Source organism: Salvelinus sp. IW2-2015, unplaced genomic scaffold, assembly GCF_002910315.2.
Source record: "Salvelinus sp. IW2-2015 unplaced genomic scaffold, ASM291031v2 Un_scaffold1229, whole genome shotgun sequence".
Lineage (NCBI taxonomy): Eukaryota > Metazoa > Chordata > Actinopteri > Salmoniformes > Salmonidae > Salvelinus > Salvelinus sp. IW2-2015.
Genome location: NW_019942787.1, coordinates 225,285 through 297,191, shown reverse-complemented (window position 1 = coordinate 297,191; position 71,907 = coordinate 225,285). Strand labels below are relative to the sequence as shown.

The 71,907-nt window shown below is 44.2% G+C and overlaps 3 protein-coding genes and 1 long non-coding RNA gene across 7 annotated transcripts in view; 2 read left to right on the top strand and 2 right to left on the bottom strand.

Annotated features, from left to right (window-relative positions):
- The first annotated feature begins 13,187 nt into the window (after positions 1-13,187).
- On the top strand, positions 13,188-30,278 carry LOC112070129 (uncharacterized). 3 transcript variants are annotated; one of them, XM_024137549.2, is made up of 9 exons: positions 13,188-13,577; positions 14,360-14,390; positions 20,889-20,975; positions 22,327-22,453; positions 26,556-26,695; positions 27,881-28,062; positions 28,163-28,289; positions 29,033-29,059; positions 29,599-30,278. In XM_024137549.2, the coding sequence occupies exons 1-9, from the start codon at positions 13,425-13,427 to the stop codon at positions 29,802-29,804; spliced, it is 1,080 nt and encodes a 359-aa protein (XP_023993317.1). In that variant the 5' UTR covers positions 13,188-13,424; the 3' UTR covers positions 29,805-30,278. The 3 variants fall into 3 exon arrangements, with proteins under 3 accessions (XP_023993317.1, XP_023993315.1, XP_023993316.1); XM_024137547.2 differs by lacking the exon at positions 13,188-13,577 and adding an exon at positions 13,815-14,067; XM_024137548.2 differs by lacking the exons at positions 13,188-13,577; positions 29,033-29,059 and adding an exon at positions 13,823-14,067.
- A 2,176-nt stretch (positions 30,279-32,454) lies between these two features.
- LOC112070133 (transmembrane protein 179-like) lies at positions 32,455-34,919 on the bottom strand. Its single transcript, XM_024137551.2, has 4 exons — positions 34,521-34,919; positions 33,623-33,760; positions 33,463-33,541; positions 32,455-33,282 (listed from the first exon to the last, which is right to left on the bottom strand). Exons 1-4 carry the CDS (start codon positions 34,820-34,822, stop codon positions 33,100-33,102), a joined length of 702 nt encoding a protein of 233 aa, XP_023993319.1. The 5' UTR covers positions 34,823-34,919; the 3' UTR covers positions 32,455-33,099.
- A 26,801-nt stretch (positions 34,920-61,720) lies between these two features.
- Positions 61,721-64,823, bottom strand: LOC139024233 (uncharacterized). Of its 2 annotated transcripts, XR_011475524.1 has the most exons (4): positions 63,988-64,823; positions 63,547-63,809; positions 62,999-63,384; positions 61,721-62,871 (listed from the first exon to the last, which is right to left on the bottom strand). It is a non-coding gene; the product is annotated as an uncharacterized lncRNA (long non-coding RNA). The 2 variants fall into 2 exon arrangements; XR_011475523.1 differs by having other exon boundaries at positions 61,721-63,384.
- Positions 64,824-70,023: 5,200 nt separating this feature from the next.
- Positions 70,024-71,907, top strand: part of LOC112070128 (photoreceptor outer segment membrane glycoprotein 2-like) — a 3,799-nt gene continuing 1,915 nt past the window's right edge. The window contains exons 1-3 of the mRNA XM_024137546.2: positions 70,024-70,166; positions 70,592-71,216; positions 71,384-71,630. Coding sequence (XP_023993314.1) covers positions 70,636-71,216; positions 71,384-71,630 — 828 coding nt within the window. The 5' untranslated portion in view covers positions 70,024-70,166; positions 70,592-70,635. The remainder of the gene's footprint in view (positions 70,167-70,591; positions 71,217-71,383; positions 71,631-71,907) is intronic.

The following is a 71,907-nucleotide window of genomic DNA, read 5'->3' as shown; positions in this document are numbered from 1 at the left end:
CCACTCAAGGACATTCAGAGACTTGTCCCGAAGCCACTCCTGCATTGTCTTGGCTGTGTGCTTAGGGTCATTGTCCTGTTGGAAGGTGAACCTTCGCCCCAGTCTGAGGTCCTGAGAGCTCTGGAGCAGGTTTTCATCAAGGATCTCTCCATACTTTGCTCCATGCATCTTTCCTTCGATCTTGACTAGTCTCCCAGTCCCTGCCGCTGAAAAACATTTCCACAGCATGATGCTGCCACCACTATGCTTCATTGTATGGATGGTGCCAGGTTTCCTCCAGACGTAACGCTTGGCATTCAGTCCAAAGAGTTCAATTTTGGTTCCATCAGACCAGAGAATCTTGTTTCTCATGGTCTGAGAGTGTTGAGGTGCCTTTTGGCAAACTCCAAGCGGGCTGTCATGTGCCTTTTAATGAGCAGTGGCTTCCATCTGGCCACTCGACCATAAAGGCCCGATTGGTGAAGTGCAGCAAAGGTAGTTATCCTTCTGGAAGGTTCTCCCATCTCCACAGAGGAACTCTCGAGCTCTGTCAGTGACCATCGGGTTCTTGGTCACCTCCCTGACCAGACAGCCAGCTCTAGGAAGTGTCTTGGTGGTTCCAAACTTCTTCCATTTTAGAATGATGGAGGCCACCGTGTTCTTAGGGACCTTCAATGCTGCAGAAATGTTTTGGTACCCTTCCCTAGATCTGTGCCTCGACACAATCCTGTCTTGAAGCTCTACCGACAATTCCTTCCACCTCATGGCTTGATTTTTCTCTGCCATGCACTGTCATCTGTGGGACCTTATATAGACAGGTGTGTGCCTTTCCAAATCATGTCAAAACAATTGAATTTACCACAGGTGGACTCCAATAAAGTTTTAGAAACATCTCAAGGATGATCAATTCAAACAAGATGCACCTGAGTTCAATTTCGAGTCTCATAGCAAAGGGTCTGAATACTTACGTAAATAAGTTATTTCTGTTTTTTAAGCATGCATCCTGGGGTATTGTGTGTAGATTAACCTCTAATTCCTCCCAAACCCGGATCCGGGAGCACCCCCCACAGTAAAAAAGCTGACTAGCATAGCCTAGCATAGCGTCACAAGTAAATACTATCATCTAAATATCATTAAATCACAAGTCCAAGACACCAGATGAAAGATACACATCTTGTGAATCCAGCCATCATTTCTGATTTTTAAAATGTTTTACAGTGGGAAACACAATATGGTAAATTAATTTAAGCTTTTAAACCCAACGCTTAGCAAAAAGACACCACTTTTTTTACTCCATCCAGTTTTTTACTTCCATCAGTAAAGCCATTCACTAATTCGACCAAATAAAGATATAAATGCCACTAACCAGAAACAACTTCTCAATAAGATGACAGTCTGATAACATATTTAGTTGTATACATATGTTTTTTTTGAAAAATGTGCATATTTCAGGTATAAATCTACAGTTCTACATTGCAGCTGCAATCTGAAATAGTGCCGAAGCTGCCAGATATAATTACGAGACAACGTCAAATACCTAATTAACTCATCTTAAACACATTTCTGAAAATTACACAGCGTAAGAAATGAAAGCCCAACTCTTGTGCCATCCAGCAATATGTCCGATTTTTAAGTGTTTTACAGCGAAAACACAATATAGCATTAATATTAGCGCTTAGCAATAGCAGAAACACAAGCAATTACCAAGCAGCACAGTTTAGGTCGATGTAACAATACAGCAAAAGGATATATAATTTTTGACTAACCTTGAATATACTTCGTCAGATGAACAGTCTGTAACATCATCCTTACACATGCATATAGGTTTTATTCGAAATGTGCATATTTAGCAGCACAATCGTGGCTATACAAATGTTGATCAGTGGCAACAGGTATGCATTCTGGCCGGCGCCATCTTGGAAAGGCCCTAGTTTACGATTATTTAATCGATTAGATTGACAAAAAATACAGGTTGGACAGCAAATGAACAGATGCATATAGTATATTAATGCAACTGGCTGAGTTAGATTTTTAAAATTAACGTTATCAGACATACCAGTGTGCGTTACAGCCAGACTAGTGCCGCAATAATGGCGAACAATGCGTTTACATTTTTTCCATCATAAAATACGGAATATCATCATAAATATGCTCTTACTTTTGGACGAGCTTCCATCAGAATCTTGGGCCAGGTGTCCCTTGTGTCAAAAGAATCGTTGCTTGGTTGTAAAAACGTCGTCTTTCAACTGTTCGGAATTAGCAGCTAACAATAAGCTCATGTGGCCACAACAGTGCCAAATCCAAAACGCAATACTAAGGAATTCTCGAAAATAGCAATTATACCGCATAAACTGATATAACTCGGTTTAAAATAACTTCGTTATGATGTTTCTAACACTATATCGAATTAAATTACAGACGGATATAGCTAAGGCCGATCATGGCGTTTCAAAATGCCATCTTGAGGTCTTGCTTTGCGCAATGACGAACGACGAAAAGAGAGCTCTACTTCGTTCTTGGGCCTTTTATAAGCCTGAGAAACTACGTAGACACTCATTCCACTTCTCATTGGTTACGCACTCCAGGGGAAGGCGGGTGCAGTTCATGTCGACCCATAGGATACATACAGAGCTTTAAACTGATCTGAGAACAGAGCCTCATTTTCAGACCTTCGCAATTCCTGTCATGAATTTCGCTGCAGAAAGAGTTCTGGTTCACCCACAGACATAATTCAAACGGTTTTAGAAACTAGAGATTGTTTTCTATCCAATAGTAATAATAATATGCATATTGTACGAGCAAGAATTGAGTACGAGGCAGTTTAATTTGGGAACGATAAATGTCCAAGTTGAAACAGCACCCCCTGTAGTGTCAAGAGGTTATTAATGTAGGAATGAGGAAAAATAGTATTTCAATCCATTTTAGAATAAGGCTGTGACGTAACAAAATGTGGAAAAAGTCAAGGGGTCTGAATACTTTCCGAATGCACTGTAGACACCCAGCTAGAACTCTGTGTTCAGTGCATGTGCGGGGTCCGATATGACCTTGAGGCTACTGGCTGCTGATGGTCTCCTGGAAAATGTCCTGGAGAGAGGATGGAAGTTTCATGCCTATAATCTTCCCTGCTGTCTTGGTCAGTCTTACGATTTTGCACTGTCAGGTTACCAAACCATGTAGCAATGCCGTAGCGTAGGATTGACGCATTGGTGGATCTATAAAAGAGGAGCATGATCTGGTTAACTCCATAGACCCTGAGGCAACACAGGAAGTGCAAGCGGTGTTGGATGCGTGAGCACTCACTCTCCACATCGGTGCACCAGCACAGCCCACTGTCAGTACTTGTAAGAGTTCACCTGCTCAATGTTCTCTCTGTGTACCACAATGGGGCTGTGGTCCCCAACGGACTTAGGGTCAATGATCATCTCCTCAGTTTTTTTCACATTCAGTTGTAGGTGATGTTCATGACACGGTCTGGTGAATCCTTCAAACTCTGCCTTGTACCCGTTGATGTTAAAGCCTTTGTTTAAGAGCCCTAGGACATCGGTGTCGTCCGAGAACATAACCACATAGTCGTTTGTATACAGCGTGAAGAGGAAAGGGTAATAGAGGATAGGGGAACACCATTACAAGTGTGAATCATTTTGAATAAGATTAGTTTTGTGGTGGCAGCATCATGTTATGGGTATACGTGTTACCGGCAGGGGCTGGGGAGTATGTTAGGATCAAAAGAAAAATGAAAGGAGCAAAGGATAGGTAAAAAGTTAGAGGAAAACAAACCATAGTCTACTGAAAAGCTAACCCTGGATAGTTATATTTTTCAGTGGAACAATTACACAAATTCTAATGCCAAAGACACACCAGAATGGCTTTCCAAGAGGTGTTGAGTGTTCATGAAAGAGTCTTGTAGTCCCAGTCCTGACCTAAATCTGCTTATAAATCAGTGACAAGAATTTAATATTGTTGTCCATCAATGATTCCCAATCAAATTTACTGAGCTTGAGTATTTTTGATAAAAGCAATGGATATGTTGCCATTAAAGTTGTGCAAGGCTAGAATAATCTTATTCAAAATTATTCACAACTGTAATGGCTGCCAAAGGTGCTTCCACCACATGTAAGGGGTGCGTAACTGGTGGCAGGGAAGTCAGACGCAGGCGAGCAGAACGCGCACCAGTCAACATGTGCACAAGCACTTACAACAAACAATACCACACAAAGACATGGGGGGAACAGAGGGTTAAATACACAACACGTAATGAGGGAAATGAAAACCAGGTGTGTGGGAAAACAAGACAAAACAAATGGAAAATGAAAAATGGATCGGCGATGGCTAGAAGACCGGTGACGTCGACCGCCAAACACCGCCCAAACAAGGAGAGGAACCGACTTCAGCAGAAGTTGTGACACCACATATTAACTCTGGGGTGTGAAGACACGTCATTAACACATTTTCATTTCTTATTTTTGTATTAATTTGTCAAATGTTCTATAATTTTAATTTTACCTTGAAAAAGAGGAGCAAATTGTGTAGATCTATAGGAAATAAATCTAGCCTTGCACGTCTCTTTTTAGATTCAATTTTAAGGCAGCAAAATGTGAAAAAATTGTTGATATAAAAATTGTTTCATTATTGATATCAAATATGTAATTATTGCTATAAAAAAAAATATATATCAATATAAAAATGTTATGAATATATGTTAAAACGTCCATGTGCTTATGCTACTCAGAGAAACATGTAGACATACTGCATTTCTTTCTCAAGCACTTTCTCAAGTCTGTGTATGGACATTGCACATTTTCACAGGCTTCTCATTTATAAACCATAAGTAAAGCATTAAGATTTCTTGATTTAATTCCTTCCCCCCCAAGACATGTTTTGTCACGAGTTCTGCCGAAGTCGTTGCCTCTCCTTGTTCGGGCGGTGCTCGGCGGTCGACGTCACCGGTCTTCTAGCCATCATTGATCCATTTTTCATTTTCCACTGGTTTTGTCTTGTCTTCCCACACAGCTGGTTTCAATCCCATTCATTACCTGTTGTGTATTTAACCCTCTGTTTCCCCTCATGTCTTTGTCAGAGATTGTTTTATGTCAGTGTTGTTTCTGGTTGTATAGGTGCYCGACGGGTCCTCYTACCCATGTTTATTTTATGTATGTACATATTAGTGTTTGGAGCATGTTAAGTGGACATATATTAAAAGACTCCATTTACACTCCGTTTGACTCTCCTGCGCCTGACTTCCCTGCCACCTATACACACGACTCTGACAGAATCTCTGACCTAAAATATGAAGTCAGCAGGAGGAGACACTTCGCTCATAGAGGTAGAGGAACGCGTCATGGAACAAGCGGAGGAGATTGACAGTCTGAGCGCCGCCATGGATCGCATTGTCCAAAATATGGACCGCTGGGAGAGACAGGGAGTTTCTCCAGCGCCTCCTCCACCACAACCGGGATTTCCTTTGAACGCGTTTTCTCCTCCTGAACCTAACAAGATCCATTTATCCCTACCCACGGGATACAACGGAGATACTGCCAGCTGCCAGGGTTTTCTCCTTAAACTGAACTTGTATCTGGCCACGGTCTCCCCAGTACCATCGGACCGTGAGAAGAGTTGCGCCCTCGTCTCATGCCTCACCGGGAAAGCCCTGGAGTGGGCCAGCGCTGTGTGTAGAGAGGAGGATGTGGCGTTGGACCATTTTGAGGAGTTCGCCTGCCATTTCAGGACAGTATTCGACCACCCACCCGAAGGCAGAGCGGCGGGTGAGCGCCTCTATCATCTGAGGCAGGAGACGAGGAGTGCACAGGAGTTTGCTTTGGAGTTTAGGACCCTGGCTGCCGGCGCTGGATGGAGCGACAGGGCCCTGATCGACCATTACCGTTGTAGTCTACGCGAGGACGTCCGTCGGGAGCTGGCCTGTAGAGACACCACCCTCACCTTTGACCAGCTGGTGGACATGTCCATCAGGCTGGACAACATGCTGGCTACTCGTGGACGTCTAGATCGGGGTCTGGTTGTTCCATCCTCCCGCACCCTCTCTCCCGAACGCTCGAGCACCATCTATGGTCGCAGAGGGCACACTGCTGGTCGGTGCCGGGTTGGTTCCTCTGGGAATAGAGAAGGCAGGAAGGGCACTCTGGCATCACCCCAGGTGAGTAGGCACCATTCTCATCCAGAGCCCTCTGTTGCACTAATGTTTGTCTGTCACTTTTCCTGATTTTTCCCTGCATTCCCAGTATAAGGCGCTAGTAGATTCAGGCGCGGCTGGGAATTTCATTAATAAAAGTTTGGCTCATAGTTTAGGGATCCCTATTGTTTCTGTGGATATGCCTTTCACTATTCATGCCTTAGATAGTCGACCATTAGGGTCAGGGTTTATCAGGGAGGTCACCGCGCCTTTGTGTATGATAACGCAGGAGGGTCACAAGGAGAAGATTAGTCTTTTCCTTATTGATTCTCCTGCGTATTCTGTGGTGCTAGGCCTACCCTGGTTAGCTTGTCATAACCCCACTGTTTCTTGGCCACAGAGGGCTCTCACGGGGTGGTCGCGTGAGTGCTCAGGTAGGTGTTTAGGGGTTTCCGTTGGTGCTACTACGGTGGAAAGTCCAGAACAGGTCTCCACCATGCGCATTCCCCCAGAATATGCCGATTTGGCTCTCGCCTTATGTAAAAAGAAGGCGACTCAATTACCACCCCATCGACGGGGGGATTGTGCGAGAGATCTCCTGGTAGACCAGGAGATCGCCCTCCAAGCGCCAGTTACCAGCCCTTTCAAGCTTAACATCCTTATCATTTATCGCCCTCCAGGTTCCCTTGGAGAGTTCATCAATGAGCTTGACGCCCTGATAAGCTCCTTTCCTGAGGATGGCTCACCTCTCACAGTCCTGGGTGACTTTAACCTCCCCACGTCTACCTTTGACTCATTCCTCTCTGCCTCCTTTTTTCCACTCCTCTCCTCTTTTGACCTCACCCTCTCACCTTCCCCCCCTACTCACAAGGCAGGCAATACGCTTGACCTCATCTTTACTAGATGCTGTTCTTCCACTAATCTCACTGCAACTCCCCTCCAAGTCTCCGACCACTACCTTGTATCCTTTTCCCTCTCGCTCTCATCTAACACTTCCCACACTGCCCCTACTTCGGATGTACGGCCGTCTACTTGCTCTCCTCCGCCCTTATCTCTCTTCCATCCTATCATCTCTTCCTCTGCTCAAACCTTCTCCAACCTATCTCCTGATTCTGCCTCCTCAACCCTCCTCTCTCCCCTTTCTGCATCCTTTGACTCTCTATGTCCCCTATCCTCCAGGCCGGCTCGGTCCTCCCTCCTGCTCCGTGGCGACGACTCACTGCGAGCTCAGAAGGGTCGGGCACCGAGCGAAATGGAGGAAAACTCGCCTCCCTGCGGACCTGGCATCCTTTCACTCCCTCCTCTCACTTTCTCCTCTTCGTTCTGCTGCTAAAGCCACTTTCTACCACTCTAAATTCCAAGCATCTTGCCTCAACCCTAGGAAGCTCTTTGCCACCTTCTCCTCCTCCTGAATTCCTCCCCCTTCCTCCTCCTCTCTGCAGATGATTCGTCAACCATTTTGAAAAGAAGGTCGACGACATCCGATCCTCGTTTGCTAATCAACGACACCGTGGTTCTGCTCACACTGCCTACCCTGTGCTTTGACCTCTTTTCTCTCTCTCCAGATGAAATCTCGCGTCTTGTGACGGCCGGCGCCAACAACCTCCGCTTGACCCTATCCCCTCCTCTCTTCTCCAGACCATTTCCGGAGACCTTCTCCCTTACCTCACTCGCTCATCAACTCATCCTTGACCGCTGGACGTCCCTTCCGTCTTCAGAGAGCGAGAGTTGCACCTTCTGAAAAAAACCTACACTCGATCCCTCCGATGTCAACAACTACAGACCAGTATCCTTCTTTCTTTTCTCCAATCTTGAACGTGCGTCCTTGCAGCTCCTGCTTCTCTCTCAGAAACCTTCTGATATATGTTTCATGTTTCAAGCTAGTCTATTCACTCGACTTTTCTTGTTCTGGTCACGGGAGTCTTGACTGCTTAAACTACTCTTCTCCTCTCCTCATCCTTTGCTCTACTTTGACTATGGCGCCTTATACTGTGAACCATCAGATCCCTCTCCCCCTCTCGAGCTGGCATCTCCGGCGCGGCCCACGCTTGGATTGCGTCCTACCTGACAGGTCGCTCCTACCAGGTGGCGTGGCGAGAATCTGTCTCCGCACCACGTGCTCTCACCACTGGTGTCCCCAGGGTTTCTAGGCCTCTCTATCTCGTTCACCAAGTCACTTGCTCTGTCATATCCTCACATGGCCTCTATCATTGCTATGCAGACGACACACAATTAATCTTCTCCTTTCCCCCTCTGATAACCAGGTGGCGAATCGCATCTCTGCATGTCTGGCAGACTGATATGTATGACATCATGTGTGATGACGGATCACAACCTAAGCTGAACCTCGGCAAGACGGAGCTGCTCTTCCTCCCGGGAAGGACTGCCCGTTCATGATCTCGCCATCACGGTTGACACACCATGTGTTCCTCTCCAGAGCGCTAAGAACCTTGGCGTGATCCTGGACAACACCCTGTCGTTCTCAACTCACATCAAGGCGGTGACCCGTTCCTGTAGGTTCATGCTCACAACATTCGCAGAGTACGACCCTGCCTCACCACAGGAAGCGGCAGGTCTAATCAGGCACTTGTATCTCGTCTGGATTATTGCAACTCGCTTTGGCTGGCTCCTGCCTGTGCCATTAACCCCTACAACTCATCCAGAACGCCGCAGCCCGTCTGGTGTTCAACCTTCCCAAGTTCTCTCACGTCACCCCGCTCCTCCGCTCTCTCCACTGGCTTCCAGTTGAAGCTCGCATCCGCTACAAGACCATGGTGCTTGCCTACGGAGCTGTGAGGGGAACGGCACCTCCGTACCTTAGGCTCTGATCAGGCCTACACCAAACAAGGCACTGCGTTCATCCACCTCTGGCTGCTCGCCTCCTACCTCTGAGGAGTAGTTGCTCAGCCCAGTCAAACTGTTCGCTGCTCTGGCACCCAATGTGGACAAACTCCCTCACGACGCCAGGTCAGCGGAGTCAATCACACCTTCCGGAGACACCTGAAACCCCACCTCTTTAAGGAATACCTAGATAAAGTAATCCTCCAACCCCACCCCTCCCCCTTAAAAGAGTTAGATGCACTATTGTAAAGTGGTGTTCCACGGATTTCATAAGGTGATGCACCAATTTGTAAGTCGCTCTGGATAAGAGCGTCTGCTAAATGACTTAAATGTTAAATGTAGACGCTGGATATCCCAGAGTCACGTGTATCCCTGTCGCAAGGGAGACGGTGGCTATGGAGATATGTCTCTGAATCCCCGTAAGGGGTTCATTCAGCCATCCATTTCACCCGTCTCTTCGAGTTTCTTTTTTGTGAAGAAGATGGCGGTTTAGCCCGTGCATTGATTATCGAGGTCAATAAAATCAGGTGAATATAGTTACCCGCTACCTCTGATAAATACAGTTATTGAGTCAATGCACGGGGCACGCTTCTTCACAAAATTGGATTCAAGTGCGTACATCTGGTGCGTATTCGGAAGGGTGATGAGTGGAAGACGGCATTTAGCACCAACTCAGGTCATTATGAGTACCTTGTGTGCCATATGGGTTGATGAATGCTCCATCAGTCTTCAATCATTTGTAGATGAGACTTAGGGACCTGCACGGGAGGGTGTAGTGGTGTATATCGATGATATCCTGATATAACTCCGCTGCACGCCCGAGCATGTGTCCCTGGTGCGCAGGGTGCTTGGTCGCCTGTTGGAGCATGATCTATATGTCAAGGCTGAGAAATACTTGTTCTTCCAACATCCATCTCCTTCCTAGGGCATCGGATTTCCACATCAAGGAGTGGAAATGGAGAGCGACCGCATGCAGCGGTGCGTAATTGCGCGACTCCAACCACGGTAAAGGAGGTGCAGCATTTTTTTTTGGTTTTTTGCCATATTATACTGGAGTTTATCCGGGTTTTGGTCAGGTTGCTGCCCCATTACCTCACTGCTAAGGGGGGCGGGCGCTTGCAGTGGTCGGCTGAGGCGCACGGGCTTTTGGGCACCTGAAGATCTGTTTACCTCGGTACCTGTGTTGGCTCATCCGGATCCCTCTTTGCCATTCATAGTGGAGGTGGGACATCCGAAGCTGGGATAGGAGCAGTGCTCTCTCAGCGTCGGTGCTCCACTGAAGCTCGCCCCTGTGCTTTCTTTCGAGAAGCTCAGCCGGCGGAGCGAAACTGATGATGTGGTCGGGGAAGCTTTAGCGTCATGCTTGAGGTGTTGGAGCCTTGGCTTTGATTGGGGGGCTAAACACCCTTTTCTCATCTTGGACTGGACCACGCAATCTGAGTACATCCGGGAGGCGAAGAGACTGAATCCTCGCCAGGCAAGGTGGGCCATGTTTTTCACCGTTTTGTTGTTTACTTTTTCTTACACCAGGCTCCAGAAGTTAAGGCAGACGCATTGTCTCGGCTGTATGACACAGAGGAGCGGTCCATTGGACCCACTCCCATACTCCCAGTTCGTGTTTGGTGCGCCGGTAGTTGTGGAGTGGACGCAGACATTGAGCGGGCGTCACGTGCAGAGCCCTCTCCCCTGAGTGTCCAGCTGGTCGTCTGTACGTTCCGTCTGCTGTCCGCGACCGATTGATTTTTGGCTCACATGTACACTCTGGTCATCCTGGGATAGGTTGGACGATGCGCTGTCTTGATGGGAGGTACTGGTGGCCCACTTTAGCTAAGGACGTGAGGATTTATGTTTCCTCCTGCTCGGTGTGCGCCCAGTGCAAGGCTCCTAGACACCTGCACAGAGGTAAGCTACAACCTTTACCCGTTCCACAACGGCCTTGGTCGCACCTGTCGGTGGATTTTTTGACTGATCTTCCACCTTCACAGGGTTACACCACGATCCTGGTCGTTGTGGATCGGTTTTCGAAGTCCTGTCGTCTCCTCCCTTTGCCCGGTCTCCCTACGGCCTTACAAACTGCAGAGGCCCTGTTTACACACGTTTTCCGGCACTATGGGGTGCCTGAGGATATAGTGTCTGATCGGGGTCCCCAGTTCACATCAAGGGTCTGGAAGGCGTTCATGGAACGTCTGGGGGTCTCGGTTAGTCTTACCTCAGGTTTTCACCCCTAGAGTAATGGGCAGGTGGAGAGAGTTAACCAGGATGTGGGTAGGTTTCTGCGGTCTTATTGCCAGGACCGGCCGGAGGAGTGGGCGAAGTTCGTTCCCTGGGCAGAGATGGCCCAGAACTCGCTACGTCACTCCTCCACTAACCTTACTCCCTTTCAATGTGTATTAGGGTATCAGCCGGTTCTGGCTCCTTGGCATCAGTCAGACCGAGGCTCCTGCGATGGACAATTGGTTTCGGCGCGCTGAGGAAACCTGGGAGGCAGTCCACGTCCACTTTCAGCACGCCATAAGGCGCCAGAAAGTTGGCGCAGACCGTTGCCGCAGTGAGGCCCCGGTGTTCGCACCAGGGGACAGGGTCTGGCTCTCGACCCGAAACCTGCCCCTCCGCCTGCTCTGCCGGAAGCTGGGTCCGCGGTTTGTGGGGCCGTTTAAAGTCCTGAGGAGAGTGAACGAGGTATGTTATAGGTTACAACTGCTCACTAATTACCATATTAACCCCTCGTTCCATGTGTCTCTCCTCAGGCCGGTGGTGGCTGGCCCGCTCCAGGAGGCTGAAGTGCGTGATGTTCCTCCACCTCCTCTAGACATCGAGGGGGTCCCGGTGTACTCTGTTCGATAAATTTTGGATTCGAGACGTCGGGCGAGAGGCCTTCAGTACCTCGTGGACTAGGAGGGGTACGGGCCGGAGGAGAGATGCTGGGTTCCGGTGGAGGACGTGTTAGATCCTTCCATGTTAAAGGAATTCCACCGTCTCCATCCGGATCGCCCTGCACCTCGCCCTCCGGGTCGTCCCCGAGGCCGGTGTCGACGCGCTGCTGGAGCCGCGCGTCAGGGGGGGTACTGTCACGACTTCTGCCGAAGTCATTGCCTCTCCATGTTCGGGCGGTGCTCGGCGGTCGACGTCACTGGTTTTCTAGCCATCATTGATCCATTTTTCATTTTCCATTGGTTTTGTCTTGTCTTCCCACACAGCTGGTTTCAATCCCATTCATTACCTGTTGTGTATTTAACCCTCTGTTTCCCCTCATGTCTTTGTCAGAGTGTCACGTTCCTGACCTTATTTCCTTTGTTTAGTCTTTGTTTAGTTGGTCAGGACGTGAGCTGGGTGGGCATTCTATGTTTTGTGTTTCTATGTTGGATTTGTTGTTTGGCCTAATATGGTTCTCAATCAGAGGCAGGTGTTTTGCATTGTCTCTGATTGGGAACCATATTAAGGTAGCCTGTTTTCACTGTTTGTGGGTGATTGTTTCTGTCTTTGTGTTCTGCACCAGATAGGACTGTTTTCGGTTTTCACTTTTATTGTTTTGTAGCTTGTAGTGTTCACGTTATTATTCTTTATTAAACATGTTGAACACTAGCCGCGCTGCGTTTTGGTCCTCTCCTTCATCCAACGACGAGAGCCGTTACACCGAGATTGTTTTATGTCAGTGTTGTTTCTGGTTGTATAGGTGCGCGACGGGTCCTCGTACCCATGTTTATTTTATGTATGTACATATTAGTGTTTGGAGCATGTTAAGTGGACATATATTAAAAGACTCCATTTACACTCCGTTTGACTCTCCTGCGTCTGACTTCCCTGCCACCTATACACACGACTCTGACATGTTTTCACACTTGCACAAAATTGCTGTACGAGTGCACTAGACAAATTTAGGTCAGTTTATCCTGAAATTATATGAAATGAACAAATCTAATACATTAAACGTGCACAGTAGTGAATCCTTGCAGAAGCTTAAAGCCCTGCAGTTTGGTTTCATAAGGAGTGAGGGAAAGCCAGCCACAGTGCTCAGTCGACAGCTCCGTTTCCTACTTGCTGAGACTGCTCACACACGCTGGCTGGGCTACTGTACGTGAGTAAAACAGTGATTGGTCGTGGGCTCTGCCAGTCAGTGAACAAATCCCCTCTGACTTCCTCTCCTCCTTTCCTGATGCAGCGTGGGAGGAGAGGGAGGGGCGTGGATCTGTCTTCTCTCAGCCACTGAGCCTCTCTCAGCCTGCCTCCGCTTGCTCTTTAGCTCAGCTCGTCACCTGCCCTTGAGTTCCTGTGGATAGATGAGACTGAGAGGAAGCCGTTCTGTAGTCTGGCTCTTCTAAACCCTATCTCTGCTGTATTTTTTTTATCTCAGGGCTGTTTTCATTCTTTTTTATCCTCTCTGCTCTGGGGCTGTAGTGGAGTTGGGTGGAGTGGAGCATTTGTCCCTGGCTGGCGGAGCTCCGATGGGAGGCAGCTCTGCCTCTGGCTGGGACTGGGGATGCTGAACGGGGGGAGGGAGGGCCTGTTTCAGCTGGGACAGCAGCTCCAGCAGCAGGGGGAGTACCAGGCCGCCCTACACTGCTTCCTCAGCTCTCTGCTGGGGTTGAGGCACGTGCAGAGCTTCACCTCGCTGCCCAACTGCCTGCATCAGGTGAGCCAACGACCTTGATGTCTGGATGATCACTCACTCTCCCACACACATGTATACATGCACATACACGCACAAAAATACAGACACGCATACTGTAGATGCATGTTTGCACACACAAACGTCCAGGGTCAACAGACAAATGCACACACTTGTGGTGTACATTCATATGAGCACACAGACATAAAACACACTCACCACAATACTGATACCATACATACTGTAACATACAGTACTGACACTTTTACTGATTCGCAAATGAAGTGTGTGTATGCCTGTTACTCATACTGTACATTACCATATACTATACAGACACAAGTCACACTATACATACCAATACAACCTTCACCAATGTGAAACGTCATGTTGCCACTCACAGCACAGGATCAGCATGTTTCCTGTTGACAGTGCATGGTACAAGGTGAAGAGAAGGAGTCTGTCTGTCTCTCTAGCACAAGAACAGACAGAAAAATGTCAAATGGCTCTTTTGAATGTAAGTAATATGCCATAATGCCAAACTTGTAAATATGTCATCTGCTCTGCAAGAATAAGAGTGTTTGAACTGGTCCATGTATAGTGTATAATACAGTATGTCAGCACGGTATTACCTACAGTTCTGACAGAGAGGAGTTGTCCATTCCTCACCACAATATAGTAGCTGATATGAGAATAGTGGACTGAGAAGGCTCATACATGGTGAGCTGAGTAGAATGCAGATAGTAAATTCATTGTGTACCGTATTCATATCATACAATCCTGATATGTGTTTTCCTCTGTGATTACAGATTGCTGAACTCTTCATCTCCGAAAATAATTGTATCCTTTACACACCAACGGAGGCCTTGTGAAACCAAACCCCTAGCCCTTATCTGACCCCCACTTCCAGAGAACTATTAGTACTATCTTTGCATGAAAAGCCTACACCTGTGAGTATAATGGCGAACAAAAGATTGTTTCCAATTTTGGTGGCAGCGGGCATGGTGAATTCCAGCACAAAATGTGATTTGACTGTACAGAGAATGCACTGTAGAAAGAGTGTCCTTGGGCCAGAATATAATCACGGCTTTGTCCCAGAATGCTCAAGGTTTTGAATAGGGCTCAAACCCTGTGTCTTTCTCCTAAGAGGATTTGTAAGTGCTTATCTCCCCACAACACAGAGTATGAGAAAACGAATGAACCTGTATTCTGCAGTGGCTGTGTGTCACCACCACCGCCATTATCCACTATAGGCCAGTGCAGTATAGTGCTCAGATAAGATGGGTGTAGTGTTGCAGGATCTATAACCTCTTCCCATGGCACTCCTATCTGTTACTGTGACACTGAAACACTTTACACGCCAGCTCAACTTCTCTGCCTCAGCAAGACCCAGCTCTTCACAACCCATCTCCCAAAATAGGTTGATTTACTGGGCTGACTTCATCAATAGAGCTATTCATAGTCTGCTCATGTCCTCAGAACTCATCTAGTTAAGAGGCTCATCGGTCATGGCAGGGTTGTCTTTGGAAATGAACCAGACACATAGGATCATGAATAATTATGGCAGAATTGTTAACAGTAACATTATATAAACTTTATAGGCAGAGGTCATGGGTTTTGTCTCCATGTGAGCTACTCTGACTACAGCAAGTATATCATTAACACTGTAATCATTTAAAGTAGATCGTTTTATTCATTCACAAAGTCATTTGAGTTGTTATTATGGAACTTTATGTGAAACTCAGTATGATCCAGACATGTATTTTTGTCGACACGGAGAACAGGCCAGAATAGTTGGATACATGACAGAGTCAGTTAGAGTCCCTGGTCCCTGAAGACAAATTAAAACAGGATAGTCATGTGGTTGTGCAGAGCCAGAGTTGAACAATGCTCTCTGGGTTGTACAGTTGAAGTCGGAAGTTTACATACACTAGGTTGGAGTCATTCAAACTAATTTCTCAACCCCTCCACAAATTTCTTGTTAATTAACAAACTATAGTTCTGGCAAGTCGGTTAGGTCATCTACCGACTTGCCAACTTTTCCAACAATTGTTTACAGACAGATTATTTCACTTAATTCGCTGTATCACAATTCCAGTGGGTCAGAAGTTTACATACACTAAGTTGACTGTGCCTTTAAACAGCTTGGAAAATTCCAGAAAATTGTGATGGCTTTAGAAGCTTCTGATAGGCTAATTGACATAATTTGAGTCAATTGGAGGTGTACCTGTGGATGTATTTCAAGGCCTACCTTCAAACTCAGTGCCTCTTTACTTGAGAAAATGAAAAGAAATCAGCCAAGACCTCAGAAAAAAAATTGTAGACCTCTACAAGTCTGGTTCATCCTTGGGAGCAATTTCCAAACGCCTGAAGGTACCACGTTCATCTGTACAAACAATAGTACGCAAGTATAAACACCATGGGACCAAGCATCCGTCATACCGCTCAGGAAGGAGACGCCTTCTGTCTGCTATAGATGAACGTACTTTGGTGCGAAAAGTGCAAATCAATCCCAGAACAACAGCAAAGGATCTTGCTGGAGGAAACAGGTACAAAAGTATCTATATCCACAATAAAACTAGTCCTATATCTACATAACCTGAAAGGCTGCTCAGCAAGGAAGAAGCCACCGCTCCAAAACCGCCATAAAAAATCCAGACTACGGTTTGCAACTGCACATGGGGACAAAGATCATACTTTTTGGAGAAATGTCCTCTGGTCTGATGAAACAAAAATAGAACTATTTGGCCATAATGACCATCGTTATGTTTCGACGAAAAAGGGGGACACTTGCAAGCTGAAGAACACCATCCCAACCATAAAGCACGGGGGTGGCAGCATTATGTGGTGGGGCTGCTTTGCTGCAGGAGGGACTGGTGCATTTCACAAAATAGATGGCATCATGAGGATGGAAAATTATGTGGATATATTGAAGCAACATCAGTCAAGAAGTTAAAGCTTGGTCGCAAATGGGTCTTCCAACTGGACAATGACCCCAAGCATACTTCCAAAGTTGAGGCAAAATGGCTTAAGGACAACAAAGTCAAGGTATTGGAATGGCCATCACAAAGCCCTGACCTCAATCCTATAGAAAATTTGTGGGCAGAACTGAAAAAGCGTGTGCGAGCAAGGAGGCCTACAAACCTGACTCAGTTACACCAGCTCTGTAAGGAGGAATGGGCCAACATCCACCCAATTTATTGTGGGAAGCTTGTGTAAGGCTACCTGAAATGTTTGACCCAAGTTAAACAATTTAAAGGCAATGCTACCAAATACTAATTGAGTGTATGTAAACTTCTGAATGTGATGAAAGAAATAAAAGCTTAAATAAATCATTCTCTGTACTATTATTCTGACTTTTCACATTCTTAAAATAAAGTGGTGATCCTAACTGACCTAAAACAGGGAATTTTTACTCGGATTAAATGTCAGGAATTGTGAAAAACTGTGTTTAAATGTATTTGGCTAAGGTGTATGTAAACTTCGGACTTCAACTGTATTAGGGGAGGTTCTCAGGGGAGTGAGGGAGGTGAAGACAGACTAATCTAGCTGACTGATGGAAACTCATAGATTCACAAGCACAGACTCCATAGCATCAACTCAGCATCTAATGCCAGAATAATAACTCCCTGTTGCTGAAATTCTTCTCAGAGCTGCCAGAATTCAGAAGTGACCTCTGTCCCTCTGGCCAAAAGCCATCTTGGCTCCACTTTTGTTTATTGACATTTCTTCCATGGAAAGTGTACTCATCTGTCAATTCAATTTCACTCTCAAATAATTTTGAAAGATTAGTGGAATCTGTGTGGGAAGCTGGACAGGTAGGATGACTGACAGTGAAGGTGAACAGGTCACGGGTCAGGTGACAGAGGAATGGATGAGACTGAGGCAGGAATTCCTTTAACCATAAAATGGTATATTTACTGGGTAGTGTGGATTCATGGACGCACAGAACGTCTGGATTAGACGGAGTTAAGGAAGAGAAAGCAACGAGATCGGGCGATGGCGATTTCCTCATTTTAATGAGTGGAGATCTGTCAGACATTTCCACCTGACCTAATTGAAGCGCCCCTGGCCCAGATGAGCAAGTGGCCATGAATTAAAGGATTTAAAGAAATTTCAAAGCACATTAATTTCAGATTGCACATTTCACTTTGGGCTGATTTCTGTAACTTGCTTGAGGCATGACGTTGTATTGAATGCTTTTTCATGAAAAAGTAAAGAGATGAATTGAGTGGGTACAGTTAATATGCCAGGAAATACAATGCAGTTATATCTGTTTGGTAATCCATACTGAATCTATTAGTCGTGAACGCATCTCCAGACATCTGATTTATTGACCTGTGAAAAGTGCTGTGTCTGTAATGACCATCAACAGTCATTACATCAGTGGCCCAGTAAACCCTGGAGTTAACCCACAACTGTCTGTCATCAGCCCAATATGTCTACCTCAGCCGGGCTTTTATATACGAGCTATAGGGCTTCATTTTCGGCTGCCATTAAGCGAGCGCACCCCACTTTGGTGGCACCTCTGGTGCGGGGACCTTCGTCGCCAACCCCGGACTGGGGTCCCTCGTTGCGGGCCCCGGACTGGTAACCCTCGTTGCGGGCCCCGGACTGGGGACCGTCGCTGGAGGCTCCGGACTGGGGACCGTCGCTGGAGGCTCCGGACTGGGGACCGTCGCTGGAGGCTCCGGACTGGAGACCGTCGCTGGAGGCTCCGGACTGGAGACCGTCGACTGGAGGCCCCGGACTGGGCACGCTCATTGCGGGCCCCGGACTGGCCCCGGATATCCTGGGCCGTGGAGACGCACTGGAGGCCAGATGCGCTGAACCGGCACCTTCTGGTTCAGCGCACCGGCACCTTCTGTCCTGGCTGGATGCTCACTCCAGCCCGTCCAATGCGGGGAGCTGGAATGTAGCGCACCGGGCTATGAACGCGCACTGGAGACACCGTGCGCTCCACCGCATATCACGGTGCCTGACCAGTACTACGCTCCTTCTGGTAAGCACGGCGAGTTGGTTCAGGTCTCCAACCTGACTCAGCCAATCTCCCCGTGTGCCACCCCCCCAAAAATTTGGGGGCTGCCTCTCGTGCCTGCTCCGTTGCCGTCTATTGTGGATTGATACTACAGTTTATGAAATGTCATAGGCTACAGTGTTGACTATATTTCCTATTCATTTTCAACTCATTTCATGTATGTTTTCATGGAAAACAAGGACATTTCTAAGTGACCCCATATTTTTGAACGGTAGTGTATTTTGGAGAATTTAGTACGACATCCGGGAACTTTTGGCATACTAACAATATCTATACTATGACCAATAAACATCCTACATACTCAATTTATGTCATAAATAGTACCGTTAGTGCAGTTAGTATGAGTATTCGAACACAGCTTTGATGTTTTTTTACTGTTGTATTACTCATGACTGTAGCCTATGACATTTCATAAACTGTAGTATCAATCCACAATAGACTAGAATGAGTATATTCTGTGCACCCAGCCGAATTGGAGTTGATGACAATGCAAAGACAGAACTTGAAACAACGGTATGCAGTATTAAGCCAAGAAATGCGTTGCAAAATGCACCATACCAACTGTATTTCTATATTTTGAAAGTTATATATCTTAAACTTGATTACTGACATTATGAAAAAATTTAGTTTTTAAACAACTTAAATTCAAACATTATGGGTTAAAATACATATATACACTGAGTGTACAAAACGTTAGGAATTTTCCATGACAGACTGACCAGCTGAATCCAGGTGAAAGCTATGATCCCTTATTGATGTCACTTGTTAAGTCCACTTCAATCAGTCTAGAGACGAAGGGGAGGAGATCACGTTGCAAAGCACCATATTGTGACACATTTTAGAAATACTCAAATAAGGCTTTAGACAATTATAACTCAAAGGAAGTAAACTGAAAGAGAAATGTACTCTTCTGGAGTTGATTGTTTATTCAAAACAACACAAAGTCTAAAATGGCAATTGGAGTTACATTTAAGCAACTCTCTGTGAGTTTGATTTTACTCCATTTAGTGAAGTTTTAACCCCAAAAATATCAACACCATGACCAGAGTAGTTTTAACACAAAATGGGGGTGGGACCATATAAACTCCATTACATTTGACTCCATACGAGTTGAATTAACTCTTGCGATTTTACTGTGTAGTCATAAAAGTTAGCCTCTTTCCTTTCACATGGACAGTTATGATCGGGATTTATAGGCTACTGTCTTTATAGGCTACCATTTTGTTATGTTGTCGAAAGAGCAGGCTTACATGTGCCCTTAAAACTTGGCTCAAGGGAGTGGTGCAAGCAGAGGACTCTTTCTTAGCGACACCATGAGTGAGACCAGCTGCTGTGTTTTTCAGATCCAGGTCAAATCATTGTTTTGTTTTTCAGCTCTGACAGAGGTAAAAAGCTGTAACCAACATTCTGGTGGCCTGTATTCACTGTATATGACACATACTTTAAAAAAAGCTTTAATTTGTATCTGTGCTACTTTAACAGAAGTCAATAGGTCACACACAACAATTCAGAAATAGAACCAAGCAAAGGCTGGTCTCACGTGCAACAGAGAGCTCCTGCTTTTAAGTAGGCCGTTTATGCAGGGCTGTATGTCTGTGTTTATTTTAGGCACATTTTCCTTGCCAAGTGTAAATGGTGTTGACTTACAAAGGGATGCATTTATTTCAGTATGCAGAATGCCTTTGACAAAGTGAACAAACTTGGCTCCTGAGTCTATATTTAGGGAAAACACATATTTAGTGTGTTATTATGGAATCAGATACAAGAGACTCTGGCACATCAACATGGACAAACAAGGGACTGTCCAGATTATTATAGATCAGGCCTTCACAGAGAATCTTGGAATCTATGATTACAGTCGCTTGCCTGTTTAGAATGTTGCAATCTATGATTACAGTTGCTTGTCTATTTAGAATGTTGGAATCTATGATTACAGTTGCTTGTCTGTTTAGAATGTTGGAATCTATGATTACAGTTGCTTGTCTGTTTAGAATGTTGGAATCTATGATTACAGTTGCTTGTCTGTTTAGAATGTTGGAATCTATGATTACAGTTGCTTGTCTGTTTAGAATGTTGGAATCTATGATTACAGTTGCTTGTCTGTTTAGAATGTTGGAATCTATGATTACAGTTGCTTGTCTGTTTAGAATATTGGTGATGAGCTTGTTACTTGCTGAGGTCACGTTCAGGAGCCATTTAAAACAACAACACATTGCAGTTGAGCCTGGCGACAGCACTGTTTCTGACTTCAACAACTGACTTAATCCCTGAGACAACTGATCCTTCACCTATATAAACAGACAGCAAGGCCCTGCAGTTCATTCAGGCTGAGAAGATGTTCTATGAGGTTGCTCTGATCGAGCTCACTGCTGTTCAGGGGAGCACAGGCAAGTACATTTAGATCTATACCATGGGGGCATTAAGGGGGTATTATCACTCTAACTTGGTGATTAGGGAGTGTCGTAATGGTACCCAAGGAAATGCAATTGCTAGGAGCCAACTTTGCGGTATACAGTATGATATACAGTGGGGGGATTTACCTGCTTTTTGTTATATACAAATCTGAATTGATACCAGTGAGCAATGTGTGATTCTGTACAATAGAGAAACAAACCTCCAACAGAGAGCCTGGCGTATTCCTTACAGCCCAACAGGCACCATGTGATTCATTTAACCTCGGTCCATCTTTATTTGCTGTAAACATAGCATAGCTCTGAGACAGTGTTCACCTCAAGTGTCCAGTCATCGGTCACCTGCTGCCTCTCCTCTGCAGACGTCTGCATTCATCTCTGTCTTTCTGTCTCTCTTTCTCTGCCTGTCTGACAGGAGGCTGCTCTTAGTTTGTCTGCCAAGAGGCTGTTCCCTGTCTGTCTGCCCGGGAGGCTGCTGTCTGTCTGCCAAGAGGCAGATGTCTATCTGTCTGCCGGGAGGCTGCTGATGCTGCAGCAGCTCAGTGTTGCGTGGGCCGGAGGTAGCAGGAGTTATGAGACAGACAGGGAAGACTAATGGCCATGCTAGGCATTATCTCATAAAGAGTTGTGTGGCGCCATGGAATACTGAGGCCCCTGATTCAGCACTGTGCCTGCTTCTCTGCTTCTGGCATCACAATCACTCCACCAACCTTCTGTCTCTCTCTCTCTTCAATCTCCTGTTCAAACCTTTGCCCATTTTCACATTCTCTCATTCTCCGTCAAAGATATTGGACCTACCCTATTTCCTATTCTTTCTTTTACCTCATCCTGTTCAAAGTTTCCGTCCACTTATTGCCATTTCTGAACCACTTTACTTTTCTGTTTACCTCTCTGTAACATTAGGCTGTAAATGTTTCTATGTAGGCTAATCTCCACTCCCAACAGGGTCAGGTCAGTTGTGTATTTGCCTGTGTAAGCTGGTAGCTGTGTCACTGCTCTTGTGGGCGTGGTGAGTGTTCTGTTTTGACTCACAGTATCTTCTCCCTGCCCTCTTACCTCTGCTCCCCTGCTCACTATCCTGTTGGCTCCACTGTACCCTGCTGTTCAAACTCCACTCTCATCTCCACACTGCCAGCCCTGCCAGAGACCACGTCGCCAGTCTTTTGGATTCTGTTTACTTGCTGTGGAGAGAGACAGAGACAGAGCGAGAGGGAGTTAGAGGGATAGAAAGAGAGAGAGGGATAGAGCGTGGGAAAGAGAAGGATAGAGACAGACATTAGCGGGCAGCTGACTGCGTCTGATTACATGACCTGTGTGTGTGTAACAGGCCCCCAGGAGGAGGCTTTGCTGGGCTCGACGGGGACAGGATGGGCATCCTCAGAGGAGCTATCGGATCACGCCTCCCAGGCACAGCACCTGGAGCAGCTAGCCCAGCTCTGCATCGTGAGTAAAAGGTGCGTAGAGATGAATAACGTGAAAGGCTGTTTCCGCTGTGTGTTACAGTACTGTATGTAATTAAAAAGAGGCTAATTTATTATGTGTTCTGTGTGTCTAAAGGCTCTCTGGGCCCAGTGAACAAGTAGAACACAAAATGTCCTCACTTGCAATAAGGACAGTGTTGCTTAGTACTGTTGGTTTTCCTCTCATTAAAAAAGATGTCTAGCTGTTTCTGTTCTGCTGACCTTTCTGTACTTTTGTTGGTCTATACTGGGTTTCAAGTAAGGATGGGATGAACAAGTAGAGAATTATCTTGTTAAAATGCCTGTTATACACTGAGTGTACAAAACATTAGGAACTGCATTTTTTATATCGATAATTCAATCTTTAATATAATTGTTTTTAGTTTTTATATCGCTCATTACATTTTTAATATCAATAATGTAATTGTGTATATTAATAATTGTCCAATTCCGCATATATTAGTATACACCAGTGGTGGAAAAGTACCCAATTGTCATACTTGAGTAAAAGTAAAGATACTTTAATAGAAAATGACTTAAGTCACCCAGTAAAATAATACTTGAGTAAAAGTCTAAAAGTATTTGGTTTTAAATATACTTAAGTATCAAAAGTAAGAGTAAAAGTATGAATAATAAAATAAATCCTTATATTAAGCGAACTAGACGGCACAATTCTCTTGTTTTTTAAATTTACGGATAACCAGGGGCACATGCCAACACTCAGATATCATTTAAAAACTAAGCATTTGTGTTTAGTGAGTCCGCCAGACCATAGGCAATACGGATGACCAGGGATGTTCTCTTGATAAGTGTGTGAATTGGACCCTTTCTGTCCTGCTATGCATTCAAAACGTGATGAGTACTTTTGGGTTTCAGGAAAAACATATGGAGTAAAAAGTACATAATTTTCTTTAGGAATGTAGTGAAGTCAAAGTAAAAGTTGTCAAATTACAAATAGTAAAGTGAAGTACAGATACCCCAAAAAACGACGTAAGTAGTACTTTAAAGTATTTATGCTTAAGTACTTTACACCACTGGTATAAACTGAGTGTACAAAACATTAACAACACCTGCTCTTTCCATCACATACACTGACCAGGTGAATCCAGGTGAAAGCTATAATCCCTTATTGATGTCATCTATTAAATCCACTTCAATCAAAGTAGATGAAGGGGATGAGACAGGTTCAAGAAGGATTTATAAGCCCTTAAACAACTGAGACATGGATTGTATGTGTGTGCCATTCAGAGGGTGATTTAAGATTTAAGTGCCTTTCAACAGGGTATGGTAATAGGTGCCAGTAATAGGTGCCAGAATGGTTGCTGCTGGGATTTTCATGCTCAACCGTTTCCTGTGTGTCCACCATCCAAAGGACATTAAGCCAACTTGACACAACTGTGGGAAGCATTGGAGTCAATATGGGCCAGCATCCCTGTGGAACGCTTTGGACACCTTGCAGTGTCAATGCCCCGACGAATTGAGGCTGTTCTGAGGGCAAAAGAGGGTGCAATTCAATATTAGGAAGGTGCTTCTAATGTTTTGTCCACTCAGTATAGATCGTATAATATACAGTATTGACCAGGGGTATTCAACTATTACCCTACTAGGTCAGGAACCTGCTGGTTTTCTGTTATACCTGATAATTGCACCCACCTGGTGTCCCAGGTCTAAATCAGTCCCTGATTAGAGGGGAACAATGAATAAATGCAGCGGAACTGGCTTCAAGGTCCAGAGTTGAGTTTGAGGGGTATAGTGGCAAAAAAAAGGCTGTAGTTATATTTATGCTGTGTATTTTGATACTCAGTCTAGCTCTTTTTACTTTTCAAAGGCTGTATATGAGAGTATAATATCTTTAAAAGGTGATTAACAGTGATATTATTGTGCCAGAGGTTATCTCACAGAGACATTGTTTGCATTGTTTAAATAGAAAATTTCTGAACTGTCTATGTGGTGGAACTGTCTCCAAAATTGTTAGCTTTTCTTTTCTTATTTCTAACAGAAATGTACCGTATTTAAACCGTAGATTGTCTCACATCTTCAGTTGATTGAACTCAGTAACACATTGCCCCTCCCTCTGATTGTTAGTGAAAGACGGATTATATCTTTATAATGCTTTGAACATATGTCATCAGGATGGACATTTCCTCATCCAATAAACAAGTGCAGGAATAAGTGTTTGCATCCGTGGCCCCAATGCAAAAACCACCGGGTTGATTTCACTTGGAGAAAAGGGCCACCATATCTAATGTTACCAGAACACAGTGATCTGGTCCTTGATGCAGGGCTACTCTGAGACAGTAACATCAACATTTATTTGCCCATGTTGTCATTGGTTGGAGGATTAAAGCATTAAGCCTGATTGTCTTGAGAGGGTGGAAGGGGGGGACAGGTGCATAGGGAGAGGGGTGTGATGGTTGGATAAAGTGACGAAGCTAGTTAATCTTGAATGAGATTGTAGAGATTGTTTATGGCTGTACCCAGGGTCTTGGGTTTCTGGGCAAACAAGGACAAGCAGATTGTAGAGATTGTTTATGGCTATACCCAGGGCCTTGGGTTTCTGGGCAAACAATGACTAGCACTAGTTCGTTTCTGCTGTTTGACCTCATTCTTGTACTATACTTTTGGTTTTGGGTCTCCAGCACAATGGTCTCATAGACTAGACATAGTAACATAGTAAATGTAAATGTAAATATATTTTATGATTGGAATGGTTAGATAAGACAGATGGTTACTTAAGGCAAAAATTAAGTGGGTGGATTGATCGGCGTATAACCCAAAGGTTGCGAGTTCGAATCTCATCAGGGACAACTTTAGCATTTTAGCTAATTAGCAACTGTTTTACTACTTACTACCTTTTAGCTACGTTGCAAGTACTTGTTACTTAACACTTAACCCTATTAGCTAACCCTACCCGTAAACCTAACCTTAACCCTTTAACCTAACTCCTAAACTTAACCCTAACTTTAACCCTAACCTCTTACCCTAACCCCTAGACTAGCTAACGTTAGCCACTTAGCCACCTAGCTAGAATTTGTGATCTAATAAGAGATAACTGGAAGAGATGGACAGGAACTTCTTTTGGACTAATATAACGGGATGTCGTAGTCGCCAGCCCCCATCTTCTCTTGTGGTGCTTCCTGAATCTTTCAACGCTGTGGCAGGAAGTTCTTCGGCCGTTGAAGGGCTTCTCTGTACTTTGGCGATAGGATGTCCTCAAAGGACATTCTAAACAGTGCAAAAGGACACCTGGCCATTACTAATTGAAGGGAATAATGGTTTTGGAACAGCGATCCTGAAATCTGCCACACTAAACGGGGCTTCCTCTCATCTATGGCCACACATGAGGGTGATGAATGACCTTGTGTGGTGTTACCCGCTGGCAGATACAGATACAGAGAGCGCAGCAGAGTTGGAATTTGTCATGCCATGCTATGCCCACCTAACTCTGTTCCAGAGGGGGATAGCCATGGAAGGGTGCAGAGTAAACCAACCTGTGGAGGCCATGGCATTTGTAATTCACCCTGGAGCCAGGATGAGGGCAGCCGCTTGGCAGTTGGCAGGCCCTGGACGTTTCCACTGGCTTCATAAGGTTGGGTCTTTGGCCCTGAGCCCACAGCCCTGTCGGCCCAGCCTCGTTGCTCCAAATCTAATCACAGCTCAGCCCACGTGTGTTTGGATTTGTCATGCTGCTCTGCTTCAAACACCGACATCGATCCTCACACCTGACAATGCAGCCCGTCCCACTAAGCTTGATTAAGGTCAGCCATTGTTGTGCTCCCTGAAAGGATTTATTTATGGGATTAAATTAACCAAGGGTGCCAGAAAATATATATTTCAGCCCGAATCCAAGCCCAGGTTGATTCTTTGGAATGACATGAACTGCTTTTTCTAGTTCAAGTATTATGAGCATACTGATACAAAAATAATCTACTGATACTACTGATACAAACTACTACTGATACAAAAATAATCTACTGATACAAACTACTACTGATACAAAAATAATCTACTGATACTACTGATACAAACTACTACTGATACAAAAATAATCCATAAAATGTTACTTATCTATGTGTTCCTGTCCTTTGTCTTTCAGACCTCATCTTGCTTTAGAGTACAGTGGGAAAGCCACTAAGATCCATCAGAGGGCCTTTGGCAACGACCACCCGATCACAGACAGGAGTCTGGAGCTGCTGGCCACCGTCTACGCAGAGATCGGCAAGACAGAATACTCAGGTAAAAGCCATAGCCATGCTGAGTAAAGACAGAAAAGCCATAGACATATTGAATTGGTCATGAGTGTGGCTGAGTGTGATAGCATGTACTGTACTGTCAGTATGACAGACAAGCCTTCCTTACAGCACACAGGCAGACGAAGAGTTTTATATTTGATAGTTTGTGGTTAAAAATGTACACTGTACACTGAGAGGTGATGTAGTGTAGACCTTGTCACCACGTTAACACAAAGCACTCTCCAGTGGCATGACAAGCCCAAGAACATCCACCTTGCTTCAGCTCACACACTGCACTGTAAGTGGCATACAGAATTCCAATTAACCTTCGTACTGTACGATGTCAGCTCAAGGAAATGTTCAATTAAATAACACACTCACTGTGCTGTTGGACATCAAAGTGGTTTTATATAGAGCTGAACATAAAATACTTTGACAGTTTGAGGCCACTGTAATGTTGTGCTCATGCTTCGCTTGCATGAAGAGGAAGATGCATTTTCTATTATTTCCCAAAGGTGACATTTTTAGGGAAGAGAGGTCTTCATTGGGTAAAATGTGCCCTAGATGTTAAGATCAACTGTTGAGTCAGCTTTCACAGACTAGGGTGCTCAGTAAAGCAGGTTATGTAGAACCTGGGTTGCTAAGACAACAGTTCACATTGTACGTTGTTATTCATTCCGGTTGACCTTCTTGGTCATATCCTAGGTAAAATAGATCTGTAAATAAATACAGAGAACAGTTGAAGCAAGAACACAGTTTGTCTTTGCAATGTAATCCAGGTCACTGTCAGGGTACACGTTTCATTCAAATTACTCTGTTTTCTCTCTGTGTAACCTTAACTTAGTTTCATACACAAAGCGTGATTTCTCTGTGACTTAAAATCGCTGTCATGGAGATGTCATTATGGGTGTGTGCTGCACGCCTCCTATAAATTCCTTTATTGATAGTTGGGCCATCTACATGTTGTTTATTCATTCTATTGCACAGCTATCATAACACAAAGCTAGTGTATTGCTTTGTAACTGTGTACATGGCCATGATGGAGTCAACACAAAAATGTTTGTTTTGTATTTTGAACTTTCATCTTCAGCTCTATCTACCCAGTATTTGTCTGCATGTTTACTTGTACCTTGACTCCAGGTTCCATTGACAGTTAGAGACTAATGTTTACTCATGGTTAACTCCTTAGACTCCCTGGGCCAGTGTGTGTCAGTGCTGTCCAAGAGGTTTGCTGCTGCCGAGTCCTTCAGAGACAAACTCAACAACGGTCTTCCCCATTCCCACACTCATTCCCATTCCCATCGGGAGAAACACTCCGAGGTCTGGCACAGGAAAGACCCCAGTACACAGGATGATACACCAAAACCAAAGGTGACACTTTCGCTAAGACTACCTTTTTTTCCCAGTCAATGTACTTAAAACTGGTGTCCATTGTGTCCTCACTTCTAATGATATCTCACCCACTCCTCAGGTCACCAACGGTAAAATTCCTACGTCCATACTGAAGAGGTCTGTCTCAGGATCAGACTCGGAGCCCAGCCACAGACGGAAAGGCGAGCGACGGGTCCGGTTCCGGGAGCCTGAGACCACTGTGCATGGTGAGAGACACAGCCGGATAAGAGATCAAATACCAAACATAGGGAGGCCATGAGGACAAGACCTGTCCTAACTTTAAAAGTCTGGGCCCATTCAGTGCATGTAACGAGCCGAGGAGAGATAAAGCGTGTGTGTCAGACTATAGCTGATGGAGAGGGTTACCCTCTGGTGCATTTTCACCTCTACCCAATCACTCTGACTTCTTTACTGCACTCGGAGGCTCTGGTCTGCAGAAACAAGAAACACATTTATCATTGGACTGACTCAGCTCTATTACACTGGGTTTGGGGAGTTAAACACTCACTATATCAAAATGTATAAAACAATTCTTAGTAATATATTGGTGAGATATACTGCTAAATCTACTGTTCTCCTCATTCTCTATGGGCCAATGTACCTCACAAAGGGGAAGGAATTGTTATGGCGTAGCTGTAAAAGAAAATGAACAAGATACAGTAAAATCCTGTGATTAGATCGTAAAACACTGTCCCTTGAGGATACTGTAGTATTTAATGCAATGCTGAATTTAGAAAAAGAACAAACATGTTCAAGTGATTTACACTTCCTGATGAATTATGCATGCAAATGAGTCAGCATACAATCTGTGACACAGAGATGGCTAATTCCGTGCAGCCATCCATTGTAGCTGTACGCCACCAGGCATGTGTGTACTGTGGCTGCAGCTAGATGTCTAGGTGCAATATGAAGCTGTTATTTACTTGTTTATTATCTATCGGTTTCGCAGACGTTCCATACTATGACTGTTTAGTTGGTAAGTCTGTCTGAGAGTGGTCCCAATTATTAACTTACTAAGAGCATGAAGCAAGTGTCACCCTCACTGACTGGTCATTACTGACTTGTTATAGTAAACCTGTTTATGGAATACTGTTGTGTCGTGATTCATGTGAAAATATGCCATCATAGACATTTTAATATTGTACTGTGATGCATGGGTTTTCCTCCCTCCAGTGAGTTCGTTTTGCATGGCCCGTTGCCCCAGGTGGGAGAAGTTTGCACATTAAGTGAAATCTTCACCCACCGGGGCACGCAAAATTAACTGGCCCATTTGTATCCACTGTTGATATTGCATATTCCAGTCCAGTATCTGGTGTATGGAACTTTTTATACAGTTAGCAAAGAGCCATAACCAAAAACACAAAAAAAGCAGGCCTCTAGCTACAATGGGTGGAGAAAATTTATTTTGGAATCAGGAAGATGCCATGCCCCTCACACCTGAGCGGGCAGACTGGATGAGCCATTGCAATTCATAAATCATTCAACAGTTTGTTGTTGGTCTCTTTTGGTTCACAGCCTATGACACGTCACCGCCACGCCCCCACCTGGCCCTGTTCACCTGCTTGTTCTTGCTGATGTCACTGCTGGGCGTGGTCATGTACAGCACGGACCGCCGGCGCCCACAGCGTGTGTGTGAGGAGCTGGAGGCCTCACTGGCTGTCTATCTGATACACATGAAACAGCTGCTGTGGGGCTGCTGGATCTGGCTAACCATGCAGTGACTGGGAGCCACCAAAGGGGGAGACGTGGAGCACTGAATTCACTCTCTTCCTCACTACATGTCCCTTAAGGTGTCCTTACCCAGCTTGGTCTACGAGCACACCTCAGTCATACACACTGACTATCTATCTATCTATGGTGTTGAGATGTGCACCCCTACTGCTACGCTCACACCCATATATGGAGAAATGTGTAATCTCAGAGATACAGTACGTATCCTCCATGCCTGTACACTGGTGGTATGCAGCCATGTTTGTTTTGTCGATAAGATGTTTTGCACATCAGCAATGTTGACGCTCACTGATTATGCTCATTTAATTGCTACAATTATTTACATTTTCCATTCTTGATGCCATCTATTGTATGTGAGTAAATGTTTAATGGAATGCAAAATCAATTGTATTTATTTTATTACAATACTACAGTATGTAATTTTGTGTACTTAAAAGATTACTACAGATATGAATGTGTATATACCGTATAGTAAGGACTATCACAATATTACGCCTTGTTATTGCACATAATTGAATGTAGAAAATGTGAAAACTGCTTTAAATTGGCAAAAAACACCCTTACTGTCTAAAATAAGGATTATGGATTGAGTCGAGCACAATGTGACCACCTTTTAAAAAGGATTTCTAAAACAGACACAGGACTGCTTCAATTCACAGTGCCAGGTTGATCTAGCAAATTGATTGACAAAGCCATCTTTCTTTTACAGCATAAATACTGTAGTCTGACCATTTTTAGGTCAGATAAATGTTGTGATCCCAGTTGGACAAAGATGACAACTTCAGCACAATAATATGAATGCTCTCTTTCCTGGGAATGTACTCAAATTCAATGAGTGATTATGACAGTGTACCTCTTGGTAAATGCTAAAATGCCACAGGCAATATCCTCTAAATGTTATTTATTTCTTATATACTGCATATCTGCATCTACTCAAATATCCAATACTTTTGTTTTCTTTACAGTACATTTTGAAAGGGCTTTTTTTGCATTTCTATTTTTTGATTGATCCGATATTCAGGTTTTAATCTTCATGTCAAATGCTTTTAAAGCTGTGGATTATTTGGGGATTGAAACATACTTTAAATTAGAGTAAATGTTTATGATGCAAAGTAAATAAAAGGAATGTACATTAACTGTACGGTCCGATGATCTAGGGTAAGATGCAGCAACATTATGACACTAATTGAAGCATCACTGTGGGATCTTCATTAACTGGCACCATTCAAATATCGAGCATTTAGAAATTGAGTCTCTTCTTTAAATGTGTTGAGCTTTAAAGGGCAATGTGATGCTTATCAAATACATGTCAATCTGAGCAATAAAACACAAAACACTGTTTCCAATAATACATATTCTTTATACAGCTTTCAGGGAACACAACTATAGGAAAGAGTCAGTGTTGGAAAAAATCTGAGCAATACGATGCAACCAATGTCTGAATGGAAGAGATACTGAGACTGAAGGTTTTCTCTGCACTCTCAAGCGGAACGACTGTCATTAGCAACACAAATACCTAGCAAGTAAACATGGCCTGTATCTGCACATTTTGGTTAGTAGCTGCATTTCACTGCTGACAATCTGTATGTGGTCACTTTGAAAGAAGTGCCTTTTAGAAGGATTTCTTAGTTTCTATCTTTTTTTATTTAATTGAATTATTTTAAATAAAACTGTCATTGCATACCAAAGTCAGTGAGGGTGGTGACTAGCTTTTTATAGTCTAACATGCTTTTGAATGTGTGTGTGTGTGTGTGCTCGCGTGCATGCGTTGGTGTGAGAGAGAGCGCTTGCATGTGTGCAATAAAATGATGATCCATCTTTCCACGCCGCAGGCTACATTTCCTCACGCACAACAACACAGAACTATCCTTAGATAATGTGTCATCCTGTCTATGTTACAGACTTCTCACTCACTGTCAAAACATTTTTTTTGCGTCAAGATTGTGTCAAATAACAAAGGAGGGGCGAGCCTGAGCTTTTATGATTGTCAGGATGAACAGATTGACTGATTTAGCTACTCATGTGATTTTCAGGCATTTCATCCTGAGATCTGTTCCAGTCAGTTTAAGTTCATTGACAAAGTTCTTACAAAGTACACTTTTCATTTTTTTTTTTTAAATACTGTTTGGTAATTGTAGATACTGCATAATAGACTGAAAATCACACATCATACTCTGTTGCTGCATGCATGCAAAGAATTCACACATTACTGAAAGACCATCATGAATGTATTCGACTGTTACAAAATAATATATTGCCCAACACAGAAAACTGTCAGCCTGCTCACACTGTCTACACACAGTACATGCAAAAAATGAAACAAAGAAAATATGATCCATTTGAACCATCCTTTAACCACCTTGTGTGAGTCACCATCTATGTGCAGCTAAATGGGAAATCACGGTAAAAACGAGTCTCAATGCACCATTTCTATCCTCATTAAATGGCCTTGATTTTCTGAGCTCATTTACGCTCCAGTGTGTGTCTTGAAGTGGAAGACATGTCAACAGTAACTCATTATCAAATATAAATATAGCAAGTGGACAAATGCATTGAATCAGCTCCACAATACAGCCGGAACCTCTTTACCCTACAGCGCTTTACCGTCAACAGCAGCGTTTTCAATGGGAAAATCAGGAAACATATATGAGGAGGAGTATGTCCAAGCAAGACATAACAATGCACTCTAAAACAGTTAATGGATTTCATTTGATTGAAAATGCACTGAGTGTACAAAACATTAAGAACACCTGAAAGCTATGATCCCTTATTGATTGATGTCACCTGTTAAATCCACTTCAATCAGTGTAGATGAAGGGGGGATATAGGTAAAAAAAATGATGTTTAAGCCTTGAGACAACTGAGACATGGTTTGTGTGCCATTCAGAGGGTGAATGGGCAAGACAAAAGATTTAAGTGCAGTATGGTAGTAGGTCTCAGGCGCACCGGTTTGTATCAAGAACTGAAACGCTGCTGGGTTTTTCACACTCAACAGTTTCTTGTGTGTATCAAGAATGGTCCACCATCGAATGGACATCCAACCAACTTTAACACAACCGTGGGAAGCATTGGAGTTAACATGGGCCAGCATCCATGTGGAACGCTTTCGACACCTTGTAGAATCCAAGCCCCAACGAATTGAGGCTGTCTGAGGGCAAAAAGGGGTGAAACTCAATATTAGGAAGGTGTTCCTAATCTTTTGTACACTCAGTGTAGATTGACAGGGGCTGGCAGTTGGGGTAGGATAGGAGGATATGTCAGTAATGTGCACGTGCCCTCTGGGTGTTAGATCATGCCACTCTTCAACTGGTTGGCATCGGAGCCCCGGTGGGCCGAGTGGCCCAGCAGCAGCTCCTTCTCGTGGATCAGACTGTCCAGAAGGTCCTCCTGGCGGTAGTTGTGGTAGACCTTGAGGAAGGCCATGACCGTGATGCCCAGCCATGTCAGCCACGCTGCCCACAGACCAAACTGCACAGCAGAGATGGGGGGGGGGGGGGCAGGGGGGATGTTTAACAGACATTACATAGCCTCACGGATTTAAACAAGCGCTAGGGGTTTCCAAGTTCATTGCAAATGTTTTAATAAGTCCCCGGTACAGTCTAAGATATCAACACAGTGTATGACAATATACATCCGTCTGACCCTTACCTGGGCAATAGCAAACTGGTCATAGAACGATGAGTTGTCCAATCCTAACTCCAGATCAGTGTCCTGCATTTCCTCACAGCTGAGATACAAGACAAAGTTAGTTTAGGAAAATAACTCTTCGGACTGTCCAAGAGCCATATGATGGGGTCATGAGCCTCACCTGCTGGGCATGCCCCCCCCCTCTGTGATGGCGTCACACCACAGGTTGAAGCCCACACTGATGATGGTGCTAGAGAGGAACACTGTGAACACCACCAAGGAGCTGATCAACAGATTCAGGAAGGCATTGAACAGGGAACTGCACTCACAGAGACAGAGTGAAAGAGCAAGAGAGAAAGTAAGAGAGAGAATGTAAGACAGTTCAATAATGTAATTGTTCTATCATTACCATCCCTGGCACATTTGCCTAATGTTGTATGTATTGGACTTGATTAGATGATAATTAATTTAACTGTGACTATGTTGCATTCTAATGGACGATATGACCAATAGAAGGAGATTGGTGCTGTGCCTGTATGCCAATAATTAATTAATTCTTAGTTTTAGATACATGTTTTTTAAGTGGATGGATAGATTAACCTATCCACCCTATGTCAGAATGAAACAATGACAGACTAATGAAAACCTCTGCATTGCACAGTAGCAAAACGGTTCTTATAAAGATTGCAAGCGTCTAATCATTATATAAGGCCTATCAATCAATGCAGTTTTTGTGATTGCACCTCTGTTGAAAGGCAGAAAATGGCATGTCTTCCCTCGGGCTGATTGAACATATTGATTACGGAGCAAAGCAGCGAGATGGGCAGACTTTGCCATAGCAAAAACATACGTTTACATTTTTTGAGGGCTAGATCTGTAGACCCCAGAAAAGGCAATTGAACTTAAGGCTGTAATTATTCAAGAAGGATCACTGATCATTCAGGTGTGGGAGTGGATGGGCATGGGCTACTTGAAACACATCCCATCTATTTTTCTCTATTTAAATCATTCAGATAGAATAAACACAAAGAAAACCTGCAAATCAAAACACAAGAACCACAAGTGATTAGGACACTCACTCGTCGTGGCCTTTGAAAAGAAACAACAGCAGTCTCCATGACTGCACTGCGGACAGGATGAGAGATCCTATCCCGACAAAAGTGATGAAACTGCAGGAAGACTCCGGTCCCCACTCCTCAACGATAAAGCGCTGCTTTGAGACTGTGATGTTCTCATTCTGCCACATACCACGCGTGAAAAGCAAGCATTTTCCATGAAAATCCTCCGTGTTTTCGGAGAGAGGCACTACGGCAATAAAACCAAACACAAACGCCAAAAAATAGAGGATGCATTGGGCGAAAATTAAATTATCAAGGGCCATTATTGCGTCTCCTTTCTCTTACTGCGTTCGTTGCATCGGCGACTGCGCAGTAGAGACATTTGAGCGTGGGCGCAGCATCAGCATCATTCGTGCTGGAGCAGCAGGCTCAATGGGAACGATTCAGACAAAGCCTCGTTCACATTAACCATAAGCACTCCTCCTTTACATTACACCGGTTGTCATTCATTTCAATGTGGACGCCGACAATGGAGTGGAATCGCAACGCCCCCTTGCGGTTGAAGGCTCTGTTGCGAGACGCATACTTGATATTTTTCCAAACTTTGTGTGGTCTTCAGTCCTGCCAGAGGCTGCATTCCAAACACTTAAAAGACACACCCTCTCCCCTCAGCCCTCAAATTAAGTGGACACTTCTGATGACGTATCATGACGTCTGACGAGTTGATACTTGCAAGGCAAGGGGCGAGGGAAGAATTAATTAATTTTAAATGGACCACTCTTGCCCAGAAATGTATCACTACTCGTTTATCCCACTGTTGTGTTTTCAGTCATCATGGAACTGTTGAGTGTGCCTTATATTCACTACAGTTAATTATGACTGCATTTCATATTTTGGCTAGAAGACAACGCATCCACAGACATCGTATGTTAGCCATCCTACTAACGTTATATCGAAAATTACAATGTATAAGTGTGATGTCAGGGAAAGTAATGTGCACAAGCTAATGTTTCCAAAAGATAACCAAACAAAAACATTACTTTTGATACGTGTTTGAGCCGTCCTGTGCATTACTAGCACAATTTCTAACTTATTTACATTCGTTTTTACTTACATGTGTATGTTGACTTCTCCATATTAATGTAGGTTTTAAGTTTTGGCTGACTTTTCTTAGCGGATGTACAATCATCGCAAATTAAATTATGAGGTGTTTCAGGCCCCAGAGTGAACATAATTGTACACTCGCAAAAACGAGGGCTGATGGGCTACGATGTCAACTTCCTTTGCTTGGCTAATAATTTGGACCAACGACAACGATGTCCGCAGGGATTCTCCCAAGGGCATAAGGCGAAGGTAAATGGACGCAGCCAGAGTCTGGCAAAAAACAGGAAGTTACCAAAATCACAGAAGAAGATGGCCTTATGGGATAGCTAGCAAGTTCTAAGCAATTATCCATTCCTATAAGTGAGTACAAGTAATGTTAAATAACGTTAATACACATTGGCTGTTAAGCTAATTATATTAAATGACTGTTGCCTCCAGTATATGTTAATTGTGATGGTAATGACATTTGTTTTTGATCGTAACTATTAGGAGGATCTCGCTAGCTACAATGCGGTATCTTCAACCTAACCTAGCTTTTAGCTAGCTGTCTGCTCTGCAAGCTTGCTATAAAGTTAGAGAAACAAGTTGAGGAAAAAGTAACTTAACAAAACATGATTTATTATCACCTGAAACAATATGTTTCTCCTGTCTTGAATGAAAAGGTAATATTTTGCAATCTACCAAAATAAATGCTATCTCTGACGAGAGGCTCTAGTGATGCTACATTTGATGCTCCAGAGGCATGCATCTACAGAGAATATGTAGACTGGGCTGACGGAGCTTAGCGCAGTGTTGCAATATCGTTTCTCATCATAAGAGGTGGCTCCTTGTAGTGGTCCAATTGGAGTGAACCGTGCGCCAGGCTCCAGATTTAAACTGCTACCATATGGTCTGCGTTCCATAATGATTCAAATAGGCTATATGTGATTCGTATCGGGAAACTAGGCGTATGTCGTGCTTCACTACTTCACAGGAGAGACATTTGAAAGTAAACTTGAATTTTTTAACAAAATGCGTTTTTTGGCAGAAATGCCTTCTGGAACATGTGAAATTTTATGTGCCTTAATAATAAACTTGTATGCCATCTGTAAATGCGAATAAAATCGTTAAATTACAAGCCTAGTTGGTTTAGCCATGGAAAAAGGCAGGAACCTTCCCGCTAGCCATGATTGGCTGAGTTAATGGATGGGCTGGACATGCCGAGAGATGAGTTCGGATTGGTCTGCCATGTAGCACGCTTTTGTCTATAATATGAGCTGGTCAGTATGTGTAGGTAATCCTTTCTAATGCTGCATTTTTGAAAGATTTCACATAGTAGAACTGCAAAGGTGTTGGTCTCCACTTTCTGGAGGACTGAGTTTTGAAAACAGTGGAATTAGAGTATGATAGCTAAGGAGATGGAGAAAATGCAGGTGTTTGATTGCAAATGTGCAGAGAGAATCGAAAAGAGAACACACAGAAGGTGATTCTATAAAACAACTGTCTCGGGATTACATCTTCAAATTAAGGGCAACCATGGCATTCGTGACAGAGAGGGAGAAGCGTCCATCCACGGGTAAGATAGTGTAGCTAGCTACATTTTCAGATATTACACGTTTCTAATTTTGTCAGAAAGTCATTTTTATTTCAAGTTAAAGCATACTGTTAGCTATCTAGGTAACGTTAGCTGGCTGGCTCACTAGCTATCATTACGTGTATGATCTATGTAGTAATATTATTCATATCTCAGAGCCATTTGTATTGCTAGTTATAGCCTAATGTTAGCTAGCTAGCTAACATTGAACCTGGTTGGTTAGCTAACTGCAGATTCATGCAGGGTAGTAACGTTATGAGTTGGGATTATGGTTCATTGTTTAGCTAGCTAGCTACGTCTAAACAAAAGACTCCACTATCTATGGAAGTAACCATTTCAATAGAATGTTCTTCATGTCACCTGCTACAACTGTCGATAGACGTAGCTGGTAAATTTGCTCTGGCTATCTACTAAGATTTCAGAGCACTCTCGTCTAAGTGTGCCAGAGCGCAGAATAACTGATGTATTTGCGAACACTCAACACCCGTTGAATATGGCCGGTATCAGTAAACGTTGGCAAAAAAAGTGTCATTAAATTGTTGCCAGCAGCACAGTTACAGCCACCAATGCTCTGGATAACATAAAAACTACCTCAGATCTGCTAGGGTGAGGAAAATGGTCGGAGTGAGCTGTTCTCTCATTTGTGTCTGGAAGTAGCTAGCAAGCTACAAACACACCCCTAGTATAAACCAGCTTCTAGTATTGAAATCTTTCCCATTGTTCCTTGAATGTAGTGTATGATATACCATTTTCTACCTCTGAGTCTCTACTTTTATCCAATTTATGAAACACAATTTCAATTTTTTACATAAGATCGAATCGAGCCGGTCGGACACATATGTCTTAAATCAGTGGTTCCCAAACTGTGAGCCATGCCCCCAAGAGAGGGTGCGAGGAGTCCGGCTATAAACTTAGTCCGGCTTTAAACTTACTCCTGAAAGTTGTAATAGTAGAATGCACAAGGAGCAATTTCGAAATTGGGTAGTGCATCATCAGTTCCTCATTGCATACCTTAGAGAGCTACACTATATATACAAAGTACAGTACCATTCAAAAGTTTGGACACACCTACTCATTCAAGTTCTTTTTTTTTTTTTTCTACTTTCTACATTGTAGAATAATAGTGAAGACATCAAAACTATGAAATAACACATATGGAATCATGTAGTAACCAACAAAGTGTTATAACAAATCTAAAAATATTTTAGATTCTTAAAAGTAGCCACCCTTTGCTTTGACGAGAGCTTTGCACACTCTTTGCATTTTCTCAACCAGCTTCATGGGGTAGTCACCTGGAATGCTTTTCCAACAGTCTTGAAGGAGTTCCCACATATGCTGAGCACTTGTTGGCTGCTTTTCCTTTACTCTGCGGTCCAACTCATCCTAAACCATCTCAATTGGGTTGAGGTCGAATGATTGTGGAGGCCAGGTCATCTTATGCAGCACTCCATCACTCTCCATCTTGCTCAAATAGCCCTTTTACAGCCTGGAGGTGTGGTTTGGGTCATTGTCCTGTTGAAAAACAAATGATAGTCCCACTAAGCGCAAACTAGATGGGTTGGCGTATCGCTGCAGAATGCTGTGGTTGCCAAGCTGGTTAAGTGTGCCTTGAATTCTAAAGCACCACCACACCATCACAACTCCTCCTCAATGCTTCACTTTGGGAACCACACGTGGAGATCATCCGTTCACCTACTCTGTGTCTCACAAAGACACAACGGTTGGAACCAAAAATCTAAAATTTTGACTCAGACCAAAGGACAGATTTCCACCGGTCTAATGTCTATTACTCATGTTTTTTGGCCCCAGCAAGCCTCTTCTTATTATTGATGTCCTTTAGTAGTGGTTTCTTTGCATCAATTTGACTATGAAGGCCTGATTAATGCAGTCTCCTCTGAACAGTTGATGTCGAGATTCGAGGTCGACCGATTATGATTTTTCAACGCCGATACCGATACCGATTATTGGAGGACAAAAAAAGCCGATACCAATTAATCGGCCGATAATTTTTATTTTTATTTTTTAAATATGTATTTATATACACTGCTCAAAAAAATAAAGGGAACACTTAAACAACACAATGTAACTCCAAGTCAATCACACTTCTGTGAAATCAAACTGTCCACTTAGGAAGCAAACTGATGACAATAAATTTCACATGCTGTTGTGCAAATGGAATAGACAAAAGGTGGAAATTATAGGCAATTAGCAAGACACCCCAATAAGGAGTGGTTCTGCAGGTGGTGACCACAGACCACTTCTCAGTTCTCTATGCTTCCTGGCTGATGTTTTGGTCACTTTTGAATGCTGGCGGTGCTTTCACTCTAGTGGTAGCATGAGACGGAGTCTACAACCCACACAAGTGGCTCAGGTAGTGCAGCTCATCCAGGATGGCACATCAATGCGAGCGGTTGCAAGAAGGTTTGCTGTGTCTGTCAGCGTAGTGTCCAGAGCATGGAGGCGCTACAGGAGACAGGCCAGTACATCAGGAGACGTGGAGGAGGCCGTAGAAGGGCAACAACCCAGCAGCAGGACCGCTACCTCCGCCTTTGTGCAAGGAGGAGCACTGCCAGAGCCCTGCAAAATGACCTCCAGCAGGCCACAAATGTGCATGTGTCAGCATATGGTCTCACAAGGGGTCTGAGGATCTCATCTCGGTACCTAAGGTAGTCAGGCTACCTCTGGCGAGCACATGGAGGGCTGTGCGGCCCACAAAGAAATGCCACCCACACATGACTGGCCACCGCCAAACCGGTCATGCTGGAGGATGTTGCAGGCAGCAGAACGTTCTCCACGGCGTCTCCAGACTCTGTCACGTCTGTCACATGTGCGTGTGAACCTGCTTTCATCTGTGAAGAGCACAGGGCGCCAGTGGCGAATTTGCCAATCTTGGTGTTCTCTGGCAAATGCCAAACGTCCTGCACGGTGTTGGGCTGTAAGCACAACCCCCACCTGTGGACGTCGGGCCCTCATACCACCCACATGGAGTCTGTTTCTGACCGTTTGAGCAGACACATGCACATTTGTGGCCTCAAAAACATCTCTCTGATGTAGTTTCCTGGGTGTGATCCAGTCATAGTCTTGACATTCAGCACAACCTGCTTTCTTGTCCAGACATTGTCAATGAAATGTCCAGTAAGGCTCATCAGGGACTCTGTAGTGCCTGACCAGCAGTCAGTTGTGAGTGCCATGTGTGGAGCGTTCCCTGCTGCCACCAGATTCTTCACTTTCATCACAACTCTTTCATATGTTTTATCTAGCATTTCTGTGCGAAATAATTTTTCATCTTTGATCCTGTACCGGGGTTCAGCAAGACTAATCAGCTGCTGAAAACCAACGTCAGACACCACTGTGAATGGCTGGTTGTCAGTGGCAATCATCTCAATAATTGCTACATCCATCTTCTTGGCCCTTGGGTCTTTGTCCTGCCATTTTGCTTGTTTATTAAACAGTTGTAAGATTGTAGCCTGCGATGTGTCTGTATCACTTTTCCCTTGTGAAGAATTTGCGTTTGCTTTTTTCATCATTGCTTCCTTATGGGCGTTTGGATGGGTGTTCTTAAGGTGATTCCACAGGTTGGTGGTATTTTTTGATTTAGCCGTTGCTGACCCCATGCTTACATCTTTATCACAAATAAGACACCTTGCTTTCCCTGGTGCTAATTCCATGTAATGGTCCGACACTGGTGCTCTGCTTTTTTCTGCCATCTGTAAAACACACACACACACAGCTCTGAAGTGACAATGATACTGAAGAGTCTGCTTAGGAGACAAATACTCTCAACTGTTTGAATAAAAATAGAGTTTAAGTTACCTGTGATGAATGTTGAAAACAAAAACTGTAATTTCTATATGCAGGAAATCCTATTTTAATAATGGGCATGGTAAGAATTGACGACCAAAGTGCGAGTCATAATTCCCATGACACCTAGCAAAATCTGAATAGCGGTTCCTTCATTTATTCCATAGGATATTTTTAGATTCACTTAAAATAAGGTCTGTGTTTCGTGTAGGCTTACACCGCCAATTTTATAACTGTGTAGATATCCATAGGACAAGGTAACTCTGATCAATATTGGCTAAATATAAGCGAAGATAAAAACATTTGTAGAGTGGATTTATGAAAATATGTTGACAAACGTTACCTTATCCTAGTGAGATTTACACGGGTATCAAAACGCAGAGGCGGTTTAAGCCTGCACGAAACACAGACCTTATTTGAAGTAGATCAAGACATTCTCTATGGAAGACATGAACGGTAAAATAACGAAGGAACCCCTTTCAAATTCAGCCGCAAGTTATTACAGGAATTATAATGCGTCGACTATTTCTCTCTAAACCATATACCTTTGGCTAATCCGGAAACTATCACCTCGAAAACAAAACGTTTATTCCGTTCCGTATTTTATCTAACGGGTGGCATCCATGAGTCTAAATATTCCTGTTACATTGAACAACCTTCAATGTTATGTCATAATTAGTTCGCAAAGAGCCAGGCGGCCCAAACTGTTGCATATACCCTGACTCTGCGTGCAATGAACGCAAGAGAAATGACACAATTTCACCTGGTTAATATTGCCTGCTAACCTGGATTTTTTTTAGCTAAATATGCAGGTTTAAAAATATATACTTGTGTATTGATTTTAAGAAAGGCATTGATGTTTATGGTTAAGTACACATTGGAGCGATGACAGTCATTGATTGATTGTTTTTTATAAGATAAGTTTAATGCTAGCTAGCAACTTACCTTAGCTTACTGCATTTGCGTAACAGGCAGGCTCCTCGTGGAGTGCAATGTAATCAGGTGTTAGAGCATTGGACTAGTTAACTGCAAGGTTGCAAGATTGGTTCCCCGTGCTGACAAGGTTAAAAATCTGTCGTTACGAGGCAGAACGTTCCTAGGCCGTCATTGAAAATAAGAATGTGGTCTTAACTGACTTGCCTAGTTAAATAAAGATTAAATAAAGGTGTAAAAAAATTAAATATATATATTTTTTTTTATCGTCAAATCGGCGCCCAAAAATACCGATTTCCGATTGTTATGAAAACTTGAAATCGGCCCCGATTAATCGGAATGGCCGACCTCTAGTTGAGATGTGTCTCTTACTTTAACTCTATGAAGCATTTATTTGGGCTGCAATCTGAGGTGCAGTTAATTGCCGATTTCTGAGGCTGGTAACGTTAATTAACTTACCCTCTGCAGCAGAGGTAACTCTGGGTCTTCCTTTCCTGTGGCAGTCCTCATGAGAGCCATTTTCATCATAGCGCTTAATGATTTTTGTGACTACACTTGATTTGACTGACTTTTATGTCTTAAAGTAATGATTTACTGTCATTTCTCTTTGCTTATTTGAGCTGTTCTTGCCATAATATGGACTTTGTCTTTTATCAAATAGGGCTATCTTCTGTATACCACCCTACCGTATCACAACACAACTGATTGTCTCAAACACATTAAGAAGGAAAGAAATGCCACAAACTAACTTGTAAATAAAATAACATTTTATTGGTCACATACACATGGTTAGCAGATGTTAATGCGAGTGTAGCAAAATGCTTGTGCTTCTAGTTCCGACTATGCAGTAATATCTAACAAGTACTCTACAATTCCAACAACTACCTTATCACACAATTGTAAGGGATGAATGAATACATGGGTGAGCGATGGCGTGCGACACTGATTCCAAGATGGCGTAGCAGTCGGACGTGTGTTTTGTCTTGTCCGTGTAAATAATCGTTTTCCTCGTTTTTTCCGTTTATATTTTAATCTCACTTTCCATCTACGGACTGAATATACTCTCCTGCAACCCCAACACCCATGTGGTACGGATCTGCTATTTTTATACTTTAGAACCGGAACCCCCATCAGAGCCTAGCCAGCTAACTAACTACTAGCTAGTTATCAGTTAGTCACTGCTAGTGGTCTTTACCGTTAACTCGGACACCAGCAGCTCAGCTTGGTCAATACATGCCAGTCTGCACAGCGCGATATCAACCCAGAGAATATCGGACTGCTTTTTCTCTACCAATCTCCAGATTACTACCGCAAGCTCTGGACCTTTACACGGATCAGATAGCTAGCTGCAATCTGAGTGGCTACTCCTGGCTAACGTCTCTGTCCCGAAGCAAGCAACAGTTAGCCTTGAGCTAGCCTCGAGCTAGGCAATCTCCCGGCTAGCCGAAGAGGTCCTCCGGCTAATTCTTGTGCTACAATACATATTTTGCCAATTGGCCTGGACCTTTTTTTTGCCGACACAGAGCCCTGCAATCCATCACAACTGGTCTAAATCAGCTTACAAGCTAATTTAGCATTTTTTGCCGCTGCTAGCAGCTTTTACCTTCTGCACAGACACCAGCCCTGTTATTAGCTGGATATTACTCACCAATTTCCAGCATCGGACTGTCTCTCGACAAAACGCCGGATTCCTGCCGTAATCCCTGAGCCACTACTTCTGATCCTCACAGCTAGCTTGCAGCTAGCGCAGCTAGCGCCACTGCCACGAAGCTAGCACCAGTTAGCAAACACAATTCTACAATTCACAACCTCTCTTTCGCCATCGCCACGGCTTGGATTCTCTGTCGACACGACCACGTCTGGTCTGCAGACGAATACCCCACCCGCTGTGCCCTCAACCGGCCTCCGTCTGAGGCAGACCCCTCGTCTGAGCAGACACCCCCGGGCTACTAATCTTAAACGCCGCGTGCTAGCTTAGTGGAGGCCTCCTGCTCCATCTACGGCTGCCCCCTGGACACTATGATCACTTGGCTACTATGCTGATGCTGCTTGACTGTCATTAATTGACGGTACTCCATTCTGTTTATTTGTGTTTTATCTGTCGGCTCTGTGCTTTAACTCAGGATCTGTGTGTAGTTAATCCGACCTCTCTGCCTAGTCGTCGCCATTTTTACCTGTTGTTGCTGTGTTAGACTAGCACCTGTTATTGCTGATGTTATCTTACCTGTTGTTTTAGCTAGCTCTCCCAATCAAGACCTGCAATCACTTTATGCCTTATTGTATGTCTCTTCTCAATATCATATGCCTTGCTACTGTTGTTCAGGCTAGTTATCATTATCATTGTTTTGGTTTGCAATGGACCCGTAGTTCCACTCTCCGTACCTCTGATACCTCCTTTGTCCCACCCCCACACATGCGGTGACCTACCCATTGAGACCAGCATGTCCAGATACAACCTCTCTTATCATCACCAGTGCCTGGGCTTGCCTCCGCTGTACCGTGCCCCACCATACCCCTGTCTGCACATTATGCCAGAATCTATTCTACCACGCCATAAATCTGCTCCTTTATTCTTTGTCCCCACGCTCTAGGCGACCAGTTTTGATAGCCTTTAGCCGCACCCTCATCCTACTACTCCTCTGTTCCTCGGGTGATGTGGAGGTAAACCCAGGCCCTGCATGTCCCCAGTCACCCTCATTTGTTGACTTCTGTGATCGAAAAAGCCTTGGCCTCTGCATGTCAACATCAGAGCCTCCTCCCTAAGTTTGCCTTACTCCACGCTTTAGCACACTCTGCCAACCCTGATGTCTTGCCGTGTCCGAATCCTGGCTTGGAAGGCCACCAAAAATTCTGGGATTTCCATACAACTATACACTTTCCGTCAAGATAGAACTGCCAAAGGGGGAGGAGTTGCAATCTACTGCAGAGATAGCCTGCAAAGTTCTGTCATACTTTCCAGGTCTATGCCAAAACAGTTCGAACTTCTAATTTTAAAAATTAATCTCTCCAGAAATAAGTTCTTCACTGTTGCCGCTGCTACCGACCCCCTCAGCTCCCAGCTGTGCCCTGGACACATCTGTGAATTGATCGCTCATCTAGCTTCAGAGTTTGTTCTGTTAGGTGACCTAACTGGGATATGCTTAACACCCGGCAGTCCTACAATCCAAGCTTGATGCCCTCTTCACACAAATCATCAAGGAACCCACCAGGTACAACCCTAATAGACATTATCCTGACCAACCTGCCCTCCAAATAACACCTCTGCTGTCTTCAATCAAGATCTCAGCGATCACTGCTCATTGCCTGTATCCGCCACGGGTCCGCGGTCAAACGACCACCTCATTCACTGTCAAACGCTCCCTAAAACACTTCTGCGAGCAGGCCTTTCTAATCGACCTGGCCCGGGTACCCTGGAAGGATATTGACCTCATCACGTCAGTTGAGGATGCCTGGTCATTCTTTAAAAGTTACTTCCTCACCATATTAGACAAGCATGCTCCGTTCAAAAAATGCAGAACCAAGAACAGATATAGCTTGGTTCACTCCAGACCTGACTGCCCTCGACCAGCACAAAAACATCCTGTGGCGAACTGCAATAGCATCGAAGAGCCCCCGCGATATGCAACTGTTCGGGAAGTCAGGAACCAATACACGCAGTCAGTCAGGAAGCAAAGGCCAGCTTTTTCAAGCAGAAATTTGCATCCTGTAGCTCTAACTCCAAAAAGTTCTGGGATATGTAAAGTCCATGGAAAACAAGAGCACCTCCCTCCAGCTGCCCACTGCACTGAGGCTAGGTAACACGGTCACACTGATAAGTCCGTGATAATCGAAAACTTCAACAAACATTTCTCAATGGCTGGCCATGCCTTCCTCCTGGCGACTCAACCTTGGCCAACACCCCGCCCCCCGCTGCTACTCGCCCAAGCCTCCCCAGCTTCTCCTTTACCCATATCCAGATAGCAGATGTTCTGAAGAGCTGGAAAACCTGGACCTCTAAATCAGCTGGGCTTGACAATCTGGACCCCCTATTTCTGAAACTGTCCGCCGCCATTGTCGCACCCCCTATTACCAGCCTGTTCAATCTCCTTCGTATCATCTGAGATCCCAAGGATTGGAAAGCTGCCCGGGTCATCCCCTCTTCAAAGGGGAGACACCCTGGACCCAAACTGTTACAGACCTATATCATCCTGCCCTGCTATCTAAGGTCTTCGAAAGCCAAGTCAACAAACAGATCACTGACCATCTCGAATCCCACCGTACCTTCTCCCGCTGTGCAATCCGGTTTCCGAGCCGGTCACGGGTGCACCTCAGCCACGCTCAAGGTACTAAACGATATCATAACCGCCATCGATAAAGACATTACTGTGCAGCCGTCTTCATGACCTGGCCAAGGCTTTCGACTCTGTCAATCACATATTCTTATCGGCATACTCAGTAGCCTCGGTTTTTCTAATGACTGCCTTGCCTGGTTCACCAACTACTTTGCAGACAGAGTTAGTGTGTCAATCGGAGGGCATGTTGTCCGGTCCTCTGGCAGTCTCTATGGGGGTACCACACAGGGTTCAATTCTCGGGCCGACTCTTTTCTCTGTATACTCATATGATGTTGCTCTTGCTGCGGGCGATTCCCTGATCCACCTCTACGCAGATTCTATATACTTCCGGCCCTTCCTTGGACACTGTGCTATCTAACCTCCAAACGAGCTTCAATGCCATACAACACTCCTTCCGTGGCCTCCAACTGCTCTTAAACGCTAGTAACAAATGCATGCTTTTCAACGTTCGCTGCCTGCACCGCACCCCGACTAGGCATCACCACCTGGACGGTTCCGACCTAGAATATGTGGACATCTAATAGTACCTAGGTGTCTGGCTAGACTGCAAACTCTCCTTCAGACTCATATCAAACATCTCCAATCCAAAATCAATCAAGAATCGGCTTTCTATTCCGCAACAAAGCCTCCTTCACTCACGCCGCCAAACTTACCCTAGTAAAACTGACTACTAACCGATCCTCGACTTCGGCGTGTCATCTACAAAATAGCTTCCAATACTCTACTCAGCAAACTGGATGCAGTTTATCACAGTGCCATTCGTTTTGTTACTAAAGCACCTTATACGACCCACCACTGCGATTGTATGCCCTAGTCGGCTGGCCTCGCTACATGTTCGTCGTCAGACCCTGGCTCCGGTCATCTACAAGGCTATGCTAGGTAAAGTGCCGCCTTATCTCAGTTCACTGGTCCGATGGCTACACCCACCCGCAGCACGCGCTCGCCAGGTGTATCTCACTGATCATCCCTAAAGCCAAAACCTCATTTGGACGCTTTCCTTCCAGTTCTCTGCTGCCTGCGACTGGAACGAATTGCAAAAATCTCTGAAGTTGGAGACTTTTATCTCCTCAACAACTTTAAAAATCTGCTATCCGAGCAGCTAACCGATCGCTGCAGCTGTACATAGTCCATCTGTAAACCCACCCAATTTTACCTACCTCACCCCCCATACTGCTTTTATTTATTTACTTTTCTGCTCTTTTGCACACCAGTATCTCTTCTTGCACATGTCATCTGATGATTTTCACTCCAGTGTTAATCTGCTAAATTGTAATTATTCGATTTATTGCCTACCTCTGCCTTTTGCACACATTGTATATAGATTTCTTTTTTTTCTACCATGTTATTGATTTGTTTATTGTTTACTCCATGTGTAACTCTGTGTTGTTGTTCACACTGCTATGCTTTATCTGGCCGGTCGCAGTTGCAAATGAGAACTTGTTCTCAACTAGCCTACCTGGTTAAATAATCAAATCAATCAAATTTTATTAGTCACATACACATGGTTAGCAGATGTTAATGCGAGTGTAGCGAAATGTCTTGTGCTTCTAGTTCCGACAATGCAGTAATACCCCAAGTAATTTAACCTAACAATTCCACACTACTACCTTACACACACACAACAAGTGTGAAGGGATAAGAAATTGTACATAAAGATATATGAATGAGTGGTGGTACAGAACGGCATGGCAGTGCAGTAGATGGTATAGAGTACGGTATATACGTATGAGATGAGTACTGTAGGGTATGTAAACATAAAGTGGCATAGTTTAAAGTGGCTAGTGGTACATGTATTGCATAAAGATGGCAAGATGCAGTAGATGATATAGAGTACAGTATATACATATGAGATGGGTAATGTAGGGTATGTAAACATTGTATTAAGTGTCATTGCTTAAAGTGGCTAGTGTACATTTTTACATAATTTCCATCAATTCCCATTTTTAAAGTGGCTGGAGTTGAGTCAGTATGTTGGCAGCGGCCGCTAAATGTTAGTGGTGGCTGTTTAACAGTCTGATGGCCTTGAGATAGAAGCTGTTTTTCAGTCTCTCGGTCCTGCTTTGATGCACCTGTACTGACCTTGCCTTCTGGATGATAGCGGGTGAACAGGCAGTGGTTGGGTTGGTTGTTGTCCTTGATGATCTTTATGGCCTTCCTGTGACATCGGGTGGTGTAGGTGTCCTGGAGGGCAGGTAGTTTGCCCCTGGTGATGCGTTCTGCAGACCTCACTATCCTCTGGAGAGCCTGCAATTGCCGTACCAGGCGGTGATACAGCCCAACAGGATGCTCTCAATTGTGCATCTGTAAAAGTTTGTGAGTGTTTTAGATGAAAAGCCAAATTTATTCAGCCTCCTGAGGTTGAAGAGGCGCTGTTGCACCTTCTTTACCACGCTGTCTGTGTGGCTGGACCATTTCAGTTTGTCCGTGATGTGTACGCAGAGGAACTTAAAAATGTCCACCTTCTCCACTACTGTCCCGTCGATGTGGATGGGGGGTGCTCCCTCTGCTGTTTCCTGAAGTCCACGATCATCTCGTTTCTTTTGTTGACGTTGAGTGAGAGGTTATTTTCCTGACACCACACTCCGAGGGCCCTTATCTCCTCCCTCTAGGCCATCTCGTCGTTGTTGGTAATCAGGTCTAACCCTGTAGTGTTGTCTGCAAACTTGATGATTGAGTTGGAAGCGTGCATGGCCACGCAGTCATGGGTGAACAGGGAGTACAGGAGAGGGTTGAGAACGCACCATTGTGGGGCTCCAGTGTTGAAGATTAGCGAAGTGGAGATGATGTTTCCTACCTTCACCACCTGGGGGCGGCCCGTCAAAAAGTCCTGGGCCCAGTTGTACAGGGCGGGGTCGAGACCCAGGGTCTCAAGCTTAATGACGAGTTTGGAGGGTACTATGGTGTTAAATGCTGAGCTGTAGCCAATGAACAGCATTCTTACTTAGTAAGCAAATTGGAGTGGGTCTAGGGTGTCAGGTAGGGTGGGTTTAAAATGATCCTTGACTAGTCTCTCAAAGCACTTCATGATGACCGAAGTGAGTGCAATGGGGCGATAGTCATTTAGTTCAGATACCTTAGCTTTCTTGGGAACAGGAACAATGGTGGCCATCTTGAAGCATGTGGGGACAACAGACTGGGATAGGGATTGGTTGAATAAGTCTGTAAACACACCAGCCAGCTGGTCTGCGCATGCTCTGAGGATGTGGCTGGGGATGCCGTCTGGGCCGGCAGCCTTGCGAGGGTTAACACGTTTAAATGTTTTACTCACGTTGGCCACAGAGAAGGACAGCCCACAGGCTTTGGTAGAGGGCCGTGTCAGTGGCTCTGTATTGTTTTCAAAGCGAGCAAAGAAGTTGTTTAATTTGTCTGGTAGCAAGACGTCGATGTCCGTGACGGGGCTGGTTTTCTTTTTGTAATCCGTGATTGACTGTAGACCCTGCCACATACGTCTCGTGTTTGAGCCGTTGAATTGCGACTCTACTTTGTCTCTATACTGATGCCTTGCTTGTTTGATTGCCTTGCGGAGGGAATAGCTGCACTGTTTTGAATTCGGTCATGTTTCCGGTCGCCTTGCCATGATTAAAAGCGGTGGTTCGCGCTTTCAGTTTTGCACGAATGGTGCCATCAATCCACGGTTTCTGGTTAGGGAAGGTTTTAATAGTCACAAGAGGGTAAGACATCTCCGATGCACTTGCTAATGAACTCGCTCACCGAGTCAGCGTATACATCAATGTTGTTGTCTGAGGCTATCCGGAACATATCCCAGTCCACGTGATCGACGCAATCTTGAAGCGTGGAATCCGATTGGTCAGACCAGTGTTATATTGACCTGAGCACGGGCATTTCCTGTTTTAGTTTCTGTCTATAGGCTGGGAGCAACAAAATGGAGTCATGGTCAGACTTGCCGAAGGCAGGACGGGGGAGGGCTTTGTATACATCACGGAAGTTCTAGTAGCAATGATCCAGAATACTACCAGCTTGTGTCGCGCATCGATATGCTGATAGAATTTAGGAAGTATTGATCTTAGGTTAGCTTTGTTAAAATCTCCAGCTACAATAAATGCATCCTCAGATTGTATGGTTTCCAGTTTACATAGAGTCCAGTGAAGTTCTTTCAGGGCCGACGAGGGATCTGCTTGTGGGGATATACACGGCTGTGACTATAACTGAAGAGAATTCTCTTGGAAGATAATGCGGTCGGCATTTGATTGTAAGGAATTCTAGATCAGGTGAACAAAAGGACTTGAGTTCCTGTATGTTGTTGTGATTACACCATGAGTCGTTAATCATCAGGCATACATCCCCGCCCTTCTTCTTACCAGAGAGATGTTTGTTTCTGTCGGCGCGATTGATAGTTGAGAATTATCTGTTAATTGAATGATTAGAATATTCCGCCCTGAAACATATAATTGTATGTAATTGATTAGAATGTATAAAATCCTAATCAATAAATGTGTAGTCCTAGTCAGAATTAGGGTAAGACAATATGTCTTTATGGTATTTTAAACACAGACTGTCTGAGCTCAGTGCAGACCTGACTAGAGATTTGGGAGAGAACGGGTAGTACGTCTGAAGGACAAGGTCTCTCTAATCTCTGTCGGCTGGGTAGTGAGACAGTGTGTGCGTCTGTTTGTGTGTATGTGTGTGCGTATGGTTGTGTGAATGTGTGTGCGGGGGAAGTCAGTATAAAATGAATTGTTTTGTATTCTTGAAGTCAGTATAAAATGAATTGTTTTGTATTCTTGACTTCAGAACGTTCCCGTGAATAAACCTTTTTGACTATTTTAGCTGGGCCTCCGTCTGTTTCATTCGACCAGGATCTTACAAATTCTGGTTTGCAGACTGAGTAATATAATTAAATTGGGTTATGTACCTGGAGAACATAATTCTCTTATCAATTGGTCCTTCGGAGCCGGACCTCAATACCTGCCTCTGTCGTCCCAAGGAACTGCTGAAAACCGTGCACGGGCGGATCCAGGATCCGTAAGACAAAGACCTGACCTCTGAATTGAGGGTTTATTTCAGGCCAGTGGTGAACTGGTACACGACAGAGGTGGTGAAGAGATCCAACCTACATTGCTTTTCCCAGTCTACGAGAAGGTCAGTAAATCTTTATTCACGAATTTGGGGAATTGACGCTTGGGCTACATTCAGAAATATATTTGATTGTTTTTGTGTAGTTTAGGGGTTGATTTTAAAATTCCCACACGGCATTCTTACCTGGTGACCTATTTTTAGAATTTTGTGTAGAGAACCCTGATATAGGTAGTATTCTAGGCAATTGGAAAATAGGAATTGGGTGTAGAGCCACCTAGGCAGCAGGAGAAGGGGGTCCGTAATGACCCAAGGTATCTGTGGCCACTACCAATAAACTATCTAATGTTGAGACCTAACCGCTAAATTGGTCAAGATACATTAGCAGGTCTAACATACTAAGATCTAACAGCAATTGATCTGGAGTATATTAGCAGAAAGGTGAGAGTCAGATCTACGCACATCTAGGTCTGATCATTCAACGAAGAAGGGAAACCTAATATAGCGGAGTGAGATACGAGATATTAACGTCAAAAGAACAAGCAACAACAGAAAAATAGGCTGCTAACTAGGGATTTACGACCCCTGGAAAATAGCTTATAGTTGTATACGGGTAAGACCTAATGTCCGATCGAAAGACACCTCTATAGATAAAGTTTCAGGAAAGGAAAAACACACAGAGGTTAAGAGATAGCAAAATACACCTAGAGTGTGAGCACACACATAGGGAGTAGTGACATAAGAGATCAGAGTTTTAAGCACACACATAGAATAAGAAGATAATTATTTGCGTGTGAGAGATATATTTATCAGTCAAAAGTCATAAGGAACAACTAAGAATAACTTATAGTCGTAAAATTCTAGGAAAGATTAACGGAGGTATTTCTCAACATAGGTTCAGGAGAGCAACTATAGTAATTGGACAACGGTAAAAAGCGCATACATAGATCATAGAAATAGATACACCTAGAGTGAGTTTGAGCATAAGCATAGTAACTACAAGGTTTACTAACAATGGGTAGTAAATCCTCAAAGGAGGTCCCGGAATTAACGGGAGATGAAAAATATATGCAGGGAAAAGATAAGTGGAACACCTATTTTGGCCCGAAATGGAGGAGGAAGTACGAATTTGACAGACATTTAAATATAGAAAAACTGGAAACCCAAATTAAACAAATAGGGTTTGTGGGGACAAGGTAGAAGAGCAACGGACAGAAGGGCTCGACCCCGCTCGTATTTGGCTGGCTGAAGCTAGAAACAGAGCGGAGGGGGCCCAGAAAAAGGGACCTACTAAGGAGGAAGAATTAGGTAGCCAGGAGCAGATAGAGAGGACTCCCACAGAGACATCACCTAAACCCAAATTATACCCCTCCCTGGCAGACCAGGGGGAGAGGGAAAATCCAGATGACGAGGTGGTGGTAATGAAACGGAGGCAGCCGCATCAGGTGCCGCCTGTCCCGTTACGCCCTCCCCCATATGCTGGTCCTCAGGGAGCTGAGGGAGGAAGAGCGAGAGGAGGACAGGATTTAGCAAACTTATTGAGAAAGTGGATAGAGGTAGAGAAAGGGAGAAAGTCAAGAAAAGTGGATAGAAACAATCAGAAGAAAGGGGGAGATAGTTGCTTTATCTGTAACAAACCGGATAATTTTGCTAGAGATTGTGAGGCACCGTGTAAACACTGCACTAAAGTAGGCCATAACCACCGAGACTGTAAAAAGAGCAGAGTCAGAGCATCTGACCGTAACTATCGGGGTAATTCTAGACAAACATAAAGGAGGCCTTAAGGGGAAGGGACTTAAGAAGAAGCCATTATGTTTGGAGGAAAAAGGGGGAGGCTTGCAAGCCGAAGAACACCCTCCCAACCGTGAAGCACGGGGTTGGCAGCATCATGTTGTGGGGGTGCTTTGCTGCAGGAGGGACTGGTGCACTTCACAAAATAGATGGCTTCATGAGGGAGGGAAATTATGTAGATATATTGAAGCAACATCAGTCAGGAAGTTAAAGCTTGGTCGCAAATGGGTCTTCCAAATGAACAATAACCCCAAGCATACTTCCAAAGTTGTGGCAAAATGGCTTAAGGACAACCAAGTCCAGGTATTGGAGTGGCCATCACAAAGCCCTGACCTCAATCCTATAGAAAATGTGTGGGCAGAACTGAAGCGAGCAAGGAGGCCTACAAACCTGACTCAGTTACACCAGCTCTGTCAGGAGGAATGGGCCAAAATTCACTCAACTTATTGTGGGAAGCTTGTGGAAGGCTACCCGAAACGTTTGACCTAAGTTAAACAGTTTAAAGGCAATGCTACCAAATACTAATTGAGTGCATGTGAACTTCTGACCCACTGGGAATGTGATGAAAGAAATAAAAGCATTCTCTACTATTATTCTGACATTTCATTCTTTAAAATAAAGTGGTGATCCTAACTGACCTAAGACAGGGGAATTTTACTAGGATTAAACTGAGTTTAAATGTATTTGGCTAAGGTGTATGTAAACGGCTGACTTCAACTGTATGTATGTATATATATTATTGTACTGCTTTAGGGATGTAATTATTGTTTGAATAACCTTATTACTATTATGTGTTGATATTTGTAATTTTTTTCACTCTTTATGCGATGCGCAATACAGAGAACACCGTAAGAAGAATGATAATTGAAATACCATAGTAAATTATTGTAATGTTTGTTTATGTGTTGTGGCAGACCAGGGGGTTGGGTCAAAACGTTTAAACAGATCAGACACGGACAGAGTAGGATTAGCTCAGTTCCTAAGGTGTTTATTAAAATAATAGTCCAAAAGAAAAGAGGTCTCCCCCAAGAGACCCTCTCCGGGATACCGTCTTCTGAGCTCCGGGTCTTGCTATATCCTGTGGGGATCAAAAACTGAAATCCCTCTGGTACCGTCCCCAACTATACGGGAGTCCTTTCCTCCCCCAGTCTCTTCCCTGTGTGCTGCCCTTCTGGCAGCTTATGGGACTTGTACAGCTGGTGAGCAATCAGCCCTTGATTACTCACCAATCAGCCCCAATTAGTCCTGGCCGGAGAGCCCGTCGAGACCTGGCACGTCCAGCAGATGGAGCCATCGCCTCGTGATGTATACTCCGTCTGTCACCAGGCCTCGACGAGTCTCCCCCTGGTGGCTGACCTGTTGTACGCCACAGTGTCAATCCCATAAGGCAGGGGTGTCAAACTCAAATACCCAGTGGGCCAAAATGTAAAACCTGAACAAAGTCGCGGGCCAACATTGAACAAATGAACCTTTTAATATGGACCCAAACAAGTTTTGCTTTAACATTGAATATGGAACAAGCATCGCTTATTACCATACAATATATAATATAATAGTGGAGACATGCAAAATCGAATTTCAAATGAAAAAACACATCAATGGCATTCATTTATTAAATAAATAAAATTTAAATAAAAATCGTATGCCTCTTTTCTATTTGCAGCCTTCTGATTTAAATACCAAAATAAACTTTTTCCACTGGCTAATAATTTTACAAATAAAATGATAATAAATCAATCAACCATTCAAGCCCATGCCTTGTAGCAAGAAAAAGTGCACAAAGAAAACGTTAATTATTGCACACTGATCTAATCTGATGTGCCCAAGCCAGATACCTGGCATCTTCCACTTGTCCAGAAAGCTCCTGTTTTCTGCCTTTCTTTTCGCCATTTTTGGGAAGGGGTAGCGCGCTGACAGTTGTAGCGTCTATGTTGCTATGACTACTGTCACAGAGGAGAGGGCGTTTCTGGGTCCTGTCCTGATTGGCGCGCGAAAACAACAGCAGAGCATTATGGGATTCGTAGTATTAGCGGTGAATGCGCTGTATAATACCGGCGGGCCAGCTCTAGTAGTAATTTGGTATTGTCTCGCGGGCCAAATATAATTACCCCGCGGGCCAGAGTTTGACACCCATGCCCCTTGTGTAAAGGTGGTGGAATTATGAGGGAAACAAGTCGAGGTCAGAATACGACTTGTTTCCCTCACGACTTTACACAAGGTTATTTACAAATTGATAGAAACACCTTCATTCAATAGATCTCCACCCCAAACAAATAGCGGGTGAATAGCATGTTATTCTCATGCTTAAATTAAAGGTCAGAATACGCATAGAGAGAAAAATGCATACAAAAGGAATTCCACTTAACTTGGGTCAGAATTCCCCGCAAATAGCCTACTCATCATCAATGTTAATTCATTTGATAATTATCGCTTTAATAATAATAATACTGTTTTCCATTGAAAGTAGGCCTAGCCTACAAAAATGCCATATAAGGCCCTGTACAAGTCAATTTGCATTCATTTGGCATGCATGGTTTCCTAGATGACTGGACCTCTAATAACATTCAACCTAAGAAAGTGCCATTTGTCATGTGGTTTGGTCAAAGTAGCTTTGCAGTCAAGGGAACAGTGCACGCTGCACGTGTACATTCACACTCATGTGTACCCACACATGCATGCATGGACACACACACACACGAGTGATGGTTTCCTGATATGTGGTGACAGCCTTCAAGGAGACGTAGGTAACTGTCAGACTCATTGGCCATGCTACAGTGAAGCCATCTGGTGTACAGTAAACCCAGGTACTTCTCCCTTCCCTTCACTCCATCCCTCTCCTTCTCAGCCACCCACCCAGCTCCATGTCCCTGCCCGAGACACTGCCCTCCTGTGGGCATGGTACCTGATGATCTGCCTGCTCTCTGGTCTTAACCACTGTCTTGCCTTTCCATTCAACATCAGGTAGGATGCCCATGAAACGGCATTGTTTAGTCTCCCCTCGAGCTAGGCTACTGTTGAGGATGATTTCAAGCCCTTAATTACAGATGACAATATTAGGGGGTGCAACAGTGTATATTTCCATATTATGGAAAGTAGCAGCCGTTATCTGTATATGAGGTAATTTTATATTATTGTGCTAAATCAGTGGAATATTCTTTAGCAGCCACCTAATGTATATTAATCTAAACTGGAGGAAGGTTAAGGACGCTCGTTTTGAAGATGATGAGGACAGAGATGAAGTAGCAATGAAAAGTACATAATAAGGGTCAGAAAGAGGACTCACATGGACAAATGTTCCCTTAGTAAGTATTAATCGTCCTGTATTTTCCAGAGCATGCCTCCAGTCGCACACAAACAAGTCTTTATAAGAACGGTTTACAAACATCAGGCAGACATTTGTATCCATCATGTTTGGTTGGGCTTTTTAGTCTCGTCTGCGATGCACATGATTTATGTGTCATTTTGTTGCTGTGCAGAGCCCAGGTTTCCACGATTGTTATCAGTTTTCAGATTAGTGTGAGTTATTGGATGTGTGTGGTCAGAAAAATGGATTTCATTCCCAGACTGCGTGTCCTGATATCTTTTTGAGCATCTTTATTTCCAGACAGGTTTTTGTTCCTTGAATATTTCCACTTTATTTGTGCTCATATCATGAATTTCTATACAATGCTTTTTTTATTTGCACTGTAAAATGGATTAAGATATTCTAATATATGAAAGCTTTTTGGTATTTTCAAAAACATTCAACAGAGCAGACAAGCCTAGTCATGATTGCTGAGGTGTAAACTAAAGCATCCAAAACACCAGCTGGTCCTGTCCCTCCGGCCCATCCACCAACTGATGGAGTTGGTGGAGTTGTTACACCTGGTGAGGTCATGCTGGGAGGCCCAACAACTCCAGAAGGTAACACACACACACACACACACCTCTGAATAATGCAGTGTGTGTGTGGGCACTGCTTGTGGACGGGAGACCCAAGGGAGACCCCAGCAGAAGTGTGTCAAGTTGAAATGTGTGTTAAGTTATTCAACCCCCTCCACCTCCCAAATCGAGAGATGGGGGAGGGATGCTAACCTAAATGCAATCCCAGGGTACTGTGCACATGTGAGGAGAGAAGGCAGCAGCAGCTAGCATTGGGAGGTCATCCATTTTTCATGAGTTGGAATAGCAGCAAGGCAAACATCCTTTTTAAAAAAGGGGGAAAACTGACAACAGTTAACTGATATCTAAGGACACCATTTGGTGCTTTTAGAAATAGTTATAACAGAGTTTATCTTTATTCTTAGTCAGTCCAAACGACCTTGCATCTAGTCAGATCATTGAGACAATACATACAGTGCATGACACAGAATCCACTGGGTTCAAGAAGTAGGCTTTTCAATCATTGAACCCTTATAAATAATTACTGAGAGATTGACTATTGATGAGCTGTTTCTGGTGTGTGTAGTATAACTGTATAAAGAGGAGGGGGTCAAGAGATTCTACCAGCAGCCTATAGGAGGGAAGAGGTCTCCAAAGGAATCAGGACCTGTCACAACAAATCTGACAAGTCAGATGGAGAGGTGATGATGAGAGGTGACAGTAGAGGTTATGTGGTATAGCAGGGTCACTGGACCAGAGGCCATCCATGACAGCCATGGTGACGATCACCACCGTGCTCAGATTGCAATCTTTTTAGAGCTAAAAACACGTAATGTGTGTAGATGCAACCACACCGTTTGATTTACTTGTCCATGCATAATGTGAAGCCATTACTGTGATTTTTTTAAAATTTGTATCTGCCAAAGAAAACAATGTTAATAACAGTCTGCAGTTTGTAGATTTACAGTGGTCTGAAGTTTAGAACAACAGTAGCACTATGCAGTATTTGGACAATTTAGATCTTACAGAAACACTGATTGTTTGTCACTCTACGTATAGATATTTTTCACCCTGGCCCGCCACACCCTGCTCCTCCCAGAACCCCTCTGACCCACAGGCTCTACTTTCTCTGCTAACAACAGAACCACAACAAACAGACACAATCAGGTCCTCATATCAGCTGTCAGAGCAGCTTACTGATCACTGTACCTGCACACAGCCAATCTGTAAATAGCACACCCAACTACCTCATCCCCATATTGTTTTTTTATCTTCTTGCTCTTTTGCACCCCAGTATCTTACTTGCACATCATCATCTGCACATCTATCACTCCAGTGTTAATGCTAAATTGTAATTATTTCGCCTTTATGGCCTATTTATTGCCTTACCTCCCTACTCTTCTACATTTGCACATACTGTACATTGATTTTTCTATTGTGTTATTGACTGTACATTTGTTTATGTGTAACTCTGTGTTGTTATTTTTGTTGCACTACTTTGCTTTATCTTGGCCAGGTCGCAGTTGTCAATGAGAACTTGTTCTCAGCTGGCCTACCTGGTTAAATAAAGGTGAAATAAAAATAAATATCGTGAGTTGGGGAATGGAGGGGTGATGAAATATCCTGTGGCCATTAATCTTTCCTCGGGCGTTGAGGGTGACTGAAACCACAAGGCCAGGCACTGATTAAATGTTTCTAATAGAGGCCATTCATCTCCCTGTGAAACTCCTCCATGTGTCACCACCACACACATAACTATCTTTATTCAGCCTTCCTCTCTACCTAGAAACATCAAGGTTTTCATAATTGATCAAGTTGATCAACAAGCTAAAATCTTACAGTGATGTCTTTGGATCTGTACAATAAATGACAAACTTACTTTTAGATTACTCATTTGTTGATGAGCATCCCATTCATGAACATCCCAACCTTGTTTCAGCATAACCAATCTGATCATGACGTTATAAAGGGCATTAATATTCCGAATGTATGTTTTACATTAACGACCACATGTTTATGGTCATCGTGCACTCTGATTATCCATAGCTGCTGTTGTTTTAATGGAAGATGGTTCAATAATATGCTACTTAGTATGACTTGTGTAGACACGTTTATTTTTTCACATTAGTCATCAATATCTCCCAATCTGCCAATTTATCAAACCTCAAACACTTTTGTTCTCTCTGTCTACCACAGATGGAGCCAGGGCCTAGATAGATGATCAAATCACCACACCAGACTGGAATACAGATTTGTGGCAATACAAAGAGGGAACATTGAATACAACATCCAGGTGATAATATCTTTATAATATCAATCTAAGCAGTTTTTTTGGTAACGTATTAGAAGTCAGAATTTCATTTATTTTTTGTACCATTATTTAACTAGGCAAGTCAGTTAAGAACAAATTCTTCTTTACAAAGATGGCCTACCGGGGAACAGCGGGTTAATTACCTTGTTCAGGGACAGAACGACAGATTTTTACCTTGTCAGCTCGGGATTCGACCCAGCAACCTTTCGGTTACTGGCCCAATGCTCTAACCACTAGGCCCTTTTATGATGGGTACTAATTTAGAATTTTACAATATCAGCAATCAACCATTCACACAGACGGTCCATTCACCAGTCAATATTCCAAAGGTACTGTATAATCATTGTCTATGTCATCATGAATTACATTTATGTAATAACATTTCTCCTGCCAGGCTCCATATGGTTCACATGACTCCCACCAAACAGTAAGATAATTACATCCCAATTAAACATTTACCTAATTCAATCTCAGTTGAACAACTGCCTAATTTTATCAGTGTAGCAACATTACAGTACACATGCTGTACATCCACTGCTGACATCATGATGTCATGGGGTCAAACGCACCAACTGTGAGCTCCATCAACGCATTAGACAAAGAGATTAGACAGAGCCAAGAAAGCAGTCTGCAACTTTTGTCAGAGTAACACAAAGTAAATGTAGTACCTGCACCATCAAAGTGGTGAGGTTGACTTCAGTATTTAAATCATGTAAGATAAGTTCATTAGCTCTATTCATTACCAATTAAATATAACATCTTTAAAAAATGTAATATAATTTCACCATCTTTAGATGACACTACTGATTCTGTATGAGGAAATATGAGTAGGTTGTGACAGGGGCAAGGGAGGAGGAGATGGGAAAGGTTACATGCTGGGATGGGCTTGTGGGGGGGTAGGTCATTCAAATCAGAGACAAAATAAAAAACTGCAAGCTTGGACAACACCGCCCTCCATTGGCCAACCGGAGCATATTTCCCTCCATACTGACACCCTCCATGTAAGACCAGTGACCACATTTATTTATTTTACCTTTATTTAATTAGGCAAGTCAGTTAAGAACAAATTCTTATTTTCAATGATGGCCTAGGAACAGTGGGTTAACTGCCTTGTTCAGGGGCAGAACGACAGATTTGTACCTTGTCAGTTTGGGGATTCAATCTTGTAACCTTTCGGTTACTAGTCCAACGCTCTAACCACTAAGCTACGCTGCTGCCCCAGATGACCACTACATATTTGACCTCCTGCTTGTCTCCTCTCTGCTTGGATGGAGACTCCTGGATGATGACCAGACTGTTGGAGTAGGGTCGCCCAGGAACGAGAGAGACCCTCTTTTCTGTGGATGAATAAAAGTAATTCCATGAGACTCAAGAGGTAAATAATGGACCTAGAGTAGATGTGAGGGCCACCTCTTTTCTGAAACAATCAGAATTTAGTTTTTTTTTTTTTTTTTTTTACAAACGGAGCTTTGATTAAATGCCACATTTGGCCCCTGCTGTGTGTTGGTCTCTTAAGCCCAGGTCCCAGTGATGTGGCAGGGTATCAGTGTGGTGAGTAGGGCCATGGTTCCCCCAGACCACAGGAGGTTGGTGGCACCTTAATTTGTATTTATTTTGAATTTAACCTTTATTTAACTAGGCAAGTCAGTTAAGAACAAATTCTTATTTACAATGACGGCCTAGGAACAGTTCAGGGGCAGAACGACAGATTTTTACCTTGTCAGCTCGGGGATTCGATCTAGCAACCTTTCGGTTACTGGGCCAACGCGCTAACCACTAGGCTACCTGCCGCACTAATGAGTAATGGCTGGAGTGGAAATGGTGGAATGGTATCAAATACATCAAACACATGTTTTCCATGCATTTATGCCATTCTCTTCGCTCTGTTCCGGCCATTATTATGAGCCGTCCTCCCCTCAGCAGCCTTCACTGCCCCAGGCCCAGCGGTGATCAGCAAGGCCCAGCAGAGCTCCATCTGCTCTGGGTAACACCAGTGGCCCCTACCAGGGAGAGCAAGGGGTGGGGGTCACGGATGAGTAACTATGACAAGGTTGAGAGAGTCCTGGTCTGACATTACAGTACATCACCTCCTCTCTGCACTTCATCCTTCATCACCCCTCTCCCAGCAGTGGAGACCCCCTGCCCACCAGTACATGCACTTGAGTCCCGCTCCGGGCACAGACTCCCCACTGAGTGACAGCAACAGGCCAGCAATGGCCACACACACACACTTACACACACACAAACAAGCACGCATTACATGCACTCACGTGCACACACACACACACACCCATGCATGTACACACACACACATTTACTCTGAAGAGAGGCATTCACTGTACAGTCTCCAGCCAGACGTGAGAAACAACACTAGTTTCCTTCCTGGGCTGCTTCTGCTGCTGCTGTTTCTAACGCTCCATCAATCTAATGTTCCAAAGGGCAACTCTCTTAATGTTCCCCGTCACAATGACAAAGGAAGATGTTACTAGAGGCATTTATTCTTCAATACAAACTCATACACAAAAACACACCATCTGCATGTATATCAATAAATAATTACAATTTTAATAAAATCGGCAAATCTGTGCAAAATGACAAACTATTCATTATTAGACCTTTGGTAGCTGTGACACTAAATAGGTTTTCTAAATGTAAAATGGATATAAATAACAAGCTAGTCTATTTTAATATAATCATAAGATAAACGTAAGATAAAATAGTGCATATGTGGAGTCTGCAGAATGTGGCACTATGAAGCACACAAAATTATTGATTTGCATATAAACATACAGTAAAAAAACACTACCCTTTGAGATGGTGGATACCTGCTCTATGGCAGGTAGTAGGCCAGAGGATGCCCTTTGGGTCTCCAGGGCTTGTTTCCACCAGCTGCCCAGCTTACAGTGACCCAGCCTATCCTCTGGGGTGCATCTGAAGCATGCTGCCTCCTCCTTGTGCAAGGCCTTCTCCCCTCCAGGTAACCTGTCTCTGGATGTCTCTGGGGCTGAGCTGGGGGATTGCGGCTGGAGTTGTTCCTGCGGGACAGAGGGACTCCAGGGATCTGTAGCTGTCTGGAGCGTACTGACCTCTGACGTGGGATGAGCAGGGAGGAGTCCTGGAGAGAGAAGGGCCGGATATACCTCCCAGAGCCCCCACTGTCCAGTTCCCCCTCCAGGGTAGAGCCTCTCTCTGTACCTGGGCCACTGGGCCCTGCACTTCCCAGCTCCTCCAGAAAACAAAATGTCTGGTAGGGCTCAGAGAGCAGGTCCTGGGTGGTCTCAGTGAGGGCACAGGATGTCAGGATTTCTGGTTGGTCCACTGCATCCTGGGAGTCCTGGAGGAAACATTCCATTGCTTTCTCAAGCTGTGGAGGGTCAGACACCCTCTGAACAAACACAGAAACCCAGCTGGCCAATACTGTAGGTGGTCTGCATAGTATGTACAGTATTTATGTAATTGGGCTCCAGCTCCAGGAAGAAGAGAGATGAAGCAACAGCAGCCCCAGAGAAGGGGGAGGTCTGGGGGAGGAGGTTCTCTGATTTGTCCCCTCCAGGTATGACGCTCCACATGTCAGTCACATTTGGTGCATGAATGATTTTCTCAGTCACTTCCTTGTAGTAGTCAATGTAATCTGGATTATCATGAACAAAGGTCATTTAGTTAAAGGGCCAATTATTTAAATATCTCTCAGTTAAGTCATACAGCAGATATAGTGAAAACACAGCCCAACACAGAGTGTAGTAACATTTGAAACACACCATAGTCAGGTGTCAGGAAGTTGTGACTCTCCACTTGATCGCAGAAACAGAGGGCACTGATTGGTTGTCCTCATTACTATAGAACTGAGGATGGAGGTTTAGTCTGCTCAGACTATGTCTGACAAACAAATGATCACATAAAGAACACGTCCTTATCTTACTGTACTATATAACACAATGCTGGCCACAGAAAATAGTGCAACATTGGACTAATCAGTCTGTTGAAATTATAAAGTAAACATAGCCATTGTGTAAATGTAAGGATTGAGAGGGGTCACCTTCTGTCTAATAACCTTCTGTCTAACATCTACAGGGGGAACTGCTTCCTCTTCCACAATTACGAGGTTGTCTCCTGGTATCACACGTCATGATCTCCTCTAATCCCCCTAATGGAAACATCACAAAAGAAACAAAAAACACACACTTTCAAGACCTCAGATGACCAGAAAATGTTATGTTGGGGTAATATTCAATAACTTTATTTCAAAAAGAGCTGACAACTTAAATATTGAGTATCATACAGCTCCAGTCAGTGCATCTGAACTCACACTCAATGGAGAACACCAGCCCCTCCACATTCCTGGTGTCTTTACTCAGGCTGTTGAAGGAGACAGGGTCTGTGGCGCCCTCTAGTGTCAGAGGCAGGTCAGGGCAGCCTGGGTGGAGTATATCTGCTGGGAGGGATGGGCTGTCATCCTGCCTGCTGTGACACCCTCCTCCATCACTAAGCAGGGAGATCTGCTGCAGCATCACTGTGCTTCCATACACATAAGGGATGCCCCATCTCAGAGGGGGCAGAGAGGAGGCAGCGCTGAAAGAGAACATAGATTCAGAGCTCTCATTGGATGGGGATTGAGAGGAGTGGTGTGCTGGAGTCCAGTGTTTCTCCTGCATTGAGACAAAGAAATTCATTATTTTAATAACCATCATTGCCCAAGTATTATACCGCAGCACGCTCACTCTCAGACAGAGCCACAGTAGTAAAGTACCTCAGCTATAAGAGGCAGGTCGTCATTAGGTGGCTCTGTGTCTCCCTGCTCTCCCAGCCTGTCAGTCATCATATCCACTGGGGAGGGGCTAGGGAGGAGGTGCCTCAGGGCCTGGGTGGTCAGACTAGGGTTCCGACTGCTCCCTTTCCTCTCTTGGTGCTCCACTGGCCATGCCGCCTCCTCACTGGGCCAGTGGTTATACCAACCACACAGTGATATTGGGTATTGCTTTGGAACAACATTTGCGGGGTCATGTTTTATTTATTTTTAATTCACCTTTATTTAACCAGGTAGGTTTAGTTGAGAACAAGTTCTCATTTACAACTGCGACCTGGCCAAGATAAAGCAAAGCAGTTCAACACATACAACACATACAACAACACAGAGTTACACATGGAATAAACAAACATACAGTCAATAATACAGTAGGAAAAAAGTATATAAAATAGGCCATAGTGGCGAGGTAATTACGATATAGCAATTAAACACTGGAGTGATAGATGTGCAGAAGATGAATGTACAAGTAAAGATACTGGGGTGCAAAGGAGCAAAATAAATCAATAAATACAGTATGGGGATGAGGTAGTGGGATGGGCTATTTACAGATGGGCTATGTACAGGTCCAATGATCTGTGAGCTGATGCTTGAAGTTAGTGAGGGAGATAAGAGTCTCCAGCTTCAGCGATTTTTGCAGTTCGTTCCAGTCAGTGGTAGCAGAGGACTGGAAGGAACGGTGGCCAAAGGAGGAATTGGCTTTGGGGGTGACCAGTGAAATATACCTGCTGGAGCGCGTGCTGCGGGTGGGTGCTGCTATGGTGACCAGTGAACTGAGATAAGGCGGGGCTTTACTTAGCAAAGACTTGTAGATGACCTGTTAAATCCACTTCAATTAGTGTATATGAAGGGGAGGAGACAGATTAAAGAAGGATTTTTAAGCTTTGAGACAACTGAGATATGGATTGTGCCATTCAGAGGTGCACCGGTTTGTGTCAAGAACTGCAATGTTCCATGCCCCGACGAATTGAGGCTGTTCTGAGGGCAAAAGGGGGGTTCAACTGAATATTAGGAAGGTGTTCTTTTAGGTCTGTTCACTAACTGTACACCAATGGACTAAATGGTGCTGTGATACCGGTCAAAGGTCAACATACTGATAAGTGTCCATTGTCAAGCAGCCAGAATGCCCGGATCTGCTGGGAGAAGCTGGGAGGGATGGTGAAAGCGTGGCAAAAGGACTGCAGGAGGTCATTTTCGCACTGTAGAAAAAAGTACATGAGCTGTGCACAGGCTGTGTTAAGTGTAGTTTACATGATCAAGAATACTGTATATTCACTTCAGTTCACATGACAGTCACAGTCATACCTTTGAGGACACTTTATGGATTCTCCATGGTTGGATACAATGGCCTGAACAGATATGTTGTCAATGCGAGGCACCAGCACCAGCTTCAGCAAAGCCTGCAGGTTAGGGGGTGGGTACCCCTGGTCGGTGCAGTCTTCCTCGTAAAGGAGGAAGACAGAAAGAGAGTGAGAGAGAGACCGCCTATCAGTGATTTAAGGATTACCCAGGAGTGTGGAGACAAGCCCTGCGATGGTTCTGATCCATCTCTCCATATCTGAGAGATCGGAATTATTTCTTGAGCATCTGAGAGGAAGAGTCAGTGTACGTATAAATACTATAGACTAACCCTAGAGTGGTAATACATTGTACTTACAGCTGAAGCGCCAACCCTAAACGTATCAATAATCCTAACCCTAGCTATAACCCTAACCATAACAATGCAACTCTTGTTACACTGTACTTATACGAATAGTTACACAGTAATAACAACTCTGTGATGTAAAGTGTGACCGGTTTGTAAAGTTTGACTGTGTGTGTAAGATTAGCGTATGCATCCTTACCAGGGTACTTGGGCAGGAGTCCGGTGATGCCCCACCACTGTACCAGCCGACCCAGACAGATGGGTTGCTTCAGAGCTCTGCGTTCCCGATTCCAGCAGTCCTGCCTCACTGCTGAGGAGCCACAGTCGACCCTGCAGACCACACATGGGATCCCCAAACCTACACACACACGGAGGAGAGACAGCCACCAATTAATCAGAAAACAGCTCTCTTTGTAGAAACAACATTTCCAATCCTGTTGTCACCATTTGTCCCCATATTGTTACACCCGTCCCATATGTTAGAACTAGGTGTCTAGGTAAGATCATTGTACAAAACAAACTAGCGAGTTGATATCATTCACACAACAATCTGATCATTGTGAGAGTCATGGTTGGAGTAGTACTGTACCATGCCTCCTCCCCCACTGGGCCAGGGTCAGCAGGTTCCTCAGCCGCTGCACACTGGTGAAGCAGCTGTGGTCCAGGAACATCCACAGGCCCTGGCAGCGGCTGAAACCTGGAGACAGGGGAAGGGAGGGGGCGAACCAGAGAGAGGTGAAAGGAGAAGACCTCAGGAAAACAGCCGTGTAAAGAGCTGGGATCAATAACTTTTGGGTCTGTTCGGGATGGCCACCAGTGTGCATAATCCCTGCTGGTGTATATCTGCTCACTTTGGGTGAGTAACTCCTTTGAAACTTCAGCCATCCTCTGGACCCAGCTGCTAAAAGAAGCGAGGCTGTTCTCCACATCGGCATCTCCCACTGAGAGACAGACAGGTGAATGGAATGAGACAAATGAATGTCATGTGGTATGAACTGACATGAAATATAACTAATGATGATCATAGAAGAATTACAGTATGTTACAGTATGCATCCATTCTAAGACACAGTAACTTAAGTGTGCTAAGAATGGTTTCATATTGCCAGTCCAGTGCTCTGACCTTCAGCTAAGAGGTTGCGTAGCCAGCGGAGGATGGCCCTCACGTTGTTGCAGGCCAAAGCCCGTGTCCACTGGTCATCTGTGTCCATCATAGTCCTGCTGTTATGTCACACCCTATGGTTGGTGGTCAACGGTGAATGTACCAAACACAGGTACACGTAGGTCATTAAATTTAGCACCTTCTGTTCAATGTACTGGGGCTGAAGTCAACAGACAGTAATTTGCAGTCAATGGATTCTCTGTCGGGAGCATTACTGAACATAATCCCTCATATCCATAGTTGGTTATAAACCTACTCCAAATAAATGCATTAAATACATCAACAATAAGTAATGTTGCTGTATTGAACTACAAACCGCAGGCATCAGAGCGGATAATTGGTATTTAGATAAAGTACAATACTGCATAACATATAGTACCAGTCAAAAGTTTGGACACACCTACTCATCCAAGGGTTTTTCTTTATTTTTACCATTTTCTACATTGTAGAATAATAGTGAAGACATCAAAACTATGAAATAACATATGGAATCATGTAGTAACCAAAAAAGTGTTGAACAAATCACAATATATTTTATATTGAAGATTCTTCAAAGTAGACACCCTTTGCCTTGATGACAGCTTTGCACACTCTTGGAATTCTCTCAACCAGCTTCATGAGGTACTCACCTGGAATGCATTTCAATTAATAGCTGTGCCTTGTTAAAAGTTCATTTGTGGAGTTTCTTTCCTTCTTAATACGGTTGAGAATCAGTTGTGTTGTGACAAGGTATAGTGGTATACAGAATATGGCCCTATTTGGTAAAAGACCAAGTCCATATTATGGCAAGAACAGCTCAAATAATCAAAGAGAAACGACAGTCCATCATTACTTTAAGACATGAAGGTCAGTCAATCCGGAAAATGTCAAGAACTTTGAAAGTTTCTTCAAGTGCAATCGTAAAAACATCCAGCGCTATGATGAAACTGGCTCTCGAGGACCACCACAGGAAAGGAAGACCCAAAGTTACCTCTGCTGCAGAGGATAAGTTCATTACAGTTACCAACCTCAGAAATTGCAGCCCAAAAAAATGCTTCACAGAGTTCAAGTAACAGACACATCTCAACATCAACTGCTCAGATGAGACTGCGTCAATCAGGCCTTCATGGTCGAATTGCTGCAAAGAAACCACTACTAAAGGACACCAATAAGGAAAAGAGACTTGCTTGGGCCCAAAAACACGAGCAATGAACATTAGACCAGTGGAAATCTGTCCTTTGATCTGATGAGTCCAAATGTGAGATTTTTGGTTCCAAAGAAGGTGAACGAACGGATGATCTCAGCACGTGTTTTTCCCATGTGAAGCATATAGGAGGTGTGGGGGTGCTTTGCTGGTGATACTGTTGGTGATGTATTTAGGATTCAAGGCACTCTTAACCAGCAAGGCTACCCCAGCATTCTGCAGCGATACGCCATCCCATCTGGTTTGCTCTGAGTGGGACTAATATGTGTTTTCAACAGGACAATGACCAAACACACCTCCAGGCTGTGTAAGGGCTATTTGACCTTGAAGGAGAGTGATGGAGGGCTGCATCAGATGACCTGGCATCCACAATCACTCGACCTCAACCCAGTTGAGATGGTTTGGGATGAGTTGGACCACAGAGTAAAGGAAAAGCAGCCAACAAGTGCTCAGCATATGTGGGAACTCTTTCAAGGCTGTTGAAAAAGCATTCCAGGTGAAGCTGGTTGAGAGAATGCCAAGAGTCTGCAAAGCTGTCATCAAGGCAAAGGATGGCTGCTTTGAAGAATCTCCAATGTAAAATCTATTTTGATTTGTTTAACACTTTTTTGGTTACTACATGATTCCATATGTTATTTCATAGTTTTGATGTCTTCACTATTATTCTACAATGTAGAAAATAGTCAAAATAAAGAAAAACTCTTGAATGAGTAGGTGTGTCCAAACTTTGGACTGGTACTGTATATTATACATCACTTTACAGACTGGAAGACCAACCTTATGGGTATGGCTTTAATAAGAACGTAGTTAACTTGCAGTGCCGTAAAGCCTAGAGGGCTACTATTCATGCCTATGATATCCACCATCAGATCTAAGTACAGCAGACACAGCGAAGTAAAAACCCCTTTTACCACAGAACTAATATGTGATCAGAAGCTGTAGTCTCTAGCACTTACCTGCCACAGTATCCGTGCTCCCCTTCCACTCAGGGATCAGGCCATCTCTCTCCCTGTGGATGTGCTGACTTGACTAGTGTGTCCACAGTAGAACTCTCCTCTTACACAAGCTCCTTTGGGCCATGATAATCAAGTAATCTCAATCGAGATCGCATTGGCTGATTGGCTGTGTGGATGTGTATGGACGTGTGCGTGAGAGAGAGAGTGACAGGAATAGGAGAGTGTGAGGGGAGGAGTAGGTGAAAATGCTTTGTTGCAAATACAATTACACCATGAGGATAAAGGAGATTGTATTAAGGTATTTGGAGCTTTTGATTGTCAGTGTTAAGCGTTTCTTGGCACATTTTCTTTCCCCTCTGAAGCATACATAGTGTCACCAAAGCACTAACTAGCGGGTAGCAGAAATGTTGTTCACCTGATCACATTAAGGCATATTATCAAACAATCTGACACATTTTCAGTGTTTGCTTATGAGCTTAATATTGTCCTCTTTGATATTGTGGGAATAACACTTGTCATCACAAACTTATGTGTTGCCTTACTTGGACTCAACCTGTTTCAGGAATGGAGACTCACAGACGCAGAAGAGGGCTCACTGGACACAATACTAAAAGCACACACATACATACAGACCCCTGTAAACCCCTACTTTTCTTACCTTTGTTTCATCTCTGTCACTATATGAGTTAACAAGGGCCCTTGTTTCCTTTGCTTCAGTGAAGCTCCCATTTAAAAGAAAGAATAGCAGAGCACTGTTTAGTGTAAATGGAAAAGGCTATTCATACTTTAGTAATTTAGTCTTTGAGAAAAAATATGTATTTGTCCATTCATTCAATATCAGCCCCTCTGTCAAACGCACGCACGCACGCACGCATGCACACGACCCTTGGCCAATAACTCTTTGTGGTGCTGCAGTCAGATTTGTGCAGGTGGCAGAAGGTACATCCAAATCCTACAGGCCTGATTAGAGGGGATTATTAGGAGGGTCAGGGGGCTTGGCCAGCGGACTCACTCTGATGCTGCTGCGGGCGGGCGGGTGTCTGTCTACTCCTTCTGTGCCACTACGGCTTGCCTCTCTCCAGGCCAAGTCTTAGGATGTCTGTCAGTGAAGAACAAAACAAACCCCAAAACAGAGATGGGAGCCAGATCAGACAGACACTGTGAATGCTGCTGAGATAAGGTAGGTCCCACTGAATGCTGCTGTTTAAGTTTTTTACATTTATTTTATAGTCGATTCTAGTTTATTCCATTCTATTTCTTCAGATGAATTGCTCAGCAAAGTATTGTGTTGATAGTGGGTTCAGCAGAGGTGACATAGTCCAGAGGTGTGCATTATCCAATTTGGTCATTTTTGTATGAGAAAATGTTCCTGCAGTGATTCAGATATGCATTACTATGTTTGATCATACCGTGTGGTTCAGGGCTGCCAACACTTTTAAATAGGAGACCCTTAGTCAAGAAATTGATTATAAATCACTGAGCTAAGCTGCTTATGTGAGGGTGTGCGGAAACCTCCCATCTACAACCCTGGCCCCTCCCTTTATCCATCCACAGCCCATTGTACCTTTTACTCCTTCCCCTACCTCTATCCTCTCCCCCATCCAGCATCCTACCAGGACATTGGATAAAACTAAACAAACATATTTAAGATGGCCGTGCTGAAAGTGAAATTCACCAAGACCAACAGGGACAAGCTTGCCCAGGTGCTGTGGATCCTCAACTGGGTTTCCGTGGTGACGGGGTTGATTTTGTTTAGCCTGGGGCTCTTCCTAAAGGTGGAGATCAACAAACGCTGGGAGCTTATGGCAGAAAGGGACCTCCACTACGTCCCCAACATGCTCATTGCCACAGGCCTCATCGCCTGTGGCATCAATTTCCTGGGCGGGAAGATCTGCTACGACTGTGCGGACACCACTAAGTTCCTGCGCTGGAAGCTGCTGATGCTGCCCTACGTCATCTGCACCTTCTTCTTCACCTTCTGCATCCTGGTGGGGGCTCTCATGTGCTACGGCATGCGCGGGGAGCTGGAGGAGGCTCTGGACCTGGGTCTGCGGGACGCCATGCGCTATTATAAGGACACGGACACACCAGGCCGCTGCTTCCTGAAGCGCACTGTGGACCTGCTGCAGATCCAGTTCCAGTGCTGCGGCAACTTCGGCTTCAGAGACTGGTTCCAGATCCAGTGGATCAGCAACCGCTACCTGGACATGTCCTGCAGGGAGGTTGTGGCGTAAGTATAGACTAGAATAGTGATACCCTACCTGCCAGATCAGACACAGAACTCAGCTCTGTGCCCATGTATACTATGACCTTAAGGTTCTTGAATTTGAGGCTCTAGATGCACCAAGTGAAGCCCTCTGTCTCGGTCTCTCCCTTTTCCCCTCTCCACGTCTCTAGCCGGCTGAGGAGTAACGTGGAAGGGAAATATCTGATGGACGGGGTTCCCTTCAGCTGCTGTAACATTAACTCACCACGGCCCTGCATCCAGCACCAGATCACCAACAGCTCAGCCCACTTCAACTATGAATACCAGACAGAGGAGCTCAACTTGTGGAAGAAGGGCTGCCGCCAGGCCCTGCTGGAGTACTACACCCACATCATGCAGTCCATTGGCCTCACCGTCCTCATCATCTGGCTGTTTGAGGTAGGCATAGGGGTGTCCTTACAAACAGACTGATGTGGTTTGAATATAAGTAAACATGGTGCCTGAGACTTACCTGACATACACCAAACCCATTATTTAGACTCAGCAAACCACTAATTAGAAAGAACTCAATCTACATTGCAGTATTCTGTCTGACACCTTGTTAGCGTGATAAATGTAAATTGTTCATTCACTTTGCATGCTCCCTAATCCCATACCAAATCTCTTTTGTGACATTGGCTCCGGGTTATCCATGCTCAGCTTTGTGTGTGGACTC

Excerpts from the sequence above, each read along its gene's own strand:
- LOC112070129 (XM_024137547.2), top strand. The coding sequence starts at position 13,846 with ATGCCTGTTACTCATACTGTACATTACCATATACTATACAGACACAAG. Across the intron at positions 20,976-22,326 it reads TGCTGTTCAGGGGAGCACAG|GCCCCCAGGAGGAGGCTTTG; the intron begins GCAAGTACATTT and ends TGTGTGTAACAG. Across the intron at positions 29,060-29,598 it reads ATACTATGACTGTTTAGTTG|CCTATGACACGTCACCGCCA; the intron begins GTAAGTCTGTCT and ends TTTGGTTCACAG.
- LOC112070133 (XM_024137551.2), bottom strand. The coding sequence starts at position 34,822 with ATGGCCCTTGATAATTTAATTTTCGCCCAATGCATCCTCTATTTTTTG. Across the intron at positions 33,761-34,520 it reads CTTTTCAAAGGCCACGACGA|TTCCCTGTTCAATGCCTTCC; the intron begins GTGAGTGTCCTA and ends CTGTGAGTGCAG. Across the intron at positions 33,283-33,462 it reads ACCAGTTTGCTATTGCCCAG|TTTGGTCTGTGGGCAGCGTG; the intron begins GTAAGGGTCAGA and ends TCTGCTGTGCAG.